The 72,089-nt window shown below is 39.6% G+C and overlaps 1 protein-coding gene across 1 annotated transcript; it reads right to left on the bottom strand.

Moving 5' to 3' along the window:
- Positions 1 to 26,676: 26,676 nt before the first annotated feature.
- On the bottom strand, positions 26,677 to 38,801 carry lhx2b (LIM homeobox 2b). Its single transcript, XM_038702592.1, has 5 exons — positions 37,768 to 38,801; positions 35,936 to 36,138; positions 34,905 to 35,275; positions 31,788 to 31,993; positions 26,677 to 27,780 (listed from the first exon to the last, which is right to left on the bottom strand). The coding sequence occupies exons 1-5, from the start codon at positions 37,948 to 37,950 to the stop codon at positions 27,490 to 27,492; spliced, it is 1,254 nt and encodes a 417-aa protein (XP_038558520.1). The 5' UTR covers positions 37,951 to 38,801; the 3' UTR covers positions 26,677 to 27,489.
- Positions 38,802 to 72,089: the final 33,288 nt, after the last annotated feature.

The following is a 72,089-nucleotide window of genomic DNA, read 5'->3' as shown; positions in this document are numbered from 1 at the left end:
AATAATCAAGGAATGGACACATTCGGACTTAACGAACACTTCAAAGGTAACAAGAGTTGGCACTTTTTTTCGCCACTTGTTCATGCAGCTTACGCCACTAAATCTATATGAATTAGACTTTGGGGCTTGTTGTTTTCGTTAAATGAACTGAACGATTGAATTGTGGAGAATCTATCCGATCTAACGATGTGTAGCATGTCCGTACTGACATATTGATCATACGTTTAAACTTTAATTTGTATTAATGCTTAGAAGCAGCTAAAGCAGGCAGACCGGCGGAGTTTAAGAGGTTTTATGCATCCAAAGAACTTACATAAAACCCAGACCAGGCGTTTAATCGAGACCTACGTTTATTTGTCAAAATGTGTTCCCACACCAGGCCAGTAAACGGGGTTTGCGGCTATTTGGGACCACGGTAATTGTTAGTTCAGTCTGATACTATCTAACTGTGGAATGTGATGCATTTCAACCTCTAGGGACCATAGCAGAGCTTGTAAACAGTTAGTCTAGTTTTAAAAAAGGAACCACTAAAACACAACAGCTAAGAGAACTGCAATTCCATCTTTGTATGGAACAACATTACAACAATATTATTAGATTAGAGATTGGTTGCTGACCAAAACACACATACAGTAGCTGATGAGTAAATTTGACAGCAGTGATGTTTTACAGTGTACAGACAAGTGCTGTTGTATGGAGGGCCAGGCCCAGCTGCATTGCTGGGAGGTCTGCCTATTGTCTGGGCCACATAAAGGCAGGACGAGCAGGGGACAAGGCTTTACAACTCAGCCCAACAAGCTGCTGCAGAGCACACACTCACTGAGCACGTCATTGATGCATCAAGAGACGTGGTGTGATTCTCTTCACATACATGAGAGAAAAAGACACACACAGTCTCCACATGTTTAATCAAACAAGCACAAATGTTAACACCGGACTTACTTTTTCTAACATATGTGTGCACAATATCCTTAATGCCGTGTATAACTTTCCTGATTAAAGATCTACAATACAAAGTTGTTTTTTTTCTCTTTCTGTCTCCCATCTTCAAGAACACTTTTACAATAGGTGTTTTGAAAACTCTGTATAGCTGTAGGCTCTGACACACAGGTTCTTGTTGTAATGACGCCTGTCCTAAACGAAAGGCCTAGTAAGCCTTGTCAGACCACAATGAATGAAATGAAACTTGTGATGTGGCTCTGCAATGCGCTGCCCTTCTAGGGGTTGAGAAATTGTGGCACACATTCTATTCAAAAGGGGTTGTCAAAAGACAAAAAAAGGATGTCAACAAACAAAAGGTGGAATGCTACAGAGACACAACAGGTGTTGAAAGTAAATGTTTATCTTTACTTGTGTAAACAATTCAGTGGAACTTTTGCCCTCAAATTACTCATATTACACAAAATGGTAAATCTGGCAATCCTCTTATATTTTTGTGTGTATTATTGTCAACAAATTCCATAACAAAATTAGCCTGGCATCACCAGATTAATTCTCCAATGCATATTGGTCTGTAACCTCTCAAAATGCCCCTGGACCCAAATGGATACACCTACAACCAATCACAGCAACGAAACATGAGAGGAGAATCAGCAATGCAGTAACAGAATCTTGATTCATAATTGATCTGCACTGTCTTGACAAAGTGATCTGATTTTCTTCAGCCTGCTGTGTTGCGCTAAATGGACCTGCAGACAGGACACCAGTCCAGAACTACCACCAATCAAAGCAGCGAAGCGTGACATGTAACTTTTCAAATCTGAACCGATGACACGCCTTTTACAGTCATTGTATCAAACCCTCCCAATATTAAATAAACAGTTGTGGTTGGCTTGACCAGATCCAGGACGTGTGGAAATCTGCATCCCTGGCCTTTTCCCTTGCAAATCAAGGGAAGGGGCCAGACATATCTGCCAGAGCAAGTGAAACATGAGCTTGACAGATTTGTCTCGTTCCCAGGCTATAAAAAGACAAAACCAACAGTGAATGTATCCTACTAACAAGTACTGTGTGTGTAAGCAAAGCCTGATATATCGTACACTTTATATTTAGTTCCTGTAGCCTTAATTATGGAAGTACAGTTGACTAACTCTTGAAACTGAAGATATTTGGCTTTTATTGTTTTTGAGGCCATTTTTGTGTGTTGTAATCCAACTTAAAGATATGTTACTGGCACAACAATATTTCATCAAAACAGTTACAGTATATATTGTCTGTTGTAAAGATTCCTGGTCTGAATTATTAACCCAGTCAAGCCCTGCCCACCAGTAGTGCTATGAAGCAATGTTTATAGGAGTGGTGACGGTTTTGTTTTACATGAGGACGCGCATGGGCAGCACGCATGCTATTCCACTATTGGACAGTAACTGGCGGTAGCGCACAAACAAAGGCAGAGCAGAAGAAGACTGCTAGCATGGCTATATACAAATGATTGTTTGAAATACATTTAAAAATAGGTTTTAAAAAGGTTTTCTTGCTAGAATTCAAGGACACACACAATGTGAGAGACACTGAAAGTAAACATAACTTTTTTTTGTTTCTAAAAAAAAATGTCAGAGTCGTCCTTTGAAGCTGGGGTAGGCACTTTATTTCAGAGCATTTTTTGTTATGTTTGTTGAATTGCTCTTTACATCCCGACATCAATCAATAAATCAAATTCTCTGACACAAAAATGAAACAAACATCTGGTATCTGTTGTGGTCGCAGGCCTGTAATAATCCAGTCCAAATGTTTTGGGGGAGTGGCTTTAAAGGGAGGCCAGGGTTTCCAGCTTCCAGGGTGGTAAGTGAGAGTTTAAACAGTGAAGCTGACTAAATCATGCATGGAGGGTACCGTGTAAGCCCAAAAATGAATTACCAACCTTGCAACATCGCGTTGTACATTGTTTAGATAAAAAGCTCTCGGGAATCTAAAAAAACCTATTCGGCCATCAGGGAAGCAATGTTGATTTTTGGCAAGTGAGCCTTGTGTGTGGGCTAATTAAAGAGGGTCACAATCCAAGTCAGACAAACACACTGAGACATGTCATTAAACTGTGTCTTATGCTGCTCAATCATGCGCAGTATACCCTGGTGCCAGTAGGAAGTAGCCGTGTAGTGGTACTACATTGAATCAAAATTGGCTTCACTGCTCTCTATTCAAACCTGCGGAATAGCTTCGTCCATGAATTGAATGAACTGTCTATGCTAGTTTCTCCAACATTAACGTAGATTTGTTATATTTTTTTGTAGAGCACAATACAACAAAGCAGAAACTTTCAATATTAAACATTTTAAATGCTTAATGGTGCAATATGACAACACAACACAGAGATTGTTACATTGCATTGTGCTAATACCTAATAAGTAATTTTTATTGTATTTGTTTCTTTACAATTTGCATTGGTTGTTTCATTCTAGTTACAAATAAAACACCTAAACCATAATATTTGGAAATAGATGACAAACTGTATATCCAACAACAGTTGCACATGATATACCTGTGTGTCCTTATTTTTACAACTTACTCCCAGTTTTCTCTCTTGTCATGTTATTGTTTCTGCACTCACAAAGCTCAGGCAATGCATGCAGTGTGTATCCTGTGCCCTGTTTTCTGACCTGAATGCACACACAATGGATCAGCCTGCTGTTAATAGCGTGAGCCTGCGCCTGTGGCCTTTACAGTGTGCACTGAATAAAGTTCAGATGTCAGTAGTTCAACTGATTTATAATGGTGAACAGGCTGTGATTAAGTGCTGATGTCACGGGATTCCTCACCACTCATTTGGGGAATCAAGTAGTTTGTTTCCAAACAAGACAAATGGGCCACTGGCTGGTTGTAACCTTTCTTACGTGCACGTTTCCTCCAATCATATGCCACTGCACCTTGGCTCTATGAGCTGACTTTATTTATAGCCATGTTGCTCCTGTGTGTGTATGTTTGTGCATTGTTTTGCTTGTTGCGTGTCTGTGTTATGTAGTGTGGAAACACAGTTGTTTGAACTTAATTTCCTTTTTTGCGTTCTCTCTGCAGAGCATATGCTCACCCTTATCTTCTTATCTGGTAGATTTTAATATAATCGCAGCAAAGAGTAAAATCCCAGATACATCAACTGAGATGCGGCACATTCCAGTGTTTGTGAGAATCTTCATTCAGGCAGCGACATATCAAAACTTCAGAGCAAGTGAAAATTGTCTGGGAGCACTCCATCTAGAAAGAGCTGGGCTCATCAACTTGGAATTTATTTCACAAAAACTCTTCCTTCAGCAGTACTTCCACAGTTTACAAATGTCACCTTGATTTGAAATGATTAATTATTATTGCATATGTGCATATGTGCATATATATTTTGCTCATGGATCGTGGTTACTAAATATGATGTCAGTACATTACTTTGTAGGTCAGCTGGTTAATTTGCCTAATCTTCACAGGTCTTTAGACCATAGTGGAAACACACACAACAATGGGCTGAAGGAACCTTTTAGTTCCTTGAAATGCAGATGCTGGGACTAAAGGTCCAGGTACTTTTGGTGGAAATGCAGCTAATGTGACTCTCAGATAGTATCTGGGTTTTTTTTCTCATAAATTCATGACTTTTGTCTCGGAAATTTTGCGGGGTTTCTCAGAATATTACCCCCCTCCCCATGTCATTTATTTATTTTTTTATTTACAATGGCACTAATACAGCGTCATAATAAAGTTTTAGTTTATATAGTTTAACAAGAAAAGTTTATTGCAAAATGAAATAATGTGGTATCTAGTAATTATCAAAAATGTGTCAAACAAACAAAAGATGTCATTATAATATGGATATATAGATATAGAATGGATCTTTAAATGTAAATGTTTAAATGTCTGAGATGATTCTCAGTCATCCAACTCATAGAAATCCAAGGAGGATTAAAATCAAGGGCAACTGGACTTGAAAAAACTGGAAGACATTTCACATCTCTCATCCAAGAGGCTTCTTCAGTTCTAACTGACTGGCAGGGAATCCTATCTATTAACCTCATTGGCATTGTCACACAAGGTCAAATGTGAGCGTTTGTTCAATCTCCTGGGAGGGGATGAAAGGACACCATTGTAGGTGGGGGATAAGTGGTGGCGGTTTCTGGAAATAATAGCACTTTTATCCAAGTATATACCTGAAATTGTGAAAATTGATTTGAAACAACATTTAGAAAATGTAGGTAGATGAAACTTTTCACAATTAAAAGAGACATTTCCACACATGACTTCAGTATGAGTTGAGTGGTTGAGTTTTGGGTTTTAGTTTTGTATTTCCTGTTTTATGTTGAAAGAGAGTCCTTCCTCATGTGTCTGTACCTTTGCATGTTTTCCCGCCTGTTTGATTGTCGGCACTGCGCTGATTAGTTTCACCTGTGTCAAGATATCCTCCATTCAGCAGCAAAACTACCATATATGCAAGGAATCCAGTTGCATAGTGGCCCGCTGTCGTTGCAGGGCCCGTAACTTACCTCTCATGTTAGTACAATTTTAATTTAAGTGAAGTGATCTGACCCCACCAGAGCACTGCGCTCCCAGAATGCAGGGTTACTTGTGGTTCCTAGAGTCTCCAAAAGTAGACTAGGAGCCAGAGCGTTCAGCTATCAAGCTCCTCTCCTGTGGAACCAGGTTCCAGTTTGGGTTCAGGAGGCAGACACCATCTCCACATTTAAGAGTAGGCTTAAGACTTTCCTCTTTGATAAAGCTTATAGTTAGGGCTGGCTCAGGTGACTCCTGAACCATCCCATGATGCACTGAGCTCCTCTCTCCTCTACTTTCTCTCCCTCTGTATGCAACCTCATCCCATTAATGCATGTTACTAACACAACTTCTCCCCTTTCCGGTAGTCTTGTGCTTTCTCGTCCCTCTCCTCTCTCCTCCTATCACTTCCTGCAGGTTTTCTGGCTCTGGAGCTGTGGAGTCTGGATCTGTGGCTGCGGGTCACCTGCTGCCCCCGTGTTCCTGCTCGACACCCTCTGCTCCAACTACTAGTCCTATTGTTATTATAATCATTAACATTACGATTATTATCATTAACACTACTATAAATATCTGTACCATTATTCATTTGGTCTATAGCAACATCACCTTTACTGTCTGTACCTCTGTATATTGTGTAGGCTGCCTCCCTCTCCTCTCTCTCTCTCTCTCTCTCTCCTTCAACCCCAACCGGTCGAGGCAGATGGCCGCCCACCCTGAGCCATGGTTCTGCTCGAGGTTTCTGCCTCTTAAAAGGAAGTTTTTCCTTGCCTCTGTTGCCTAGTGCTGCTCTTGGTGGGAATTGTTGGGCTTCTGTAAATAACATCACAGAGTACGGTCTAGACCTGCTCTTTTGTGATTTGGCTACTGTGCACTGCAACAGATGAGCTTTTTTGAGCAAGCAAGTTATGCCATATTTATAAAAATTACATAACCTCGACATTTCCCACACAACTACTGTCATTCCACGTTTTTTTTTAAAGACAGCATCTGTAAAGTGAAAACAGCAAAAGAATTAACAAAGATGTTGATTGACAACTGCATCACTGCAAGCTTTGGGGTACTCTGCACTGGTTTACTGCTTTTCTTAACAATCCCAGTGACTGTGGCCTGAAAAATCTTTTTCCAAATTCAAACTTATCAAATCTTACTTGAAGAGCTCATCTGGACAGACCAGCTAATCTGGACATGTCAATAGAGAATGCCCATGCCTGCCAACTGGATTTAAAGGGTTTAATAGATGACTTTACACAGCTATAATGTGAGTAAAACTTATTTATTATTTATTTGACCTGTAACCCACACACTTGTGTTTTATTAAAATACTATTTTCACATGTGTGAAGGTGCACTGTCACATGTTAGGTTTTGATTTAATCTCTTATGGTGCTCCAACACAAATTTGGTCAAGTAAGCTAGTCTATCACTGTTTTGCCTTACTATTATGACTCATGTTCTTTATAGAATGCTGTTTGGTTTCATTTAAGTTAGGTGCCAACTGTGCAGTGCATTTTGCTTCTTTAATTTGCTACTGACATCATGCTACTTTGATTGTGATGGGAGGGCCTGCTATGACCATCTTGCCGCTCCTGATGCCACTGCCTCACTGTGTTCCCTTGTTAGGGCAGCCCAACGCCATATCCATTATGGTGACATTGAGACCTCAGTGGCACAGTGGTAATTAGTACATTATAGTAGCATATATAAGCAGAATCTATCAAGCAGAATGCTGCCTGCTCTTCTGAATTGAAGTCTTTATTTCTGGTGTATGTAATGTAGCTGATGAAGTGATGTGATGACTTTTGTGGACTAGAGACTACCGTAATACAACTCCTGTGTTTCATCATGCAGCTTTCTTGGGCCTCTGCTGGTTTTTCACATAAGCTTTACCTGCAGGGATGTTTTAATAAATAGATGATATAGGTCACTGAACAGATGATGACAACAATGGCACAAGATGTGAAGTTAAGGAATAAGGGGTTAACAATGTGGGAACTTAGTTTACTGTTAGAAGTGAAGTGCTGAGTTTAAATATTTTATTGTGATATTGTACAATGGCGCTCAATAAAATTTTTCAATGACTGTAGTGTTTATATCCTTTGCTATTCATTACACTGTGACAGGACATAAAATGAATCTTTAACAGCCTTGGCAATTAGATGAAAATTTTTCACTTCAGCTGTATTTACTGTATGTATTACCTAACTTCACATTGCTTTCCTACATGTTCACATGGATAAAATATATGATGAAACGCAAAGGTGGTGCTGAAAAGTTTAGGGAGAAAAAAGTTGCTGGAGGCAGGTGCAGCAAAGTGCCTCAAAATTACAGACTTTTCTTTTTGGTGCTGCAGCTACTTCTACCGCCACCAGTGGACACAGGTGGCCGGTGGCAGGGGTGGGTTGGAACTCGTTGCAAGTAATGCAAACAAGTGAAGTATTTGTTTAAGGAACAGCAATTTTTCATGTTCCTTTTTTTGTACTTTAAGTCTTTTTCTCAAGTACTATATTTGCCAATTTATACCTTATTTAACTAGTCTGTTATTTACTGTGCATTTTGCTACATTAACTGTATGAGCTGTCATCCATGGTGTGCGTGCGGTTATGTAAAAGAGTTTTAACTGTGCCAGATATTAAAGTGGTCATATTATCATATTATGCTCATTTTCAGGTTCTTAATTTTATTTAGGGGTTGTAGCAGTAAAGGTTAATTTTCAATAAACATTATATTTTTGTAATGCTGCACATTGCTGCAACACTTCTTTTCACCCTGTGTGTTGAATGCTCTGTTTTAGCAACGGAGTGAGACATCTCACTTCAATAAGCATTAGAACGGGGTGGACTTTTTCACTTTGCAAACCTATTACATTCAATTCAATTCAATTCAATTTTATTTATATAGCGCCAAATCACAACAACAGTTATCTCACAGCGCTTTTCATAAAAGAGCAGGTCTAGACCGTACTCTACATGCACACAATAGATATATAACACAATAAAATAAAGGGAAAAAGCCAAAAAGCATAATATGACCTTTTTAATGAGCTGGAAAGATGCAAACATTTAGAAAATTAGGCAAATACCTTTTCAATTTAAGGTTTGGTTGTTCTACTAATGTAACTCACATCCAGTAACTGCACACCACCACTGGTGGCTCTGTTAGAAAGCAACCTGTATCACCCTTTCACGAGCTGGCAGAAATACCTACTTTCACTTTCCATTAACAGCATATTAAAATCATATTTTACAGAACAAATAAGGGCTACACACTGTATAAACTTCAATGTCAGATGATCACTAGATTGATTAGAATATACAGTATTAACAGAATCCCTTCATTGTGCAGAGCATGGCTTTCTTTTGATGGAAATTAGCCTGTTTATTTTCTCAAATTCACACTTGTTGCTGGTTGTTTAATAGTAATGACCCATGGTGAATTCATTAAACAGAAATTTGCTGGTGAAACTGATCTTGGCTTTAACTCAGGTGGGTAAAACTGTTCTTTTGGGCTTTACACGTGACTCACTGTAAGTAGGTTTACCCTACTTAATTTAACAGTGGGCTGCTTCTGTGTTATTGTCACAATCATTTTTTGCATTGTAAAGATTATGTTCATATACTTTAGGAATAATCAGATTGATCATGGGTGAATAATAGATAGCTGAGATGAGGGCAATAACAAAAATTCAAATTCTGAGTCAAAGTCAGCTCAGCCCAAAGCACCAGTGATATAGCAAGATTATTTATTTATTATGCTCAAGGGCTCAGCTGAGGTGAGTATTTTACTTGAAGACAGCTAGATGAGTTTTGATAGTTTTGAAAATTAACTCTAATGGCTCATGTCACGATGTACTGTACTTTTTAAATTCTCAAAAAAGCAGGATTGAAGGTCTCTGGAGTGGGCTGACCATGACAAATTCCTGGGCCATTTTTTTTACCCAGCCTGCTCCTGGTGTATACTGTCATTAAACCTATCATATTAAGACCAATGCAGGCACCTGGGAGTAAATTGGATCACCTGGCCCTCCGTGGTGTAGTAAAAAGTCATCCACACCCATTTGTGTGTTTGCGACCGTGTGTGCACCACATTAAATCACATTAGAAAATTTGACTTGGACATTGTAGTAGGCTGACAATATTTTGGTTTTCAAAAAGAGGACAATTGGGGCAGCAGGCAGATGGACACCCACAGTGGTGGAAGGTTGGGGCTTGGGGGATTCAAGTAATTGGTGGCACCGTGGAAATGTGTATGGACACACACTTAATATTACAACAGTATTTTTTTCAAAATCAGAACAATCGGAATGTGTTGCTCTGTCCTCTGCAGGGCAAAGTTATTATAGTTTTGGATAGTTTTTATTTTTATTTTGTTTTGACTTTTAGTTTTCAATTTAAGTTTAGTTTTAATTAGTTTTTAACGTGGGTTTGCTGGTTTAGTTTAGTTTTTATTAGTTTCAGTTTTTGTCTTTGTCACTGCACGGTGCAAAGCTCAGTTCCATTTAGTTCAGTCCAGGTTAGGTTTTTCACAAAACATTAAAATGCAAGTACAATCTTTAAAAATAATGCAGATTTGTGAAAAGGGACACCTTTTTTAAGCTATCTGAAGCTTGTACATAGGGGCCTAAACACTAATTAAATATTTGAAGTACTAACACATAAATACAAAACACAAAAATGAAGCACATGCAATCTACAGTATAATTACCGACCCACATACAGAAAACCCTGAGAGCTAAACTACCCTAATCCTACTACCCAGTCGTCCCAAGAAATTCATTACATCAGTCTCCAGCTCTATCATTCTTGGTTAAATAGGTGAAAGACAATAAATGGAGGTGAAATACAATTGATGGACAGCTGAGAAATTAGAAGATAGTGGAGGCCCCCCTTGGAGCCACAAACAACAGGTCCCTAGCACCTGAAGACAAGTATGACTGGAAAGCAGTTATATTAAAATCTAAACATTTAGCAATCAAAAAATAGATATTAAAACAATGTGAAGCACAAAGAAACAGGTTGGCTGAGATCAATGAGCCCTTAAAACACACTAGCTGACATGCAGTAAAGATAATGACCAGCAGACACGTTAACCCAGCGCAAGGGGAGCTCACAATCAATGGGCAAGCAGCAAGTTTATCCCACAGCAGGATGAGCACTAAGCCAGACCATCAGAACAGAACAAAACAAGGAAAAGAAATCCACCAGTGCAGTGACTCACTACCTGCAACCCGAACTAAACAAAACATAACTCTATACAGCTTTTGCATTCATATTATTTTGTAGGGGGGTCAGTGTGGACATTGTAGATGACTACAAATACCTGGGAGTATATATTGACAATAAACTGGACTGGGCCAAGAACACTCAAGCCCTCTACAAGAAGAGCCAGAGCAGCCTCTATTTTCTGAGGAGGCTGAGGTCCTTCAACATCTGCCGGACAATGCTGAGGATGTTTTATGAGTGTGGTGGCCAGTGCTGTCCTGTTTGCAGTTGCATGCTGGGGCAGCAGGCTGAGGGTAGCGGGTCCTAACAGACTCAACAAACTGATCAGCAAGGCCAGTGACGTTGTGGGAGAGGAGCTGGACTCTCTGTCGGTGGTCAGAGAGGAGGATGCTGTCCAAACTACATGTCATCTTGGACAATGTCTCCCACTCACTCCATGACGTGCTGCTCAAAAACAGGAGCACTTCAGTGCAAGACTCATCCCCCCAAAATGCACCACAGAGCGCCACAGGAAGTCATTCCTGCCTGTGGCCATCAAACTTTATAACTCCTCCCTCAAAGTGTCTGACACACAGACAATTTGAGAGATGTCTAGTTATTAAACTAGACATTGTAGTGCAATACTTCACATTCTGTGCAATTCTGCTTCTATTTACTCACTGTTCATCACAATTTTGTTAATAATGTAAATATTGTACATATCCAGAGTCCTTATATATATATTTAACAAATCCCCCTCTCACCCCTTGCGGGGTGGTATGTGTCATCCTCAAGCACGGGTCCATTAAGGACCTTGCCTCAGGGTCCACCTGGATACCCCCTTGACCGGGAATCAAACCCACAATCACCTGTACCAAAGTCGGTACCCCAAAGAATAAAATGTAGGCCTAAAAGTGCAAGTAGTGGTCAAAAACGCACACAATGAATACAGACTGTAGAAAGCAAATGCAAAATCCCGGACATTGTGCGCAATTTAGAAATCCCGGCTGGACCTATTTTTTAGGTCTCAAAAAGAGGACATGTCCGGGAAGGACGTATGGTCACCCTACCTTATAGCAGGTTTGGAGGATGACTCTGTTGATGTAAAAATAGTCTTTCTGCCATCACAAAGATAAACCTCTCATATTTCACTGGAGATAACTTGCATGCTTGTCAGATGATACAGACACTGCTTAGTTCTTTAAAATAACCCTTGACCTTTTCATCGTCTATGTGTTTATAAACTTAATCACATCTCTAATTGTGTCACATTCAGCATCTCTGATCAACCAATTGTCATTTTAGTACAAGAATGCATGTGCAATCACACACACACACACACAGTACAGTGGTAATTTAAAGGCTGGGGAACCTATGACCTCACCTCAGTGAGGAAGCAAACAACTTCAGAAAATGCTAATAATAATACAATAATAATTAGCCTTTTCTCACATAGGTTAGTTAAGAAGATAGATGCAATGTCTTCACTTATTTACTGGAAGACTGAAACTATGGACAGCACATGTACATGCAGCTGGTAGCTCCTTCAAACTTTGCTCCACTTTTGTTTTTCATCTCTCTTTCAAAAAGCAACTCTTTGTTGCTGAAACACGTGTTACCTATGACAGAAAGACAGTCATTGGAAAAGGAAGAAGGGTTTTGGATTAAAGAGCAGTGGACCTTCATCGATCTACCAGCCTGATTAGCTGGAGCAGACACCATGGCGGCTGTGTTGATCACTCAAAGGAGAGGAAAGAGAGCCGGTATAGTCAACCTTGTGTTGTATAATGATAAATAAACTACCTTGTACCTTGAAATCATTCTTCAGTATTGTAGCCATATACTAATAAAACAGATGACTGAAAGCTTAACTTTTTTTTTTCTTCCACTCAAATTCAGATATATTTGTGACCAAGCTCTTATATTTTTACAAAATTAAATTTTTACAAGTATGTAAAAAAAAATATTGTGTGTGTGTGTGTGTGTGTGTGTGTGTGTGTGTGTGTGCGCGTGTGTGTGTGTGTGTGTACAAAATACCTTCTGGAAGTGGAAATAAAACATAACCACTGTTTTAACAAATGGGTGGGTTTGAGGCTCTGATTGGGCTATTTTGTGTTGGTAATATCAGTGTCATTTTCATCATGTAGGTGAAAATGATTATCCAAACTGTCTGCTGTTAACTTTGACCTAGTGTTCTTCTAATTGCTGTGTGCACACACTGTTCCTGTGAAATGAAATAATAACACTTCAGGTGCACTTTTAATTTTATCTCCAAATTCAGTAGTTAAGATCATCTGAGTAACCTGTTTCTTTAAAACCTGTTTGACTACTCGCTATTTTTGCTCTGTTGGATTTTGTTATGGGCAACATTCAATTTGGTGAATACAATGCTATCATAATTAATAGAAATGATGGACAAACGGCACAAAAAATAGACCGAAGTTGTAACTCCTTTGAAGCCTACACTAATTTCATGAGGTAAAGGTGGATCAAGCTATAGGTTACTTAAGTGGTCAAATAAACTCAAGATGACATTAAAACTATATTCTGCACTTAAATAGGAAGGAAATATGCTTTTTACTCTGCACTTTATTTATCTGCCTAAACTTAAATCATGCATCATTATCATTGGCTGTCATGATAATTTTGTCTGCCACTGACAGGTGTTAGACAGGCCATATGAGTAGGTGGGTATTTTATTTCCAGGTTATGGTACATTCATAATATCTACAGCTTTTATAGAGAAAAGTTTGGTTTTGGGGGAGGGGGGCAGCAAATCTGGGACAGATTTTACACTGAATGTGTGGGTGGAACTATGAGAGAAAATGTGTTTTCTATCTCTCTGCTCTGCATGTGTGTTAGTTCCATGCTAGCTCTTTGCACAGCCGGGTAGCGGGAATGATGGGGCCCACACATGCTGGAACTCCTCAATTATTCTGGTTTTGTGTACTCTACAAAGACTTCATCACACAGTGTTTCAGGGAAGTTTTCACATTTCTAGGTGAATCAAAATGCCAGTGACACCCATCCCCGGCCCGGATGTCATCTGTGAATAAACAGGGTGTCAGTCTAGCTGTGCTCCTACTGCCTGCAGACAGTCTCTGTCAGCGTCAGACCAGGAAATGCCACCTCTCTGCTGACAGCTGCCTGTGCCGCACTCACACTGGCACCCGCAGGGAGAGCCCGGCAGCTCCCTACCCGGCTCTCTGCTCCCCCATGGTAAGTGCAGATCCCCAAACCTGCTGCGCATCACCCTGACAGCCCTTCATTGTATATCTAAATAGAGAAGGAGCCCGGCGTGTACCAGGGAAACTTTTACATTCTGCTCCATTCAAGGAGGATTTGTCACCTGGGAAGGAGGATAATGAAGCAGTCTTTCTTCTCTGGTCGTTCAAGGCAGTCCTTTCCCATAGACATGGTAATGGCTGGATTGGATTAAATGAGCTCTCCTCCTTGTCTGTCAAGGTGAGGATGGGTGAGATCTGTGAAACGTTTAGGTTTTCTTTTAAGCTGCCAGGCTATTAAATAAATATGATTAAGGCACAAAAAACATGAAACAAGTGTGTGTTTGACTGAAGACACCAGCTATGGATTTAGACATAGCCAACCCCACTGCCAAAGCAAATCTGAAAAGGACCACATAATCAGTCTGGTGGGCGGTCAACAGTAAAGTCTGCATTTGTTTCCCAACAGAAATGTGATAAACACATGCCTGCTTTACTATATATATATATATATATATATATATATACACATATAGTGTGTGTTAAGTTGTGACCCTGAAAACTGTTTTAAGAGACTATTTAGAAGTGACAGGTGTTAGCCTTGTAGTAATAACAACACGTGGAAAACAGTAGATCTTTATGAAAATGTAGGATAAAATTCTGATTTATTACAACCTGGGTCTTATTTTTTTAGTTTTGGCTATAGTTCCTATCTGTTTAATAAAACTGTTCTCGCCAAGTTAATTGCTGAAATCTGGGAACATGGTGACATTGCTGTTAAGAAGTCTAATGAGGCAGTCAGACAATCCAACAGGTTGAAAATAAATGCCCAGGTTAGACCAACTTTGTTGTAAGAGAGCCTGTACGTCCTTTTAGCCACACAAAATTACGACTCATGTTTATGCTTATTGTGCTATCGACCTCTAGTGTATTATATATATAGTATTATAAATACCAATAGCCATAAAGTTGTACTTCGGTGGTGGCGGAAGGATAGTAACTTAGCCACCTTTCACCTGATAGACCAGCATTCGGTTCCCGTGTAAAACAAGATTGATTTGTTTTTTTAAGACAGTTAAGTAGAGTTAGCTATGTTTGCTTTGTAGCATTAGTTAGCTAGCTAACTATTTTAGACTTAAAGGCGTTGACAGCCCTCTGACGCCCTAACCCTAAGCTTCACAGAGGTGTGTGCCTACACCGAAGTCAGTGATTGTATGTGTATTGACCTGTGCAGCTGTTGGGTTTATGTCCCTTGTGTCGCTGTGGTCTCCACGTTTTTATGCCATGTGAAGTAGGTCATGTGATCTGGGACCGGTCGAGAAACAGAGTTCAAAATTGTCGTTTTGGGAGGCATGGACAAACAACACTGGTAGGGGCGCCAAGAATACGCTTATATGAGTCGTATTTGGAGGTTAAAACGACCTATATTTGTTTAGATTGGAGTAGTGTAGTACTTGACACCGGTCTTGGTCTTGAGACTTTATTTCAAGACCAGTTAAGTCCATGACTTTGGGAATATCAATAAATTGCTTTTGCATTGTCTGATTTATTTGTTAATATCCCAAATTTGATTGGATTTAAAAATTATTCCTTCAAATGCAACCAATTAGCACTTCATTTTTCTATTAAGATGTTTATTTTGTTGAGGAAAAGGGACTGAAAAACACACAAATTAAATGCATTTTGTTGAAATGTTATCGTTTTGAATATCCTGCCTCAGATTTGTGATGTGATCCACTGTTTGGCATTAAGTGTTTGTTGCTCTCCATAAAGAAATGTTTAAAACCACAATTAACCATTTGTGTTAAAATTTGAAAGAAATAATGATTTGACATTTATCAGGTTAATTATCGATATCGAATGATATCACATTTTTTATTCTGATAACGTTTTGGGCCAGATCGCACAGCTCTAGTGTTAAGTGGATGGTAAACATGGAAAAGGAGTGTTGACTAAAGATGGTTAAGTTGATTTCAGCTCTTAGTGTTTGTATGTGGGTGATTTTAATGGGAATGAGGATCTTTCAGATCAATTTGAGAACTACCTATGATCTCGTTCCACATTTTATTGTGTGTCATGTAATGTGGGGAACTGGTCTCGTCCTCCCTCGGTCTTGGTCTCGACTCCTAAAAGTCTTGGTCTTTTCTCGGTCTCGATAAACTCTGGTCTTGGTCTTAATTTGGTCTCGGTTTGGGCGGTCTTGACTACAACACTAGGTTGGAGGACTTGTTGCAAGAACAGTAAAAGTGTTACCTACACTGTCTGTCGTAAAAATCCACCCAATCTGCAGACCCTGTGGGTCTGCATCCAGTCTGCAGACCCACTTCCTGCTTCAGCTTTGACCAATTACTTAGTGTAGTTGTGTGCACGCAATCTTGTGAGATATTATTACCAACATTTCAGGTTCACTTATTCTTAATTGCTGTCAATGTTAAAAGAAACCAAAGTTGACTGTTATAATGAGACAGGTCAGTGTGACCCCTGATCTCTGCTCTACACCTTCCCAGTCAACTTCACGTCCTCCCTAAGAGGTTTTGCAGCAATATAACAATGTCACACTACTTCCGTCTGAACATAAACTTATACCGTTACAACCAATGGTCATGTTATTTTTGTCCTGTTGTATCCATACAACCACAATTGTAGATTGCATGTCAGGAAAATTAGGTGGTTTCAGCTAATGATCATTACAGTTATGTTCAGTGGTGGAGAAAATTCTCAATTTTCCTACTTAAGTAAAAGTACAGATACCACACTAAAATGCTCTCAAGTTAAGGTAAAACGCATTCAGTAATATAATACAAGGTAAGGTAAAGAAGTACCTTGGTTCAAAAGTACTATATTTCCTATACTGTGCGGGGGATTGGCCTGCGTCATGGCTCTGCTGATGTGGTAGTATCCCTGTTTGGGACTTTATGTTAGGATGAGACAGGGAGGTGGAAACTGACACTATCTGAAAACACTTGTAATCAAGCAAAAATCTCACCACAAATCCATGTTAACTTCAGCACTTCTGATGAAGTGCAGCACAGTCCCCCATGAATTGGACAGACTCCTTCTTTGTGTTACTATGTTCATCTCTCTCTGATTATTAGCACTGACATAGCTATGTTAGCTTTAAGCTTTAAGCTTCCTCATACCTAAACAACAAAATAGGTAAATCTTCTGTGACTCCCAAAATGACACTTATAGCCATCCCCCTGGGATGAGACCGTGTTGGTGCAGTGGATATCGGTTGTGAAGTCAGTAGGCAACACCGTGCTGACACTGAGCTGACAGAGAGCAGTGTCTGTTGAGTTAATACTAATATGTTTAATAATAAATAGCTACACACAGTAGCGCATGCTTAAAAACTCCTCCTGCTTTCTGCCTTAAATAGAGACCAAATTATGCACATGCACAAAAGACAAACTTCTCTTATTACTGATATAATGTTTCAACTACAGATGATCTTCCACCTGTATTTAATAGGCAATAAATTACAAAACATCACAGAATTATGTCCTAATTTGATTTGTTAGCTAAATCATAATTTAATATGTGGGACAACAAGAAAATAATAAGAAACCAGAAAATAACAAAATAACGGTCACAATTTGGTCAGGTTTAGGCGACAGCTACTTGCTTAGGTTTAGGAATGATCGTGATTTGGGTTAAAATAAGTTTACATTATGTGTCACATAATGTGAGTCACATTACTTATATGATGTAAGTCACTTATGTAATATTATTAATAATATTAAGTCTGCAAAATATTCTAACATATTCCTGTCAATCAGTACAGCTATGTTACACTTGTTAAAGCAACATTATTTAGTAACAGCTTCAAAATCATTTTGATGGTACACTGACTTGTAAAAGAAATAATAGCATCTCTGACATTGCCACTCAGGGCCTGGAGCACCTGGTATTGCTCTGTGTGGCCTATTGCAACAAACAAACAAACACCAACAAGACTCTTTAGGAAGCTAGCTATAAGAAGATTCTAGCTCTGCATTCTCAGTATGGATATCATGGCTGGAGCTGCAAAGACATCGAGCAAGAGACCAGACAAGAAATATCGGACTGGCTTTTACTCGTTGGCATCAGCTAACAGAGCTATCAGGATGCAAGACAGATGCAGAGCTGGACTTCTTGCTGTAATTGCACTTGCTTGATGTTTGGCTGTGCTAGCAAAGTTGTCGGCTCACTAGTTGATCATAAGTAATGTAATTATAACAAATACAGATGTACAGCTGTTATCTACGGCAGCAGTCTATAAGTGAATTACACTCTGAAACTGGGGGTGCCAAATCACAAATAATACAAAATCTTGCATAATGTTGCTTTAAATCTGTCCTATTCCATTGCTCACACAATGTAATAATGGTTTATCAAAGTTCACTAAAGTAGCTATCAGCCTATAGATAAGTAATAACAGTGCAACATCTACATTATAACCAACCAAACATGAAAAACACATTAAAGCTTAGATAACACATTATAACATTATATACATTATAATCTCAAATAAATACAATTACAACAGAAAGATATTCTTTAGTTCAAGTGTAAAGTAGAGAGATGTGGTGGCTTTAATAGGCTACTTTGGCATAACTTTGTAAGTGCTCTGTCATGTGTTTATGTATGTCTTCCTATTGGATGGTTGCTCCGACTAATTGGTCTTAATTGTTGGTAATACCCCCACGTCGTTTTCCTTTAGGTCGCCTCGGCGTGCGGCTGAGGAGATGCCTTTTTTATTGATGTGACAGCGCTAAATTGAGAACCTTTGGCGGAGTGTCAAAGCCTAATTAATCACTCTAATTTCATCTCTCCATGCATCCTCAGCCATTGAGTGAATGTGATCAGAGGGAGAGCTGTCTCTGCGTTAGCTGAGCCTCCTCATGCTAATTAGCTGCTAACCCTGAGATGGAGAGGCCCTCAGGGTGAGAGGCAAGGGGCTAAAGCTGGCCTAAATGACCACATAATGACCAATGGAACGGCAATCGGAACCCAGCTCATTTTCATTATATATTACATTCAAGTTCTCCAACCCCCAACCCCCCCACCCCCCAACCCCTCCCCTTCCACCCAACTGAATCTGGTTCTTCTGATGAATCAGGGTTAAAGCTGTAGTCTTCTCCACCTTTCATTAGATACCATCCAGGGAAGAACGCATAACTTCACCAAAAAAAGATGAAACTGGAACTGTGGCTCATCCAGCACCCTCAGCTGGTCTGAAAAATAAGCCAGAAAATGCAGGAATGGTTTCATTATGCCTTTTGTATGAACATACAACAATTGTTGGGTTTCTGTTAATAACATCACAGAGTATGGTCTAGACCTGCTCTTTTATGAGAAGTGCTCTGAGATAACTGTTGTTGTGATTTGGCGCTATATAAATAAAACTGAATTGAATTGAACACAGAGGAAATGGAGCTGACCAGGGAGACAGGGTGTTTACATACTGTAAAGTAAGCAAGACAATTTCAACTAATTTCATTTTATAAAAAAAAAAAATAGAACCCTCTCTACTCTAACAAAAATGGTGAATATTTCAGCTGCTAACGTCTTTGTGGTTTGAGCATGTGATTTTAATGAACTGAACATCAGGTTACATTTCACATTAGTAATTAGTTGAACGAGTTGGCAACATGTAATGCTGAACTTGAATTATTTTTATAGGTCAGTTTTATATAACACAGTGACGCGCTGTAGTTCTGCTTTCTTTGATGATAAAGGGAAGGCAGCTGTTGGTAGTGAAAAAATTACATGACATCTTTTTAGTGACTGCAGTCACTTTAAATATCTCATGTTTTTGTGTTTCTTAAAATGTATAGTTCTGTTAGCTACTAGTTGATTATGATTGTCATCTGCATGGCAAATGGCACCCGTATCAACTACAGTGCAAAGGAGAGCTGTGACTTAATTTAATATGCTTGCTCTATGCAATTATTAATTACAATGCAAGAAAGAGCTAAAAGAAAATGCCCTTTCTGATCCCCCACGCCTTCCTCATAATTGTGTACAGTCCCTAACTGAGCTAAAATAGGTGTAGTAGCATTTTTCTGGCAATTATATGAAATTACAATGCTTAGCAAGTTGCAAAAAAGTGGGCCATATCTAATCAGTCTGTGATATAAAAAATGTAAATTTGTATTCACTACAGACCAATAGAATATGTTGGCCCAAGATAAATTTAGATTTTCCGAAGCAATCCCAATGTTCAATAGTGATGAGATTTCGTATGCTAATTTTGAGCATTTTAATACCAAACATATTCCATACAGTGTTCTGCCAGGATTTTGATCTGATCATAACCGTCTCAACCCCATTTTCAAAGAGTGAAAGCACAAACCAGCACAAACTCATGCTCTTATTTTTGAAACTCAAACAACATAGCTAACTCACTAACCAGTCAACCACTTGAACTGTATGTCATATCAATGGATGACATCTTAATTGGATGGCTGGTTGTGACTGATAACATGTTTCAGGCATGTCTGCAGATTCACCCCCACCCCGGTTCAAAGAAGAAAATTCTGAGTATTTAGTGGGCTTCTCTTATGCTGAAATTTGGCACCATTCCTGCATATTAAACTTTACAGGGCCCAGTGTTTCTACAGTATATTGCCTGTCATGTGTTGTTAAGACTGGCCTCTCTCTATTAAAACCTTCATCACACCACTTTATACGAGTGTGTGGGTACATCTGGCTAACGTATTTGCCGTCCTTTGTAGATTCTGGCTCAGACACCCAACATGAGACCTAAAAGCCCTCGGCACCAAGCCTGCCTGGCACCGGCTCCTCTGGGAAAGCTGGGCTGGGAGAACAGGCCGTGAATCAGGACAGGCTGGAGCGCTGTATGTGTGTGAGAGACGTTGACCCTTGCTCTACTTACTGTTGGTGGCTTGTAATGTTGGTGATCCAGGAATTTAATCCGCTGTAAGTGGTTGTGCGTCATTCTGCAGAAGTGTGCCAGCTAAAAGCCTAAAATGCAAATGTGAATGTGGCTCCTTTTCCACAGTGAATAAATCAGATCATACAGAGAAGATTTTTAGCAAAAAAAACAGGTAGCTAAGAGGGTCAATTTATGCAATCCTAAAACATAGTTAAGACATAATGTAGTAATGACTAATAATGACAAGAGTTATTATTTGATTAATAATGATTAGCTCATTAGTTCAAAACACTTCAGGTGGGGTTTTTTGTTTTATTTTAACAATGCAGGTTCAAAACTCCACATGAGTGTTTTTTCATAAATTACTTGTATTTTACATGACCGCAGATCATTTTCAAATTCATAATTTATTAGATTTTTGAATGTTTTCCCCAGTTTTATGAGAAGCCAGACTTTTCCAAAATAATGAAAATCAGTTTGAGACTTGCATCATTTGCCTAATGTAAAAAATGATCCATCATGTAGCTTTTTTGAATGCATTTTAATGCTTTTGAATTGAAAAGCAAAATGATGGGGCATGTTTTTTGTAATAATGTAACTTTAAGGAAAATAAGTCACTTACTCAATCAACTGACAGGCTTTAATTGTCATCAAATCCCATGAAAAGACCAATAACAACAATGTGTAAGTCCACCCACTGTTACCCAGTGAAGATGTATTACCTTTAAAATCATTACAAATACTGTACGTAGTGTATTTTAAAGGCTCAGTAATTTCCTAAAACAGCTTGTCAATAGTTTTTAGCAAGCGCTCTTCAAACTGGAGGACACAGTGCATTTGAAGGGGACTATATTCAATGTTCAAGGTACATTTATTTGTCATTCTTCAAGAAAAGGCAGCAAGATGAAATTAAAGTTGTAGCCCCCTTCATGCTACATGCACAGAACATACATAAAATTAGAATAGAATAAAAATAATATACAGTTACTTATGTAAATATATTATACAATGTAGTGGTATGGTAATGTGCAAAACCAGCACAATAGAAAGTTTCATGTCATTTTATTTAAGGTGGAGTCGAGGAGTCTGCTCTGTAGTCTGGTGGTACGACAGCAGATACTAAAACTATAACAATAAATAGTAGATATTTTTAACAATAAACAAAGGAAATGATCAAATCCTCTCTTTTAATAAGAATTGGAAAGAGAGAATGCTTTTTTGTTTGAAAAATGACTTCATGTATTAATCAACTTGATTGTTGAAAATCAAATCAATCAATTTAAAATTAATTATTTGACTAATCATTCTTAGAGCTAGATCAATTTATTGTTAGCTTCCAGTTTTCATGGGATTTAATGACACTGAAAAAATATAGTATTGCCAGCCTTATTCTTTATGAAACTTGTATAAATTGATCAATTGCATTTATGTATACCAATATCACAAATCACAATTTGTCTCAAGGGGCTTTCCAGTCTCTGCAGAACACCCTCTGTCCTTAGACCCTGGATTTGAATGAGGACAAACTCAAAAAAAAAAAAAGACACTTTTAACCCTTTTGAAAAAAGAGCAACAGAGGATGCAAATGTCTCCGAAGACGGACAGACATTTTGAAACAAATAAGTAAAGAGGATTAATCCAGGAGGACAATTGAGCAAAATAGCTTCAGGTGTTACCCACTAAGTTGGATCTGAGCCACACCACCTCCTCTCCACCATAGAGACCTGGAAAGAGGACAGAACATAAGTCTTGTCATGTTGATTTGCATGATGTAGAGAAATTAATGTGAACCAATGGCTTTCTTGAAGGTAGATAAAGACCCACTAAAAAATCTAGAACACTTTAAAACATTCATCGGTAATGGATTAAATAAAATATGCAAGAACTCTGGTATGACCCTTTAAAAGTAATATTTTCTGCTTTATCTTTTTTCTCCATTTTAATAATAAAAAGTGAAAGGTCAAACCTAGAAATAGAAGAGTGCACTCAGTACAGCATAGCGCAAGTATACAACATTTAATAAAGTGTTTTTGTATAGTGTAGTCTCCTTGTAATGATATTGTAACCGAGCGTCCTTGTAGCTGTATAAACTTAATAAAGAAAAAATAAACAGGATGATAAATTCATGCTTCTGAATTTAAACATTGTTATTTATTCAGAAGATTCTGTTATTTAGTCAGAAGATTCTGTTATTTATTCAGAAGATTTTGTTGTAACACACCACACAAAATCAAACCCCTCCCTACTTTCCTCTCCCCTCCCAAATAAAGAAGAGTAGAATCTCTCTTAATTGTCCCTCCTGGCTGCCTTACAGTCAAGATGGCAGTGAAGAAAACAGAAACGGGCATTTATTGATATCGTATTGCGCCTAACTTTAGTGGATCCTAACATATCGAGTGCGGAATTCATCTTCAGATGCTCCGGATCAAGATGAGACCAAACTCTTCTATGGATGGTCAGTTTTTTAGCCTCGACACACAAACAGAGTAGGTAAGCCTTGTTTTTAGCCGCCAAATGCTGGAAATGCCTTTTGCTATGTCGGAATGCATATCGTAAAATGGCCAATACTGCTAAAAAGACAAAAGTCAATAGAAGTACTTTACAATAGGCTCAGTTAATAAAATAGGTTTTTCAAAAATCACAGCAACTACTAGAGTGATGCTGAGACTAAATTAGATAAATCTGGTTTTAAAACCAGCTTTTGTAAAATCGTTGAGCCCCCCCACCCCCTACTCCCTCCCCATCTTCTCTCAAAAATCCTTAATACACAGTTTATTGTCCTTAGAATAACAATTTCTGGGAAAATAAAAACACAGGCATCCATTAACACACAGTAAATTTTCAGTTATGAGCCTGTTGTGTTATTTCTCTGAGATGATTGCCAAGTCTCTTCCTTTCCCTGTAATTACTGGATCAAATTCACATCACACGTTAACATGAAGCAGTCAGCCAAATATGTTCTTTCCAACACTTTATAGCATGTACTATTTTTTGTACTTATATCGCACTGAGATGCAGTTTCAGCCAGGCTTGGCCAAGACATCCATATGTTTGTTTGACCTGACTGATTTCCTGGAGTGAGGACTCCAAACACACCCAACCGCACACACACTCATATTCATATTCCTGTTAACTGAACATGCAGCTGGACCTGAAGAGATGCGGTCAATGACCTGGACAAAAGATGAGCACATTTGTCGCTTGCAGTGTGCTTTGTCAGTGGTCACACCACTGCGGAGATAATTACCAAATGTGTATGCTGCGAGGGGCTCCTCTCTTTTTATGTACAACCATTTCAAATTATGCACTGCAGGGGAAGTTAAGGTCTGTTTTTCATAATTCATGTTTTGCTTACAAAGTGTAAAGTCTGCTATTCTCCAGACCTCTCCTTCCACCACCCCCTCACCCCCTCCTTTTTAAACTTCCTTGTTGGAACGGAGTGTAAAGTGAATTTTTTAAGTGGAAAATCTTCCTACCTTTATGATCAGCCCAAGTCCCCGCTGCTGGAGCCATGAGAAAAATGAGCACTTTTTGCTCCAGCAGAGTGAGGAAAAGCTGCTCATGAGAACAGATTTTTTTATGATTACACTTTCGGAAAGGCTGTCAGCTACTATCGCTCTCAGCTTTGGCACAGATGCTTATTTTAACTGATTGGGGGAGTGAAGTTTATTTTTTTTTTATTTTAGTGCCACATTTGCTGGGAGCGGTTGAATATAACGGCCCTCATGAAATCAGATAATCAAACTTAATATGCGCAGACAGCAGGTCGCAGCCCACACACACACACGCACACACACACACACACACACACACACAAACACACTTCCTGCTGTGATGCATGAGTTTTTCACTGTATGGAATGAGCATGATAATGAGTCAGTGTCATGTTTTTTAAGTTTTAAAACGAGGCTTGCCTGCAGAGGTATTAACATGGTGAAAGCCTGGTTGCGTATGTGCACTTATCCTCTTACATTGTTCAAATACATCAACATATCCCCTTACACTAACAGATCTATCATCTATATCATGAGAATTTTGTGTACCCACTTTCCTAAGCCTGCTTTGTCTACTTTTATGTGTGATTTCCTACATTTCCCAGATTACCTTTCACTGATACTCAGAGCATGGGGGATTATGAGACAATGGACCCCTTGGCACGGATACATAAAACCCAAGACACAAAAAGGGATATATGATATATGATAGATATCATGCCCCACTTGAGAATCAGTTAGCCTGAACTGTAAAGTGATCATCAGTATTTTGTTATTCAGTATTCTGTTTTGAATTTTGTTCAGTATTATACTGAGATGAAGAGAAGTTGGCTAACTAATGTTCCTGCATCTTGCATTGTGATAAATGCAGCTCTTCATTGTCTAAGAATGTTGTGATTATTATTTATTGTGTAATGTTATGTCTGACTATATATTGTGCCTTATTATTGGGACACTGTGTTGTGAGCGTTTTTTCCCGTGCTGCACTGAAAACCGCTTTGGTAGCATGGCCATTAAAGGGATGCGAATTTAAGTGAAACATTCTGCTATAACCTCACTGACACTCCTCTCCACAAATACAAAAATACTATAGGGTGCCTTACTAAATAACATAGGTATCCATTATAGGAAACATGTGAATTAGGTTATGGTTCCTTGTAGCAGATCTACTTGACTTTCAACACATTTTAATTGCTTGACCACTTTTAATATAGCCTTACTGTAGCTGAATCTTAAGTCTGCAATGTGCAGTAATAAATGTGATCAAACTAAATATTGCATTAAACCTGGCGTCGGCAGAGATCATGGTTTTGATTCTAGCGAAGGACCTTTGCTGTGTGTTGTAGTCCCTTGTTTCGTGTCTCTACACTGAAGAAAGTGCCAGAAGAGAAAATCTTAAAAAGAAATTGTGACAGGACACAATGATAAGGCTCCCCTCGACTTGTGCACAGTAGGCCTGTAGTGCATCCATTTCCCAGATAACATGCTTGAACAATAAGCAAATGAAAACATATCTAACTAACAAACATGTTTACGTTAGAGTGGGTATATTTCTTTTCCAAATTACATAATTTCACGGGATGGGTGGCAAAATTAAACTTACACATTACGCTGTGCTACATTGCCAGGAGTAAAAGAAGAAGAAGGATTGGAAGGAGATCTTATCATTTTAAGTTACAAAGATCTGTTTCTCTCAGCCTTAGTCGGACCTTTTCTGTATTGACACACAAACGTTTTCACCTCACCCAAGTGTGAAAAAGCATTTCCATCCCAATACAAAAAACTAAACTAAACTAAAAGTGCATTTAGCAGACAGGAAGCAGAAATGCATGAAAATCAGGGTGGAATGTGGATTTTACTTTAAATATGTTGCCATTGTCTCTGATGGATTTATCAATGTGCCCTCCAGCTCCTCTGAACTTAACTGCCATTCCACTCATAGTTCTCGTGTAGAGGCATTGCTGTACAATAAATTCCTTTGAACAATCAGAGCAATGCACCACTGTGTGTATACATTACTGTGCGCATCACCAAGAACACTTGCACTTGGAGGCACAAATTATCTTGAAAAGAAAAGTGTTGTAATTGTTAGTGTTTATATTTCTTACACAACTGAGGACAAATGGGATGTGTACAAGGATGTGCAGAAGCAGCAGAGCAAGATGAGCTCAGTCAGGATCATTACAGCAGTCTGGGACTGATCAGTGTGTCTCACCAGCAGCTCTCCTCCCATTCACAACATTTGTTTTCTGTCGTCCACAAAAATATGCACCATGACAACATTCCTTGAAAAAGATTAAGAAAATCTGCCAATAATATGAGATATTTTCACTTATTTATATAATGGTGAGATTTCTTTGATTTCTGACCTGTGTACGACAAACAGTGCATTAAACTAAGAGAATAACTGCTGTTTAAACATTGTGTTCTCATATACCACCGGTTTCTCAGTTCAAATCCTGTTCTTGACAAAGTGAGAAGGATTGACTTTTATACCTACGTATAAAAGTCAAGATCAAGAATGTGACTTCGAGAATAATTACTTTGCCATAACGGTCATCTGGCCTAATCGCTGGAATATGTCTATCACTGTACATACAGTACACATGTGCGGACACACAAACACAAGGAGGAAATACACAAAAACACACACACATACACATACACACAAGCAATAGGCGACATAACCCCTATGCTCTCTTCTGAGTCAAAGCATTTGTGTCTGATCGTTGTCAACCTCTGAGAACAGCAGTACAGATAAAATGGACTGTAAGGCACATGGTAGTCGTAGGATATTGTAACCTGTGTTTAATCTCAGATTTTCAAAAAAGATCTTTTTACAATCCTTCTAACAGTGACTCTTGTACAACAACATAAATACTGTGCTGGAAAAAATTAATTTCCAAAAATTAAGCAGTTTTTCCCCCGCGGTCTCTTCCTGTAAACATTGAAAAATGCAAATCAAGTCTCCTCAGTTCTCGACAAGACAACAACATCAAAATAACAACAACTGTTCCATCTGTAAGGTTTGGCCGCCTCACTATGCAAATAGTCTCTAATGGGCTCAGAGAAATTAAATCTTTTTTTTAATGTTTCCATTACCTTCTCTTTTCTAATCCGTTTAATGTTTGAAGGAGTCAACTGTGCTCAGTTTTAGATCCAGGAGGTTGGAGCAGGTGAGGGGTGGGGGGGTGGGAGAGGTGTGGCTGTGGCGAAAGGCTCCGTCCATCAGAAGAGGCTGGTCAGCGTGGTCTGTGACGGGCTCCGGCACTCATGGACGTCCATGCCGCCCGGCACCGAGGTGAGAACCGAGGTGACGGTGGGCATGGTGGGATTGGTCAAGTCTGTCAAGGTGGTGGGGGTGCTGGAGGGGCTCATGGAAGCATTGGAGATCTCCGAGGCTGGGCCCGACGGCGTCCCACCCTGCAGCGTGGAGCCGTCGGACGCCTTGTCCACCCCGGTGCTCTCCTGCCGCAGCAGGTTCCTCCTGAACTTGGCCCGAGCGTTTTGGAACCAGACCTGCGGAAATACAAAATCAAAATAAATCCTGTTACTACAGGGGAACTGGTCCACTGAAACATCTGGATATAATTTTTGATACTGTGTTAAATTTAGTGGTATCTGGCCATGCAGACAGTTTTTGTTTTATTTGTCCAGGTTTTGAGATATGTGTACACAGCAATGAAAAATCATTTCTTTCTAAAAACAGTGTCCCTGTTGCAAAGATATTTCTTTGATTAAAAGTATTTCCAGTCATAACTGTCCACTGCAAGATCTGTGGATTATCAAGAGTAACCAGGACTCATTTCTCCAAAGCTAAGTTGAAGTTGAATTACTGTATATACATGTAATTTTCAGTGCTGTGAGGACCACAAACAAAATTCCACACACCTCCATTATATTGGGGTGGAAGCAGCAGCAGGCCGGGTTCTACGAGGGTGCAAAAGCATGCCTTGCATCCTCAGTTTAATATTTTACACCCTCAGTTGAAATTTGAATTATATAAAAAAATCTTAACAGTGTAGTAAAAAACAATTGTAATGAAACTTAGGCTATTCTCCAAACAGTAATTAAAAAACACATGTGCATTAGTCGTACGCACATCATAAGGGGGCTGTTTCCGTTGTATGTACCCTAAGGTGCTATATATGTGCTGGGTTTCTCCTTAGCAGTGGTTAGTTCGCAAATAAGCTTACTGACAGCAACATTATTGTACATATTTTGGCACAATGTTTAGTAGATGTGAACTGACGTAGTCATATTTCCCTTGTAAATACAGAGTGATACAGTCCACTTTGCTTCAGTTTAGGCGTGTGACGCTAAGGTGTTGATGTTATCCTGGCCTTACTTTGGCCAAGAAAAAGCAACATCTGAGGTCTTAGTTAACTTGATATAAATAGCTTGTTGAGTTGACTTGAAGGCTAAGTTTCATTCTGTGAATGTTTTTAGAATATGGACTCATCTGCTCATATCTTGTCAAGTATTACCCTGGTGGGTGCTTATGCATATTCATATGTACAGTATGCTAAAAATGGCAGGACATATGGCAACAATAGCACACTAGTTTAAGTATACAAGCCAGAAGGAATGCTTGTATAATGTGTTGTAATGACAAAGTAGTGATCATAGTGAGTGAAACTGTGATCTGAGGTGGACATAGCAAAATGTGTTATGTATCTGGAATTGATCATCAGCTATGTTTTAAATCTGTCAAGCTGAATGGACTGATACTGACTGACTGAATCAGAACTCTTTCTGGGAGTGAAACCACTGCAAAGACAGCAAGCTGTTGCTGAAAAGTAATGACACACTCTATTCACTTACTACTGTTTACAACTTTTCAAGTCTGTGTTTCAGCATAATCTGTTTATAGGGGAATACACTCAGGACCTGTGACACCCACTGCGACTAGTGCACTAGCGCAGAATTTCAGATGCATCCTTAGTCATTTTGTCCTGGAACTGGGACTGGGTAGCAGATATCTCACAAATACCAATGTTCAATTTCTTTTTGGTTAACTTACTACACCAACTGCATCTCCAAACAATAATAAAAATGATACTAATAAAAGCAGACGTGTTGCTCATTCTGATGGATTGCCTACTGAACAAGCATGTTTTAAGTCTCAACGTCAGTGATTTGTTCAGTTGCTTATATAGGACGTATCGTTATGTTTTTCTGACCTTTAGCAGCTATGCGTTAAGGAGGAGGCCAGGGTGGATGGATAGATCCAACTTGACACAGATCACTGTTTGTTTTCCCTTTCCTACCTACAGTAAAGCCAACATAGAATCTTTTAACCATGATCAGGGTCCATCTTTAACCCCAAAGCTGCACTATTCTATATGTTTATGAAAAATGCCTTAAATGTGTTTTGTGAAAGGAGTCAACAGGGAATTATCAGCCCAGGGAATTATCAGCCAGATCTACAGTTCCCCTCAGCTCTACGCAGCATTTTACTGTCTTTTAACTCATTGTTTGGTTTGTACTCACTCCTCTCATATGGGTTATTTTCAGCAAAAAAGCTTTGATGCACACTGTACACTCCCTGCTCAGCACCAAACAGCAGACAGACAAAGTTAGTGACTGTCTGGTGAACATAGTGTAGCATTTAGCAGCTAAAGAGACAGATATTTTCTTTTGGGTTGCAGTTGGTGAAGACATTCACAAAGGCACCAGAGACATGCTTTCAAATGAATGCTAATGTTGCTGTGTGTATGCCGGATGTGTAAATAAATAACTATTTGCTAATGCATTAGCCAAATCAACTTTATATGGTCATGCTACGTCAAATGTATTTTAACCCAAACCAAGATGTTTCTGTGCCTAAACCTAAACTTAACCTTAACATAAGCTATAACAGATGAGGCAACAGTCTATGAATAATCTGTAACAGTGTTAGAAAGCACAGACAAATGGCATTGTCCTGCTGATAGGGACATCAGATCAGAAAACATGAGATGTTTTTTAAAGGTAATGTTGTGCTACGTATTTTTGCATCTACCTTAGAGAACTTGAGTTTCCAACAAAATATGTAAAATAAATAAATAAATCAATGAAAATACTGATATGGTCCTTGAAACATTTTGATGTCATAGAACCTAAAGCAGACCCACATTATCTCCACTGCCACCACACCACACTCCCTCCATTTGCTATTAGTTAAGAGCACACGCCAGTGAGTATCTCCTCATGTCTACTTACAGTCTATTTGCAGATGCTCAGAGTGGAGACAAGGATAAAAGAACACTTAAAAGCACAAAGCCAGGACCCTACTCTAATGTGTACAAAAGTTACAAAAGCCTTTACTTTTTATGGCTGGTCAGAGGAAACGGTGGTGACCACAGAAATATTTCTTCTTTCTTTTATACATGCGTATGACAACAAAGAGCTTTGGATTCCTATTTTTGTTGATTGTATGAAAAGATTTGTAGTTTGTATGAGGAAAAGAAGGTATGATTTCAGTCCTTATTCTTATATTTGCAATGGCAATGAAATGAGTGGTTTCTTCCTCATTTTGCTGATAGTGGAGAACCCCATTCTCATAGGCCCTGCACCCCAATTTTGGAATAAGCATCATGTTCCTGATGTTAATGTTCATTTTCCATTTTAATTCTTTAGTCCTAATATTGGCTCTTGTTTTCAATAATAAAAAGTAGTATCTGAGAGTGAGTGTAGCAGCGGTCTGTGCTGAGCCAAGTGTTGGAGCGTGTTAGCGCTGGAATCATGACGGAGCCATGGGAAACAGGCGGAGGGAGAAGCACTTCAACTGGAATAACCGGCATGAAAACTCGAACGCATCAAAGCAAAATGACTGCTTTGTTTTCTGCTAGCGTTAATTAAAGCAGCGGGATGATTTTTTCTTTCCTTCTCAGAAAAATTTTGATTCAGAAACCTTTTTGTCTCATTTTTCTTCTCAGTCCCCAAGATAATTTGCTGTCATCTTTTGTGGAAATCAAATGCTCTGCTGTGCTTTCTCTTTCTTCGCATGTACTACAGAGCATTTTGTTTTTCATCCCTCAGTCCTCACCATAACATCACATCTTCTACTGAAATAGACTACATTTAGCTTTTTATGACTTTCGTTCCTTTTTGTGCATTCTAATATAAACACATGTTGACTTTTTTAGACAAAATGACAAAATCGATTTATTTTCAATGCTGCTTTTTAAATTAATTTCTTAATTACTTAAATTTTTAATAATTAATTATTGCTTTGATTGTGTTTCTATTTAAATGGGAATAAATAAAAGAAAACAAAAGAAAGCAAGAAAATTGTTAATTGTTTGCAGTTTGCTGAAAGTCTTCCAGGATTTCACTGGAACCAAAAACAGTACTATCTTAAAATAAAGCAGCTGATTTGGCTTCTTTCAGGAAAACCTCACTTCATATATTTTACACTTGGAAGCAGGCTGATTTGCATTGGAAACAAGTGAAATTCCTTCACCCCAGCTGGCATTTGTCTCCTTCTCCCCTGAGTAAAGGAAACTGTAGTCTCCTCTGAAGTGAAAGGCTGCTGTGGTTACCTGTAAGACCCGCTTGGTGAGGCCAGTCTTCTGGGCGAGCTGCTTGAGGTCCTTGGCGTCTGGGTTGTGGTTGATGGCGAAGTAGGACTTCATGGTCCTCAGTTGGTGGTGCTTGAAGGACGTCCGCATGCGCTTGGTCTTCTGACTGGAGCTGTACTGAGAGTCCCGGTCCATGGGCTCGCCATCGTTCTCGTTACAGCTCAGCGCTGCAGGCCAACAGGGAACAGGAGAGAAGGGCTGGTTAGACAGAGGGAACTCAAATCATTTTGATTTGTTTTGTCTTTACTCATGATTGTGCAACTTTTTCTGACCCCCTTTTTCAGGCCCCAGAATTCTCAAGGACCCCAGTAATCCAAGAGTATTGAATTTAAGCTTAGAAAGAGCATAGAATACGCTACAAATGCATGTACTATATTGTACTCTAATATAACATAGCAAGAAAAATCATTTTATCTCTCAAAAGAAATCAAGAAATCTCAAAAAACTCTTCATACATGAGGCCCAGACAAGACTGTGCATGAGCAAGGAAGTAGACAATGCGAAATTTAGATGCGAAATTTAGAATGTGGAGCAAGAAAGAAAGAAAGGTTTTAAGGTGATTGCTGAAATGTTGTTGTTAAAAGCTGTTTCTTTTAACATTGTTTGGGATTTCTTTTGGTATTGTTCGTTTTGCTTTTTGTTAGAAAATGTTACTTCAATCTAGATTCTGTTTCTTCATTTTAAATCCATAAAATCAAACAGATCCAAGGCGACCCTGTGACCTGACAGCTGTTTCTTCCAGCTGCAGATCATCTTCCTCTCTGCACCTCATCTGTCTGTTTGTTCCTGTCTACATGTCTTTCTTTCCTTGGAGGAGGTGCTAGCCTGGCTTCAGCGAACACACACACACACACACACACACACACACACACACACACACACACAACAACACACATGTATTTGTCCCAGCCTGAAAATTTCTTGGCAACATTCAAAGTGTTGCTACATGCATAACAGTTCGTGTTCAATATCAGAACGCTGCAAATGATGAATTTGAAGTGAGTGAAAACCATCAGAATAACACTTCACTTAATTAGCCCATACACACCAGGCAGAACAAATGCTGCTTTCTGGCCAAAGCATATGCTGCAGCATTTTAACAAAATCAGCCTGTTTCCTGCTTGTCTCCTCGTCCTCATGCAGAACATCTTTTTCACAGCATTGATAGAAGCTCAGGGCTGCAGGCTGCTCCAGGCCGCCACATGTTCTCATTTGATTGTTCAGGTGAGACTTTGATGTTGTTTCTGGCTGGAAACAGAAGAGGGCGCACTGCCTCTTCACTCTTGTCCTAATCTGCTTCAAACTAATTTTCAGATCTTTAGTTTCTATACCCACAATACAAAAAAGCTGGGATATTTCTCTTCACAGGATGAATTGCTTACTGTGAAATTAGGTTTCCTTTCTTTCTTTTATCTTCATGATAAAATATTGTGTTCTTAAAATTTCAGAAAGACAGTATTTTCTTAGTCCATCAGTAATAGGTGAAATAATTTGACTTGTTTTAGAGCAGTACATTTGTTTTATGAATTACACCTTTTTTTTTAAAGTGGCAGTGTCTTGAAATAAGGAATGTGATGCTTTTTCTTTCAAAGAAGAATCACTTGATCCAGAAAGGAAACAAAAGAAAGGAAGCTCATTTGTATTTTGAAACCAGTGGAAGCAAAATTATTTCACTTGTTGCCACTTTTTAAAACTTAACTGACTGTACTGTTACAAGGTTTGGAGAAAACTGACAGATATAAAATCCCAACAGAAAAACGTGTTTTGTTAGTGATTCTTCAAGATTATGACATAATGTTTAGTTTATGTTTTTGTTTAGTTTTTCTGTAATTTGAAGGTTAACTAAAGTTAGAGCTTCATTCATGTATTCCTTGCCCTGTCTTCCAGTGAATAACTCATCAAATCACATTGATCTCTCTGGTACACACCCAGTTTGGCCCCATCCCAATGCAAAAAGGCTGTGTGTGTGCATGATTGGGGAGGTGGGGGGTGGGGTGGAGTGTTAGGGTCTGTAGATGTCTCTGGAGCCTGACAAGTGGAAAAGGGCAAACCAAAAGCGGAACATCAAAAAACTTTCTTTTTATTCCCCCAAAGAGGACATGGGAGGAAAAAAAAAAATCTATTTTAAGAGCAGATTTACTAAACTGAAACATGATTAAAAAACACCAACTATTAAAACTGATTATTTTTAAACATTATTATTTAGAAAAAGAATTCAAGTTTTTGTTAAGAATTGTTAGACTGCCACCTCATTTACCTAATAAATCTATATGAAACTGTATGAAAAGTTAAAGCCACACGTAAACTTACAACAATTAGGAATAAATTAAAGTATGACCTATTCACTTTACAAAATGATGTTAGAGGCCTGACAAACCTCCCACTGTAGTTCGTTTGTTTGATGGTATTCCGGCTTATTCCTGCACAGTGTTTGGCCTCAACATAAATTGCACAAAGTGCACAAACTCATGACAAAATCACAACTAACTTGTAACGGGACGATTATACCAACGTGAGAGAAAAAATAAAGCAATGCAATAAGGTCGCTATTAACTCATGATTTAGCACATAAAGTCTCTTTGGGGATGTTAAACATATGTTATAGTGACACAGTGTTTAAAACTGAGTCTGCCGTTATGCAGTTGTGGTGAAGTTATGATAAACCCATTATAAACTCCATGTTGAAATATTATACGAATATTAAACGGCAAGGGATAAAAGAAATATTTTCAAGTTTTCTATGATAATGTCCTTATAACCCCCGATAGCACGGAACACAATATAAGCCCCTACAGGAATTTCAAAAAGATGTTTCATTGATGAAGCCTGTCGGTCTCAATCAGCTCGTATCCACGCTGTGGCTCTGAGTGGAACTGTAGAAGGATTTAGTTTACAAGAGGCAGCGCATTTGTTTTCGGGTTGTTTTTCCTTTTTGACATTTTGTTTTTCTACGTTTCAGATGTTTAGGTAAAATCAGCATCAGCACGAAATACCCATTATATGAGTGTTATAAAAGCACTAAAGCACAACATCCTCGTCAGCAGGGAACATCCTTGTTTTTACAAATGGCCTTCTTACCTGCGTTATAAGCAGCCAGCTCGGCCCCCGGCCCGGGACTTTTCCTCTTCCTGGGCCGGCCTTTCTGCACTGTCCCCACGCCGTTGAAGTAGGATAGTCCGAGCGTGTTGGCCGGGCCCAGGCCTTTGTGCGGCACAACGTCTGCGTGGTTAAAATGTGTCTGATATTCTCCCTGGATGAGAGTCTCAAAGTGCAGCCGACAGTACACCAGACTGTCCTTCATGCCAAAGTGGTCCCCGGTGGTGAGCATCTTGCTGCAGGTGGTGCAGGTGAAGCAGTTGAGGTGGTAGACCAGGTCCCGGGCCCGCATCACCATCTCCGAAGCTGAGATTCCCAGGTGGCACCGAGCGCATCTCTGCACCGAAAATCTTCTGCGGACAACACAGAAACCTCATCAGCGGCTGGACACGGAGCCTGGCAGGCCTGGTGCTGTGTTAGTGTGGGGCTGGCTGGATACACTGCCATGCGTCTGTCATGCGGTCTACGCAAGTACCCAAACTTTTAAGCACTTACAAACTCTGCATTAACTTTCCCTGTGCACTAATGAGGTGAATGCACATGGAACCTTAAAGTTAGACAGATAGGCTGCATCAATTCGCCGATTTTGGAATTTAATGAAAAATGTGTGTGTGTGTGTGGGAGGGGGGGGGGGGGGGGGGGGGGGGGATTGTCTATTTCAGATACATCCTGATCTTGGTTTCAATTTAGTTACAGACAGAAACACGTGGAACTAAAATTCTGGCACAAGATATGTGTAATCAGGGCCAAAATCTCAGTATAAAAATAAAACTGAATTTTTAGAACCAAAACTAACTGATTATATTTACGCTTTGTATATTAAAAAATAAATCACCCCTGGGCGTGTGTGGTGTGACTTTAACTCTTAAGAGTACACAGCTACACCAATGACACTTAACATAATTGGGAATACATATTTAGCTCTATGAACCCTACAAACTGTTTTAAAAATCGTTTTATTCCGGACACATATGGGTGGACTGAGGAGCTCCGGGCCCTGTGCGCCCTCCTACCTGTAGTAGTCCTCTTTGCAGTAGATGCTGCCGTCCTTGCTGAAGCAGGTGAGCTCTGACTCCAGGTTTAGTTTGCATTCGCAGCACTTGAGGCAGCGCATGTGCCACTGTTTGTCCACGGCCAGCAGGTAGTAGCGGTCCGCGATCTTCCTGCCGCAGCCCGCGCACAGAGCCACGCGCTCGCTGTTCATACACGGCATGGACTGCAAGTTAGCACGGAGAGAGGGACGAGGACAGAGCGTCAGGACATGATGTTGTCAGAAATACAAGCGAAACCATCTGCATAGCCACATTAAGTCACCTTAACATGGGAGAGTAAATAAAAGTATAAAAGCCTAGAAACTAGTCTATTCGATATATCTGGAATATTACAAGAATATGTTCGGTTACATCCTCATTGAGGGCCACAGCCAGTCACAAATCAGGGGATTATAGAAAAATTCTGAAGATATATATTGCAGGAGCTTAAATATGTATTTTTATCTCAACGACCTAAATAATATTACACATGAATATTAGAATGATATTAAAATACAACTGTGGGTTGAAAAAATGCAAGTAATGCAGTAAGAAAAGGACAATGCACACCCTTCTACGAACACAATGTAAGAAATTAAAAACATTATAGGAATATTTTTGTTACATTAAAGGGAATCGAGGCTAAAATACTCTGCTATGTATATAATGAATTACACTGCTACCGACTACAAGGAACGATAAGGCCATTACTGTAATATTCATGATGGTGCCAGCCCACAGCAGCAGATTGCAAGAAAAAACGCAGCTAAAGTAATTTTACATAAAGTTACTGTTAAGAACTATTAACACGCTGTTTATGGGCTTGTGCAAATATTATTATTAAGTTTTTTTTAGTGGAGGACGGTGATACCTATGCTTTTACTTTCTAACAATAATAATAATAATTACTATTATTGTTATTATTATTGTTATTACTTTTATTATTAGAAGAAGGAGGAGGAAAAGAAAAGCATGATGTTAATTAACTGTATGACAACAAACAAAGGTTTATGCCAGGACTGTCATTAAATGTTATCTTAGAGACGCCAAATAGACACACACACATGCACGTATACTATCCACAAATAATTTGCAAATGAAGTTGAATTAAAATAATTATTTTCTCTATCGCATCATCTCTTGTTTTATTTTTATTGCAACGCATTGAAGAATTACTACTGAACTCTCTATGTGCTATATTTCTGCATTTTTATTGAATTGTAATATCTGTTTACAAAACAGAAAGCAAACTAAAGCTACATGTCATTTTTTCAAATTACAATAAAACCTTTGACTTTGGTTATGCCGTTCATGTTTGAGCTAATTTGCCTGTGAAAAAAAAATGGTTATTTTTGTTTGTGAACCATTTGAAATCTGTTTGAATACGCACTGTGTTGTCCATGTTTAACGTGTGTTTTGAACGCACCATAAAAGGCACATTTAAAGAAAGAAGTTGCTAAATTTTAAGAAACAAATGTAATGTTTTTGTTTCTTGAATAATTGTGTAGCTTGTTCAGCTCTGGGCCCATTTAGCTGAAGCTTTACTGGCACTCTAAGAAGTTTTAGATTAAACAGTGCCTGAAGAAATCCTAATGTTTAGGCCTTTTGGAGAACGTTTGCCGGCCTGAGAGGCGTTTAAAAAGTAAAAAGCTGGGACTTTGTTTGGATAGTTTTCTGTGTGAACTGAAAGTAAAACGCGTTAAGAGCTGAATCAAAGTGCTTGGAGCTGAAAGAGTGCAGCCACTGTCACATGTTTCCAGGCTGCCATGCTGCCTGCGCTAACAAGCCGAGAGGGCCAAATGAATCTCTCCTACCGTCTCTGATTCCCCCATATCGATGGCTGAGCTGATGGCTGCTGACTCGCTCTTTCCTCTCCGGTCCATTTCTTCGACCACACCGTGCACGTCGCCTCCAGGGAGGCCATGGAAAAGCATCGTTGCCGCAGAAGGGAGGATATTATAACTGTTCTCTTCGGATCTGCAAGCCAAGATGTCCATCAGAAGCAAAACCCTGCGCAATAATGCCACTCAAAATTCTCGTTTTTTAAGGGTTTCCTTTCTTGCCGTGACAAGTGAGAAATCCAGAGCAGGGAGGAAAAAATATGAGGGAAAAATTGGACACGTGTTCTCCACACTACGTCTCATCTGCCAATGGAAACCGTCATCCGAATCTCTGCAGCTCTCATTATTAATAAAAAATGATTAATTCATAAATAACCGCACGGATTCCGGTTCTCTTACTGGAAATTATTTACTCTCAAGTATGATATTATTTGTTATTACCAATTGCTCTTTTTATATTTTCTTTTCCATTTACGGTGAATAAACATACCAACTATGGAAGCCCCAGCTGCATGGGTCTCAGCACCGATGCCTCCTCCTCGTCGGGAGTAATATTTCAGGATATCGACAATCTGCAAGGCACTGGCAAATTTCTCCCCCTTTTCTGCAGAACAATAAGTAACTCTGCCAAATCTGGGCAGCAGCCTTCTATTGCATCACACAGTCAGAAATAATACAAAAAGATATGTCCAAAAAAGCTGACAAGGAGCCTGTAAGAAAGACTTCCTCCCTTCCTCTAGGTTCAGCAGTCCAAGTTGATGTTTACAGCAGCTGATTTATGTCGTTCAAACTACTGTTGCTTTGCAGAGAAAAATAAAAACACACAGCCTTTGCTTTATAAAATCCCGCCGGCCGGCTTGGAGAAGCAGTTTTCCTTTACAGTGGTCTGTTTAGTTAATGTTTTGTCTTTTGCCAAGGAGGCTGCATACATGTGCGTAACAGCAGAAGAGGAGGAGTTGGCTTTACGTTGAATGATGATAGGCGACTGTTTGCTGGCCCCCCAAAACCGCCGGTCCTCCTTCTCAGGTCCCAGTTGGACTCTCCGCTCCTTATCAACGGGGCCCTGTTGCGTCACGACGCACCATTTATGTTCATTGGCTGTTCCGCCGTCACCAAACTGTTATACTTTATACTACCGACCGTTCTGAAAAGCAGCAGCCTCGCTGCCTCTGTTACGCACGGACCACCAGCCACCGTTTTCCTCTTGCGTCTGACCGAAGCAGCAGATTGAAAGGTCCGTTTGAAAGAAAGAGACGAAGACTCAGAGCAGGAGCGTTTCAGTCTTCTGAGGTGTTGGAGTTGTCTCTGAGCGCACTGAGGAGCTCTGCTGGGACCCGTACTAGTGACGCACAGAGAGGGTTCCACACTGTTGCTGCTCACAGCCTCTCCAAGGCACCAAAAGGCTCTGCACAGAACCTCTAAGCCATATAACCAAAACTACATGAAGTCTCCCAAATAAGCCACACAATAAGAAAAAACAAACAACTTTATTATTTTTTTTTGTTTTTTTTCTTTTCTTTTCTTTGATCAAAAAAGTTTGAAAAATGAAACAAAAAACAAACAAACAAACAAAAATAACCCACGCATACTGTCTCCACGACTATGACTTATTCATGTCATTTCACATTTGGTCTATTTTGTGTGTGGAAGGTGGAAATCAGGGCTTATTTCAACTCGGAGCTCACATACTGTAAAAAAGCATTATTTTGCTGAAGAAAATATTTATGGCAAGATCGAAAAGCCAAACCCTTAAATTGTCGTTACTAAGACATATAAAAACCAAATCAAAGATTACAACGCCAGAATATCAAGCTCCAAAAATATATAAAGGCTAGAGAGAACTTTATTGATGAGGGCAATTGATGAACTTCCTGTACGGTTAATCTCCACTTTTAGCATCCTTGGTCCTGTTTATGTATTTATTTCCTAGAAAGAGCTTCATCCCCTGAACTCCACTCTGTCATTAGATATCATCTGTAACTCTTGTATTTTACTCCAACTAATGTATTTCCACCAAAGACAGAACGAGCATTTCGGTTCAGCAGCGGGAGCTGCAGCGTGAGGCTGAATTGATCCCGGATTCATTCTAATTAGCTCTCTGCTCTTAATTGGGAGGGGAAAGTGGACTTCGTCATCAGAGGATGTGTTTGAGGACTGGAGGAGAGGTTTGATCTTGCACAAAAGACGGTAGTTACAGCGGTGTGGGAGAAAATTACACGTTATCACATCACTGCTCTGGCTTTTGTTGCTTGAAAATGAAGTCAATTCAAGCAGTTAGTAAAATCATTTAAAACGAAATCCACCCAGCAAGTCAACCTCCTGGCTTATTATATACAAGAACAATATTTTAGCTGTGGATTTATGTGCTAAAACAATATCAGAATTTAAAAAATGCAGTTTCCTTGATATTTCTAATTCCTTTTTTCCCATCGCTTCTTTCAAAAATACCTGTCTTGCCCCCTCCCACGCATAACAGCCCGCGTTTAGGCTATTGTGAAGTTTTATAGCACAAATATGATGTTAAGCTCCTAAATCCTTATGCAAATCAGCTCCTCTGTAATACCCTTAATTGAATACATGCATATTTATCATCTGCGTTTTCTATCTGCTATAAGGCTGGGTTTATACATTAAACATAGCGGCAGCGGGCATGTCTGCGGGCGTGTATGAAATATGATATTAGGTGGTAGTGTAAGATTAAGGGGAAAATATCAGTTTTGTATGTATTTGTATCAGAAGACCAAGACTGGCTTGTTTCTCTGATTTGATTTCAGCCACTGCTCAGTATGAAGAAGAACACGTTTACACAGAATTTAGAGATGATTTATGCAAATGTAGGCCGAGGTCTGGGCTATATGTTGAATATTCTCAGTAATGTGTGTTCACAATATTCACGGCAGAGGACGAGAAAACTCACAATATGATAATTAACAACAGTATCAAGCGTCGTAAGGCAGAGCAGCGCTGGTTAAAATAGTCCAATATTTAATTCATCTATGGTACATTTATTTAAAAAGGTAAAACTGAATTAATTTCACTTCACCCAGCACATCATGCTGGTCTCTCTCTCTCTCTCTCTCTCTCTCTCTCTCTCTCACACACACACACACACACACACACACACACACACACACACACACACACACTTTCTTTTTAACATGGGGGCAGTAGACTCACATCTTCAATGCTGGGAGATAAAAAGATGCAAGAAAGAGAATCAAAAGGCAAACCATCACCAACACCTGTCACCAGTCTATTGTCAGGGAAGCATTATTTATGCTTAATACATGCAACTTCCATCAGTTTTTTCCCACTCATACAATATATCACAAAGAGGCAACCTCATTGAGAGTAACTAATAAAAAGGTTACATGCTCTGTGCTGAACAGATTTCAGATTGATAGAGTTATTCAGAGTAACTCATAGAGTTGTTTCAGAGTATTTCACTAAAGAGTACCAAGATAATTTTTAAGCAAATGCTAACGATGGAATTGGGAGAAAGGATTACTGTTTGAGTTTATTCTTAAGGAAATGATTCTGAATATGATGTAAAATTGTAGGTTGCGTCTATTAGGTTTAGTTAAAACTATTGAAGAGAACTATGCTTTTGGTATTTATTTGATATCAGTATTTTATTTTGTATTTTGGTTGCAGAAGGGTCCGTATTAGGTTTGAACAATATTGTAAAATGATATAAATTACCACTGATTTTGTCATACTGTTTGGATAATGGTAACTATCACTTCATTATCTCTGGTTGTATAAGCCATTGTGTACAATGTGTCAAATCAAAGAGCAGGGATGCTTCATAGAAATACTGACTTTTTCATATGTCTTTTGCATAAATATGAATTTATCTTTATTTAATTATTATTATTTAAAAATGGCTGTACACACAATAGAGTATAAGCTACTGATATTACCATCAGGGCCATAACCAGGACTTGAGAAGTACCCAGGTCATAAATCTTATGAAGTCACCCTGACACCCTCCAAGACAAGTTTGACCACCAGCAGAAACCAACAATAAAATTATTTGTATTTTATTTAACTGCACACTCAGTTGAATTTCCCGAAATCACTGTCTTTATGATGTTTCATGGCATAAAAAAGTCTACCCATTTCAATGCCAAAAATATCAAAAACACTGAAACCAAAACGTTCCTCGTAACAAGGTGAAAAAACAGTTTCAGGATACTGACACTGAGACTAATGCGACTGTTGAGATTCTGCTCTGTACAAAGGAAATACACTATTATGTCAGCTTTTACTGACAAACATGGTATTCTAATAGACCTGATTTCAGGCTTATGTTGTTGTAAATCTGTTGTTTAATTGGGTAAATGCAACAACAACAAGTTTAGAGTGCACTAATCCTAATAACCACTATAAAAGTAATAAACTAACAGTGTGAGTGGCTAACTTAAATATTTTGTTGAAGGCATATGCGTGTGTGTCTGTTCGTGTGTGAGTGTGTGTTAGGGGGTGGTGTTGCTGCTTGTCGACGACTAAAATGCTGATGCAGCTCCACTGATTACTCCTTGTCCCGTAATATTTCCGAAACAGGGCAGCCATCAATAACACAAATCTGCATTTCTTAGAAAAACATCACCCTCGTCAGGCTGCTGGCATCTTTTTGATCTCTCTCCGTTTTTTAATTGTATTCTGCATAAAGGTAGAGAGGAGGCATTGGGTGCATGGCTTTAATGGGATGCTGCTGTGGAAGTGGGGAGTGGGTTACACGCTCTCTAAGGAGAGCTCGGCTGTAATTAAGAAAGGGAACAAAGCAGAGGAGGCTAAAAACACATGAAAGGGAGGAAGTGGATCGCCTAATCACTGTACGTGCACCATCCATGCCATCGCCCGCATGTAAACACACACTTTTAATTCAAGAAAGAAGCACACATGAGCGTAAACAAAGAGTGGTTCAGACAGAAACACCTGAGCCTCTCAGATGTCAGTCTCATCCATGTAAAGCATGTGAGGAGGGCTGTTTGTCTGCCGTGTGTGCACATCAAATATGATGGAACTGTCAGATTCATTCTCAAAGGTATATTCAAAGTTATGACTGGAAAAAAAGTGGAACTTCACTCTTGGCCTTGTGTGCCAACAAAAAAATCTCAAATGAACTCAAGGTGCATGTAAGTTTTTCAGAGCTTTCAATCACATCTCACAGTCTTCCTCAGTTAGTAAGTGGGCCGTGAGTTAAGATTTTTATTTTGGTCAAATGATTCTATACAAAGAATGCATATTTTTGAGGAGTTTTTATCTAATCCTTTGTCACAATCCTGTAAAAACCTTGTATCTCTGCAAAGCCCTTTGGTCTAGCGGTTAAAGCCTTGTCTATGAACTGCAATGTCCCAGGTTCATGTCTGACCAAGGACCTTTGCTGCATGTCATTTCCCATCTGTCAATATCTGGCAGAGCTATCCAATAACAGCATGAAATGCCAGCTAATCCATTGGTTTTATAGTTGGGTTATCTAAGAAGTGGTAATTTTCTCAACCTATGAAGGAATGAAAATCCTTCAGTTAAACTGAAAAAAATCAACATCATAGAACGCTTTGCATTTTTCTTGTTATATACTGGGTAATTTCACCTCTTAGGGCATCTAGCATTATTGAGAAGAGTCACTCTTCCATTCATAGACATACAGCATCAAACCAGTGACAAAGGATTGCAAGTACATGTATCTTTTTAGTAGGGGCCACAGACCACAAGACTGGAAAACACAGCTCTATACAATAATGACTCAGCCTGGTTTCATTGCTCATTTCCTGTCCACCGTTTCTATCTCCTGTCTCAGTAGAAAGTAACTTGGAGGAAATGAGAAATTTGACTCTTTTCTTGATTTTTACCTTAATTCAAAAGCGCAGAAAAAAAGAAAAATAAACTGTGTGTTTGATGTAAAATTCCCAACCCATATTACATACATATTCAATTTTGTCTTTATTTCTATTTGACCAAGGTTGTACAAAGTTCTTCAGTTTGAATAAATGCAGACAGTGTTGTGATTGGTCAGGTCACAAAACATGACATTGACAAGTGGGTCAACTTTATGAAAAGTTGAACATGTTTCAATAAAAGGCACCCAATAGGGACCTTAGTTCCTTTTATTTCCTGTGAAATCTGCGGATACTTTCCTTCTCTCTACTTTTAGTGTGTCTAACAAACAATCAGCTCCTGGTTGGGTAGGATTTTACTTTCAAAGCACTGTTGTGTCATCATCTGACTCATCTGACTCTGTTTGTGTTCTCTTTGTGCCCTTTTGGAGCCAGGTTTTGTAAGGTTAATGTTACTTAGACTAGCCGCTGACAGAGAAAAACAGGGAGGTGAGAGCGGGAACAGGTGAGCTTAAAGTGCCCCCTGGGTAATGCAGTTTATTTAGGGCCATATATTCACAGTTTATTTATGCCATCCCCTGATATGGAGAGGTCAGAAAAAAGTACCAGCAGCTTGTGAGAAGTGCTTGTGCGCAAGAAAAAGTCACGGTAAGCCAAAGAGTAAAATATAGAAGTGCCCGTGTCGTGCCAAAAAGGGATCGTCTGCTGAAAACTGATTGCTGCACGTAAAGCATGCAGCATTTTAAAGCTGTATCGCTGAGTTTATGTCTACAGCTGCTTTTATCTGGATCAAATTGGTCATAATGTGCAAATACACATAACTATATCTCCATGGTAATAGTAGAGGTATGTATTTGTGAAACGTTAATGTTTCTTGTAACGAGTAATCACAAAAAGTGATTGCAGCTCTTACCTTATTACTGAAAGGATCTGAAATGACTTGATTTCATTCATAAAGGTTATATTTGACAGGTCATAGCCCACCCAGTCCCTTTTACCTGTAGAAATATTTTTAAAGGGCCAATACAACCCATAAAATGCCTGTTTAATGAATGAAATCAAGTCATTTGGGGGCAGAAAGGACCTTTCATTCAACAAGGTAGAGGCCACAATCACTTTTTGGCCAGTGGAAATTGCCAAAAAGTGATTACTTTACTGGTTGTCGTTACTGCTTATTTTGCCCTTTAAATGTATTTCAGCTGGTAAAAAGGACTGGATTGATTGGCACAGAGCAGGAAAAATAATGAAGAGTCACAATTATAATAGTAAAAGAGATACTTTCTTTATTTTATACATAACCCGGCTGTAAATCATGTTTATTATAGGTTCCAGTCTATTTTCCAAATATAAACATGAATATTAGACATAGGCCTACCAAACACATATTTCATCTGCAACAACAGGCAACTATTATTGCCTATAATTACGTAAATGTCATATCTGGTTACGCTTCACACTTCTTTGGCCACAATTGTGATTATTCCTTTACAATGAATGTTAAAGTTTCACAAAGACGTACCTTTGCTATTACCATAGACATGAAGTTATAAGTATTTGCACGTTATGACTGATCCAGATTAAAGAAGCTGTGGACGTATATAAACTGTGTGATACAGCTTAACATGCTGTGAACGCTCCAGCAGACAGCAATCAGTTTTTTGCAGACGATTATTTTTTGGTACAACAACTGTCCTGCATACTGGTGAGTACCGGCCAACTTAAGAGCAGTTTGGGTTTGATGTGTTTAGGACATGCTTGTGTTTCATCTGACAAACCTTCCTAGAAGGAGATTTCCAAGTTAGTTTGTTTATTTCCAGTTTTCCGGTTTCTGCTTGTTTGTACGGCTGGGAAGATGGCAGCTCTGAATCAGTTTTCTGTTTACAAAGGAAAGAAGGAGGTTAGAGAAGGAAATGAGGAAAGGGGAAATCATGTAACTGAACAAATGTAGTTAGCTCGAACCTCAAACTCCACTAAGTGAAGGGAAAATCTGTCATAGTATCATGGTGTTCGATTGACAGGTGATCTCCAGGAAATGCAGTGGAAAAACACCAATAACTGAAGAGTGAATGAGATCCAAAAATACACCGGCAGCAGTCATGTGCAGGAATGACCCAACAGGAATACTGCTGTAATGACCCGTCCAAAATTACAGGTAGTCACAGTAATGGCAGGATGAAAGAGTAGTGAATGTAGGAGAGCAGCAGTGAAGAACACAGCCGTTAAAATGATGCTTCTTTATTCTCCACTTTTCAGCACAACATATTCCAGGAATCACTCTATACACTGAGGCAGCACATGCTCATTCTGACAGAAAAGGCGTTGGTGTTCCAACATTGCCACATTGACTGAGCTGGAAATGATGCTATATGGATGTACACGAGATGTATGCAAAGGACACAATGTATACATGGCTGAAAAGAGTATGAAATGTGATGTACATAATGAAAAAAGTTGAAAGTCTGTGAAATGTAACAGTATATGACTTTACAGTGTGCTTAGGTGTAAAACCGATTATCTATTCTAATAATAAGTGTCAGCCCCACATGGAAAAAGATCGGTCTGAGATGGATAGACAATAGTCAGGAAATCTTAATTCAGAAATTTGAGATCTTTGTTTAATTAGGGCTGAGACTATATGGTTTAAAGGTCACTACATCACCTAATGAAAGTGGAAGGCAATGAATGGGTGTGATTATTAACCAGGTAAATTATACAACCCAGCTGACCATGAGCGCAATATTGCATAAAGTGGCAGAAGCATTGAGTTATTTTAATCAAAAGTAGCAATTTCACAATATAAAAATAAAACACACATCCTTCCAAATGTGTTATCTATATTATCTATCTTATATTATTGTATTGTTACTACTGATGTATTAGCATGTTTGCATCATTTAATGTTAAAATTTTTGCTACTTTTAATACAGTTTGGTGATTAGATATTGCAAGTATACAAGTATAAGGTAAATTCAAATGAAAATAATCAAGTGAAGGTACTTTAGAATTGTTTTATGTGTAATATTTGCAGTTACTTTATACGACTGATTGTAGAAATAGAATTTTATCAACAAATGGAGAAGTGGTATGTTGAAATGAAGAACAGAGAGTGGGGGAAATGATTGATGAATTTCCAATCATGTTCACCTTCATTAAGCACTCTGGGAGATCATCAGCCAATAGGTGTATGTCCTCATCTATTCAACACATGTAGTGCCAAAAAATAGCTGGTCAGCATCCAAATTACTGAGATTAGTGGAAATAAACATAATTGTCCTGTAGTTTAAATATGGTCTACTCTTTTTATCTAATTAATTTTATGTGACATATTCTATTTATCTTTTTCACCATTTTACCAACCTCTCATACATTCTATTCTATAAAACAAGTAAAATCACATTCTATCGTACCTGACATAATTAACAACTAACTAACAAATTGAGTGTATTAATCAGCAAATTTGGAAAATAATATTTATAACAACGATTTTAAATTTGAAGAATTACTTCATACATAAATTGGAATGATGTCTTTTTAAGTACAGAAAAAATGCCTTCAAAGACAACAGAGGTTGGAGTTTAAATCATCTCTCTGTGGGGGGAGCTTCAGCTGACTCTGACCCACCTCAGATAAACTCTGTACATCAGATCAGCATTGTGCTTTGTGGCTTTTAATGTTTTTTTTTTATGGTAGTAAAAATAGGGAGGCAGCACAAGGTGCTGGAATATAGGGTGACTGAAGTAAAAGAAAAACATATTTTTGCATTAAATTAGTGTAGTTTTAATACATTCTGTGAAAGTCTTTAATTCTCATAAAAACATTTCTTTAAATTATTAAAATTGACACCATTACAAGGTTTTCCCCTGACAACAGCTGTATCCTGGATGGAGATAATCAATGACTAACATTGTCTGTTTGTCGTCTTTCTCATGGCAGAGTTGCGGTACCGCTTTTCTCCTGGTTTTGTGAGCGCCATGCTCCCACCCCAGCCCCTGTCAATCAGCCCCAGACTGCAAGGATTACAAAAGAAGCTCATTCTGCCACAGGAGCCCCTCTTTGGAGAGCAATTCTAAAACTTACATGCCTCTTATTTGTTGGGTCAAAGGTTAAATTGCTGACCCTCCCCTCCATTCCTCTCCTCACTCTCCCCACCGTGGCCAAGCTGTACTCGGAGTCTTATATTTACATGGATTAGAGTCCTTTCACGCTGAAGAAAAGAGCTGGTTCACAGTCAAAGCCCGAGGAGCAGTCCATGCTGCCCGAGTGGCCACATTATTCACTGGCAGACAATGACCATATTGTAGTTATGTGAAAAAGGAGGGGGCAGGAGGAAAGAGAAATCCCCCCTTTGCCATGGCAAAGTCCTACACTTGTGCCATGGAGAGGGGAGGGCCGAGCCCCATCCGCTTTTTCAAGCAGAGCAAACAAAGCCTGCCCACTGTGAACAAGATGAAGATGTCAAAAGCTTTTAGGCAGGGGGGTGAGATGGGGTTTAGGGGATAAACCAACAAAACAAATGAAAAGGTCTTTTCTCAAATGGATAAATCCTACTAAGTCTACATTTCCACATCAGATTTACTCTCTCCTTTAACATCCTCTCTCCTCCCCCTCTCAATAACCTTTCCAAATCAAACCATATAAAAAGAAGAAGGAAGGAAGTTTTGCTTTAAGGAAGGAAAGGAGGAACATTGCTTGTTAACACGGCTCCTCCTAGATGTTGTATCATATCTGATGAAGAAATTCATGAGATAATTGAAAAATGTTAATGTTTTTACGTGAGTTCCAACCCACTTGCTATAATATTTTACAGCAAGCATCTGACAAACAGCAGCTATAAAAAGGGTCCAAGCTGGAAAAAAGAGCAAAACAGTTTTACATGAAAATTCATGTTAAAGGAGATTTTGAAACCTTCTTAAACTGATATCAGAGTCACATGCTCCTGACTGCATAAAATACACTTTTGAAAGCTTTGAAAACTTTTGTTGGCGCAGACTGGAGATTAAAATCACTTTTCTGGGTTGATTCTGGTTATATTACTTGCAGATTTCCTCACAGTACATAAGGACGTACAGATATTTCTCCCGAAAATGCACCTATGGTAGTGTGATGTCTCAGTGGACAGAAGCCTGAGGCACTGTGGAGTGAATGACATAAAGAGGCCTGGTATACAGCCAGAGCCAATTCACATGCAAATAGCCAGCCTTGCACTGACTCTGATTAACTCCCTGTGAGTTCATAGTTTCCCTGTTAACAAAGATTTAGCCGCTTTTGAGTGAAGCGGTACATTAAGTAGGCAGAGACTGAGGGAGAGAGAGCTGGTGGCGAACCTTACAGTAAAGCCCCCTCAGGACATAATGCAACCTCCGTCTCGTCGGCCTAATCCTCCTCGCAGATGCAGGACAGAACCGGGGCTGGTACAAGGAATGAGAAAAAGGAGACAAAAGAAAGCAGCCTCTTGTTTCTCATTCCATCTCAGCAGCAAAAGTCCTCCAAAGCCCCATGACTGAACTGAGTGAATGACTTGAGATTGAGCCAGTCAAGAGCTGTGTGCCTAGTGGACCCTATGAATGAGAATGGGTCATGCTGCTCTATAGCACTGCCTGTATTTGCTTTTCAACAATGTCTATACATTGCAGACTCACTGATTGCAAAAAAGCAGCCTCATCAAAAGGAAGTTTGTGAAACAAACACAACATCTTAAAATTAAAATGAAGTATTTACAAAAAGTCAGCACCAAATGAGATTCACCTAGAAACTGAATCATATCTCATTTAAAAAGGGCAGAAGCCAGTTTGGCAGTAACGTAGTTCCACTGTTGACCACTATATGGTAGCTTCAAGAACTTCTTTCTGTGCAAATTTTATTTATTGTATGGGTTTCAATAAATATTTTCACTTCTTTTACTGTATGTCATTTAATTGATATTAAGAGTAATTGCTCCATTATTGAGATAATAATGCTTAGAGTATTCTTCACAACTATGCATTTGTTCCCTGTGTATCCTGCAGTCCTTCAGTGTGAAGGTTATAGGCGAGGGTACCAAAAGATGCACAAGCCTGTGAAGAGTGGGGATGTAAATGAAGGGCCAAATATACTGCAAAACAAACACTGAGGGACAGTTGATGTGCGATTCTTCTACATATAATATACGTCATTTGATGACTCCACATCCACTCCGGCACAAATGGTCTGCATGGACATAAATTTTAGAAAGCATGTAGATGTCCATAAGAACATTTACAGCCGTTGAAATATATTTGGCATTGTTTACATCCATGTCCTGCCTTTTACATCCATTTCCTGCCTTTGTGGGCACATTGCTATGCTTCTTCCCATGTTACTGCCACCAACTGTGTGATCAGTGGATTACCATGGGTGTGTATCATGTCAAATGTGTGCATGCGCCAAACAAAACAGGGACCCACTTGTAAAGATGTTACTCCATAGCGCTACAAGTGGTAAAAACTTCACATGGTAAGATCAGCAGCAGAAACGACAACAATAATGTACACTTCTGAAATTAAAACAGCTTGATACTGTCATGTTCTAAATATAGAGACCTCCTGGAGTGTCGCTATGCATCATTACATTTTTAGTTCTCAAGAAAAATACTGACTCTGCCCTCAACTTCCCTTGAGTGGATATACTTTTAATCCTGTGGGTACACACAAAGTACACAAGAAAGTATGTTAATAGTGTTGTATGTGTTGTCAAAATTGTGTTAGTAAAAGTTCCCCGGCAGCGTTTTACCTACCCAACCATTAGCAAACTTTTTATACACAAACATGTTATGTGTCCGATTGTAGGTCCGGTCACAAAGTCCAACTCATGGTCAAATAACACAATTTTCCCAAGGCTATGTTCACTTTGTAAAAGTTTGTGATACCATTTTAAAAACATACCATACTAGTGATGTGTGTTGCACATCAGCAGGGAGCATGCTTTGCAATGTTAAGGATTAGCGTAAAATGTGTATAAATTGAGTGACTTTGCATGAATGTGACTTTTGTGCAGCTTTGATTCATATAGGCTGGTTGCTGTGCCACCCCTAGCCTCAGCAGCAGCACCCTGCATGGTACTGCTCTGCTGGTGTGAAACCAAGAGAATAGCCTTTGTCAAGGTGTACTCGCTTCAATTCTCACTCATCTCCCCTGGCATAGGGGTGTTAAATTATATGCTCCAGAGGACTCCACATTCATATTTTTACAAGACCCAGGTTATTAGGCAAACAGGCTCTGCACATGTCCCCCGCTATGACAGTTTTCACAGTCAAGGATTTCGACCTTTATTTCCATCCAAGTACCGCCTGCACTCCCCTTCGCACCCCCGTGACACACACACACGCACACACACCCACATGTACAACCCCCTCACCAATTCCTGCTCCCTCTCCCTCTAACTAGGCGAGAGCCTCTAAGTCTGTAGAGGGTGTGATCACAGTATAGTTGCTCTGGGTGTAAGACTCCAAGCAGAATGGCTGTGGATCCGAACCTCCCAATCTACTGCATGGATTGACAGCACAGCCCTCAGCCCCCTCACCTCTCATTTTGCAGCTTTATTTATAGTTCCCCTCTGCGTAGTTCATATGAAAAAAACCTGTGTTTCTGATGACCATTTGTTCCTGAAGAGGAGACAAATTACAAATGTGAGCTTCGCCTTTGTACTTTGAAAATGCCTTTTTCATAACCAAAAACGGGCCTGATGAAAAGACCAAGGAACATCAAAGTGGTTCGCCCTCCGACAGAAAGGTTAAAAGTTGAGCTTGAACACTGATTCCCTCGCATTCTTCCTAGCTCGATTCTCATTAGCCACTCATTTTAATCAGATGCACCATCAATTAGTATGACTTTTCAGTGCGTTTGATGCTTAAAAGTTGGATCTCAAGGACGCAGAACTTTTAGCATACTCAGATGGGAGGCAGGGTTAGTGAAGCATCCAGTGCTTTCTGCACTCATGGCTGTGTTTTTTTTATTGCCACCACAGAGGAAGTAGTTAATTCTGAGACAGCCAGGGTTCAAGGCTGCATGTTTAAGTGCGTACAGTGTTTTTTTGTTTTTTTTTTGGGGGGGGGGTCCTCTGCCAACATCTAAAGCAAAGGAAATAGGACTAGTAGTGGTTAGGGATTGACCATTCTTTTGAATATGGGCCACTCTTTCTCTTTTATCAGATATTGCCCAATTGGTGAATATGTACTGGTTAATAAACTGTTCTTCACAAACTTACAAGAATAGAATTTTAGGGTAATAGCTGCCACTCCTGAGGGATTTCTTTGATTCCCTGTCATACAAACAATCAGAAGTGTAGATACTGGCAATGAGCTAAAAATATGAACTATCATCAGCTCTAATTCAAATCATATCAGCATCCATCTTGGCCTTCAAACAAGCTCAGCCCTGTATGGGTTAACAATGTAAAGTAGGTATTGTCTGTTTTGGGACATGCAGCAGGCTACATGTTGCCAGTGCGCCAACAGCTGAGGCATCCATGCAAGCCAAAAAAAATTTTTTTAGTAACAACATGTAATTTTGAGTTCAGCTTTTCACTTATCTGCAAATTTTTTACTTTATTGCTGTTTGTGAGATTTTAAGCTCATTGAAATCTTCCTGTAATACAATAAATTTGGTTTTTTTTTATGGAAATTTCCCACTTTCAAAATTAAAAGATGTTGAGTTTACAGTGCTAAAAACAATGCTTTTCTCTCGCAAAAGTTGAAACATTCAAGTATAAAAATAAGACTAATTTTATCAGTAGTTCATAAAACAGAATCCAGGCTTGATTAGCAGAATAAATGGCATAGAAATAGAGATTAATAGATTAATGACACCTAGTCTATCTCTGTCTGTGTGATTATAAAGTATAACATATGATTGAGAGGACAAAGAACTAAGCCAACATCAAAGTTGATAGAATGCTTACACATATGGGGTCAGACACAGGAATGCATTTGCTATGTAGAATTTGCTAGGCTTTAAGTAAATGACTGCATTAGGTGAAATACATTATAAAATAAACTATAAAACGTATTAATCTAAAAAAAAATGGAGGAGAATTCTAATGAAAATGACTTTCTGGAGAAGAATTAACTTTTAATATTTAAGCAACTAATTACAGTGCAGCCCAGCAAATGCTCTTTTAGTGATTTCCAGGTGAGCATAGGTTAAAATTGGTATTGATTTCATAGAAACTTGTTTTGTTTTTTCTAAATGTCTAGATTGTATGCAGTGTTTCTACATTAGCTAATCTGACAGGATTGGGTAGGCCTATTTCTTAGCAAAATAGGTTTAAATGGTGTAAATAGTATTTAAATGGTTAAACAGTCAATATGTCTGAGATGCTACAGCAGTAGCAGCAGCTTGTTTACACCCACCTACAATCCAAATTAGTCTATAACATTATACAATATCTGACATATCTGACAAAGCTGACATAAGTGTCAAGAATGTCATCCTCTTGGGAGCATGAATGTACTTGATGTTCTGTGTTAAAATTAAATTTTCTTTCGCTACAGGAAAGGTTATGGGTTCCCCCAGAGGTTTCACTCTGTGGAAACCATGATATACACAGCAAATTCCATGGAATCTCATGTTGTTGTGTAAAAATGCCCAGAATATCCTTGCAATTATCATTAATGTCCGCAAGACATAGTAATGTATTTCCAATGTTTCGACCCAAGGTATGGTACTTTCAAACTTGCTATAGTGTAGTTTAGTTGGGGATTGTGCAGTCACAGAGTGGTAGGGATGGAACATTTCAATTTGATGGTGATGGAGGCAGGGGGAGACTTGAAAGAGGTGTTGGAACACAGGTCTGCTGGTGAAAGGCAGGTAGCTGAACAGAGTTGAAGGAGTTAACACTCAGCTGTGGTTAATCTCCTCAGGGGGACTTTGGGGCAATATCCAGTTAGACTGGAATGCGAATGTGTGTGATTCTGTCCAGGGGCTGGCACAACTGTCTCTCACTCCTCCTGCATAGAGCCTATGGTCGCTCCTCTCAGCAGTGTTATTTCTCCCCAGCACCCTATTAAAACTGCTCTCAACACATGGAACTGGCTTTGACCATGGTAGACAAGCAACTCCCTAGAGTCTAACCACTGACGCTTGAATCCAAACCACATAAGACCTCAGAGTACACAAGCGTTATACTCGAGAATTAACTCTGCTCTCTACAGATGTTGAAAAGTAAGAGATTCAAACTTTGTAAGATGAAAAATCTAATGAGTCAGAATTCCAAGAAAAAACAAGATGTGTAAATCCAAAGATTTCTGATTCCTTAACATGGTTATATGTACTGTAAATACCATATCATTATATTTCTAATACATTAACTTTGACATTTTTGTAGTATTGAATTTTATGTAAACACATGCCAAAACATGTCCTTGTAATACATAAATGTCTATATATACATTTGAAATATAAAGTTGCACTTAAAGTGGCTAAGATGCTATGCTAACTGTTAGCTAAAACTGGCAAATGTTACTGAGAAAACGTGAGTTACGGTATAGTTTCTTTGGTTATTTCTTTTCAGTGACATATTTCAACTACCACTAAGCTGCAGTTTCTCTAATGGTCAGTGGATTCATTGGACTCTTGGCTAATTTAACTGTCTAAAATAAATGTTGGAGGTGATTTATTATTATTACTTTAAATGCTTTGTCTGATTAAGGGGATAAGGCTCATAAACTCATATGGGGTATCCTGCTTGCTCGTCCCATTTAAACACCACACTTTGCCCAAGACGGTGGTGAGTGCTAAACCCAAATCAAGGTTTACTTTAGGAATGATGTCAGCTGGTGTTTATCAGTAATATCACCATTTTTCTACAGTCAGGGAAGTCCAAAAATATACTTTTCAAAAAAGCACTTCTGCTAGCTGTTGCAAAAATGTCTAGTTGGATTCTGTTTGTCAACTTTTCAAAAAAGCTGAAACATTTCACTTAAAAAACAACCATTTATTGAGAAGTTAAATCCACTGCTTTGTTTTCAAAATGTTAGCACCATAGAATTTGTTTCCATAGCACATCACTTGTTCAGCTAAGTACCCAGTTTTCCTTTTATAATTATAACAAATAAACTGTAAAAGTAAACCAAAAAGTACCTATAACTGTGTGTTACAATTATATAAAGGGATTGTTCAGCCAACTTCAACATGTCCAGCTTTTAAGATCAATCTTCACAACAACATGATGAGCAGAAATTAAGTGCAGGGGTAGTATATTAAAATTGTTCTGAAGAAAATTTGGAAACTTAAAAATGGCTTCTAAAATGCAATATATATATCTATTAATTCATTACTTGAAACCATGCATGAAACCCACATTAGGCTTAAATTTCAAACTACTAAGTCTTATTTTTAAGTCTTCTACTCTACAAGGCCATGAATCCCCAGGGTTTGAACAAGCATGTGGAGTGTTATGTAGAGCGATGTGTAGCACAGAACGCATTCCCCTGCAGTTTACTGTGGGCTTGGCTGGGTATGGCAGATGTCTGCAACACTGCTCTGCTCCGAGTTGAGGGCTCCATTTCAAAGGCCTGTTTACTGGCAAGCCTTAATAGGAAGTGATCTTAAAGTGTTCCTTTAAACATGTCGGAGGCTAATGGTTTAATTTGCTCTGGGTATTGCTCTGTCTAATGAGATTTAGCATGCACTCCCAACTGCACCACTCAAACACTCATCTTTTGGACTGCGAGACATAATTTTCTCTGTTCCTTTATAACTCTGCACATCTTTTAATTGGTCACATCATGGATTTTTTTCCCTCGTTGCTGCACTTTATTTGCTGGTTTTCTGATGAAGCATGTGTCTGTGCAGCATACGTGCTGGTGTAATGTGTGTTTATGACAATGTGGTGTGTGTGTGCAATATGTATGTGTTTGACCTGCTCTTTAGTGTATGTGTTTATTATATTAAATATTTGCAACATACACAATGTGTACATCAGGTAGTGATTTGCTAGGCCTGCAAATTGTGCCATTAATTTGTGTGTGCGTGTGTGTGTGTGTGTGTGTGTGTGTGTGTGTGTGTGTGTGTGCGTGTGCTGGTGCTGGTGCATGCACACATTGCAGCAGAGCTAGGTGTAGGACTGAACAGTGATGGATTGGGTCCCACAGGCCTCTGCTGTGTTCATTTCCACAGTCCAGCTTGTGGCTCAGGTCATCCTAGGGATCAAAGGCTACAACTGGATCACAGCAGCATCCCTCCCTCTGGTCCAGGGACTTACACCCCGCCTCTCTGGATGAAGACAGATTGGAAGTTATGTCAACCTGCTTGACAGCCTCTTCATTTACCCTTCTCTCATAGACGATGTACTCCTATACTCTTTGACAGAAGCAAGATGTCATCTTAAGTAGGATTTGTTGCTCATGTTATCATGATGATTTCACATTAAATTCTCCTTAGAGACATTAGCTGGTTACTGTAAATCTGGACCCTGTCATGATTTTCCCTTTATTTGACTCCTTACCTTCAACTTCACCTTAATGGGAATAAGGTGAAGGTTACAGGACTGGCACATTTTCAGAGAGGCTGCCACCCTGGAGAACCACATCAGTCCTGAGGAATATACATCATCAGTGACATCATATATCAGTAAATGTGTTGATGATGTGGTGATCACTATAAGACAATAACATCATTTCCCAATCAGAAGCCAAAAAAGCTGCTTCTTCGGTCAAGTAACAATAACAAACAACACCAAAAAAGCAGGCGATCAGAAACCATACCTGTCAACCCTCCCTTTTTCCCAGGATTCTCCCATATTTCACCGTTCTATTCCACTGTTATCCTGTTTAAATATTTTCCTGTAAATATCCCATATTTTAACCTTTCTAAAAAAAAAAAATGCTGTGTATGTTTGAAATTTGTTACATTCCCCTCCGGTAACGCAGGTGGCAGTACGTAGAACATTAGCAACGGTGATGGGAAGTTAATGGCACCCGCCAATAAAACAAGAAGAAGAACACCAGCAGTGCAAGTGGTCCGGGATTCACAATGCATTGCTGTACAAAGTATATCGCTTTTTCCCCTAAAAATAGATGGCTTATGTGCGCAAGATGATTGACGTGTGTGAGTAAAGACTGCAACTTATGGTAAGCCTTCTTCAATAATGGTTATGATTATTGATTAAGTTAGTACTTAGCATTAATAAATTAGAGACCAAGACTGTGTTTCTTGCACAAGGATTTAATGAATTAAAACAACTCAGGAAAATGGAAGGGTTGTAACAGGAATAAAAATTATTTCTAGATAATTGAAATGATATTATATGTATTATAATAATAATTATAATGAATATAGTAGCTATAAGTAATATATTAACATTGTACTATATGACCTATAGGGGCCCACCTCCAGAGGACTGGCCACTGTTAGTATCCACAGCAGATGTGAGAAGAGTCCTGCTGAGAATGATTATGAGTAAAGCTGCTGGACCTGATAGCATCCCTGGCTGTGTACTAAAAACCTGTGCCAATAAGCTAGTTGAATTTATTTTTTAACATTTCACTGTCTCAGCAGTGTTCCCACCTGCTTCAAGACATCCACCATCGTCCCTATACCTAAAAAGTATGCAGTGTCCAGTCGGAACGACTACCGCCCCATTCTGATGAAGGGCTTTGACATCAACTCACCAGTTTGATCCAAAGAGGATGCCATCTCCACAAAGTGAAAAGAGATGAGTAGAGGAAGTATAAAGGTACTTAAGGGGATAAGATTGTGTTTCGAAACTATGTTAAATACGTACAAGAAGAAAGAAAAGAAGAGAAATTCGGACAAATGGAGAATTTCGCGTGTCGGCCACTGTAGCTTCTCCTGCGCGCTTGCAAAGGGAGCGGTGAGCGGTGACTGATGGTGCATGTGGGAGTAATCTAAATCTTTTTTCACACTTAAATCTTTATTGCAAAATGAGAAATAATAAATGAGAAAAATTGTACAAGGGATATAAAGAAGTATACAGAACTTTGATCAAATCCCGTATTGTATATACATATTTTGCAGTTTGTGTCACATATAATGCCATGCTAATGTTATCTAACTTGACTCAACTGAAGCATAAAATAACAGTATATTCCACATGCTTTGCGAAATTGTTAGTTTATCTGGCCAGTTGGATGAAAGCCAACTCTCTCAGGTTTTTTAAATGCAAAAAAGAGCGGCAGTCACTCCGTGACTCAAGACTTTCTGATGTTGACTGTGTTTTAACCTGAAGTTGATCTTTTTTCTTGCTTGGCTTGACGGGCTCCAGCACATAAAATATTTTTGTTGTTTTTATCCTTGCATGGAGTTTGTGTTGGAGTCTGTGTTGTGCTAGGTGCTAGTCTGTCTATTTTTTTGTGTTAGTGGACTTGTTAGCTGCGGTGTTGTTGCTTTATGTAGCGTTCAGATTCAGTAGACAAGAGGCTATTGTCTTTAACAATATGTTCAGTGTGTCTCTCTTTCAGGTTTCTTTTTGTTCTCCCAACATAGAAATAACCACATGGGCATTGTAGGTGAATCCTTTTATAGTATAGGTTTTATTTGAGTGCACATCCTTGAAGTGTTTAGTCTGTTGCCTTTCCTTACAGTGGTTAACCACACTTGAAAGTATTATTTTTGAATAATATTATCTACTGAAGATAATACATAAATTAGGGTTAACTTATAGCCCACCACTAACAAATGTAAAAGTATATAGTTAGCATATCTGATTTGGTATTTTCACTTGTACATTTAATTAGAGAACTGCATGGGATCCAACAGTCCTCCTCAGGAACCCTCCCATCAGTCCCTTGCATTTTCTCAGTCTGGTTCCCATCTTACGGAGTATGTGAGTGGTTAGATGCTGGGGATAAGCTCTACTGGGTAAAACTCCGTGAAATGGAACAATGGGATTACAGGGTCTGTGCACAAAATATCCTCTAGGAAACGGATTGCCCTTATTCACGTCTGCTTTTCATCTCTTTGTGTTTTATTATCTTATTTTTTTCCTGAATCCATTGGTTGAGATTATTTCTTGTAACTCTGATTAAACAGTCTATTGGCAGAATGTCTCACCTGTACAGAGATGGCAGATCGCAACAGATCATGTTGTGTTGTGATTTTAAGTTTTCACAACCAGTGCTTGAAGTGGAAAACAATTGCCAGTACTACCCTTATTCACATATTGGTGTGTATAGATGGGCAAATCATTAACAATAACATTTTGAGTTTCTACAGTGAATAAAACATATTTGGAGATATTGCTGATGTTCACAACATAAATATATGTAACCAAGGGAACAATCATTTAATTTTTAGACAAAGAATATTAAAATTATTAATTGTTTTAAATGATTGTAAGGTTAAAGGGGCTATATGTAGTTTTCAGCAGCCACTAGTGGTGTAGGTTTTTGATTTCAACCTGGTGCATGCTCAAACTCTTAAGTGAGCAAAATCTGACACACCGACAGACAGCATACTGGAAATTCCGGTAAACTCTCTGCAATGAACAGTAATATTTTTTATCAGCTTGCTGGTTGTATGATAACGTTACACTGACTGCATTTAGCCGACATGATAAATCGGCATTAGCTCATCTTAAGCTTTATGTATCTTTCACCAGAGAGGCTAAACAGCTAAATGTATTGGATGATCATAGTTAGTGAGATAGACTGAATATTATAAATGAGATTGTTGCCACACGTTATAACAGTTTGACCTCAATAAGTAACGTTACTGTATTGAATGGGTCTTCCACTGTGGTGTTGTCCTGCACTTCACTGTAGGCTAGTAAAAACAAATCGATCCACATTTGCTTTGTACCGTTACATCCTTTTTTGCAGGCTAAAATCAATACTTTGACATAATACCAGTGGTACACATGATAGTAATATGGGTCGCGTTAGCTGGTGAAGTAATGTGGAAAGTCATAAAACTGTAGTATTTTGCACCGTTAAAAACTTGTCGACGTTAGCTGGCAAGCTAACTTTATCTAACTTGAGTCAACTAAAACACAAAATCACAATATATTTCACATGCTTTGCAGTAATGTTAGTTTAACTGTCCAATAGGATAAAAGCCAACTCGTTGTGTCGGTTTTGTTTGTTCCAAAACAAAGCCGAGGTCTCTACATGACTCAAGTCTTTCTGATGTTGACTGGTGTTTTCACCCAAAGTTGATCTGATTCTCATTTGGCATGAAAGCACATAAAACTTTGTTGTTGGTTTTTATCCTTCCACGGAGTTTGTGTTGGAGTCTGTGTTGTGCTGGGAGCCAGTAATTTTTTGATTTTAGCAGACTAAATCTCGTTAGCTGTGGTGTCGTTGCTGTGTTACTTACTAGATACCAGAGCCAGTCTATTTTGAACAGTATTCTCAGTGAATAAACATTTAAAATTTAATTTAATCAATAGTCAGTCCATTGTTTTCCATCTTTCATTAGTCCATAGTTGTAACTAAACCTTGAGTGAGAGTCAAATAATCATTGCCTTGTTTTAAAATAACTAGTGCAGTGCCTGTTAACAGGGGCCGACCAGACGCCTCCCTGTGCTTTTTTTTTTTGCAGTGCAGTGCCTGTTCAAAAGGTGCGTCTCATGGTGGTTTCACCTACAGCATTAATAACACTGAAACAGCATGACAATGGCAGAGATCCTGCTAGATATTTAGCACTTCCTTAGAACTTTATAAAACTCTTACAACTCTGTTTCAACACATTGATTTCTAACTTATAAAGTCTATTGTACATATATCAGACCGGCGTGATGACGATAACTCCATTTCAACAGTTCATTTAAGGCCATAATGAATCATCCAGAGAACCTGATATGGGGAGGGCAGAAGTGCCGGTGTGCAGGAAGAAGTCATGGTACACCAAAGAGTGAAATGTAGAAGTGCTGGCACCGGCCCACTTTGAGCACTGTGCTCAACAACCCAATGCAAATATTTTTGCCTTGCTCTGAGTCAAAACCTCATATCCATCTCATGAAAATAATCGTATAGATAGTCGTATAGATAAAGATCACACACAGATTTGGTGAACATTATTATTAAATGCCTTGCAGTGTGTGTCGTTTTATACAGCAAAAAGAAATACTAAAAGACAAAAGTTTCCAGGGTTAGGGCTAGTGGTATTCATGATATGCTGGAGCAGTAAAGTGATTAGATTCAAGAGGGATTAAGTTGTAACATTGACACCATGTTTCAACTATTAGTGATGCAATAATAAAACACAAATTTAAGAACATAGCTCTGAAAAATACAGTCTTTTTATATGCATTGCAAGTTGTCCCCAATCCATTCCAGTTAGGTTAAATTTGACCATTACAAGTCATGTGTTTTTGTTGACTTTTTAAGAGAAGGGACAGAATAAAACTCAATTTTCTGGTAGATTACATGTAGTTTATGGCAGTTTCACAGCCCCTTTCATTATTCTTGATCCACATAAGGCTGCTTCCAAAAGGGGATAGGAATCCTCTCCAGAACTGCTGAAGCCCAGGTGTGTGGTTTTTTGTATTTTTTTCCCCGATTCATCTGATCAGACAACTAATGCACATTGCAGCTGCAGATTTTAAAATTAGTATAATGGATGTAGCAAGGTAACTGGATGTTGTTTTCCAAGATGGAACCCCATTCATTCCGATCATAGCTGCTCAAAGGTTGTCAGGCTTTGCCTGTTTTTGCCAGTAGAGTCAACACTCTCCTTACTCTGGATAAGTGAGCTGGCTCCCTGCACACATGAATGACACAAAATTTATTTACTAATAATAACTAAATTATCACTGGACTAAATTGACCTCACATGTATCTGGTGTTTGTGAGGCTTAGACATTTTTTTCAATTTGTGTTTGGGAAAATGGTTTGGTCAAGGTGTGTCACCTGACTTACAATTCCAAACTATGTAGACTAATATGCCTCACAGCCCAGCTCTGAGGTTATGAGGTTTGATCTAAATAAAAACACAAACACAAAAGCACAGGATTTGGCCAAATATTATGAGATTGAATTATCTTGCAGCTGATGACACAATATCCAAAGGATAATACTGATGATGATGATGATGATGATGATGATGATGATGATGAGACAGATCATAGGCAACATTGGTCAAAAGGAAAGTGTTGAAATTCCCAGGTTTGTAAGATTTAAAATTGTATTGATGTATGATGTAAAATTTTATTTTTAAAAATGATTGCCTGTGAAAATAAAATAAAGTTTAATTGTAGATTAGTTTTATTTTCCTGTGTGTCTTTTCTCTCTTTCTCATCAAGAAACCTGTCCCACAGGCAGGCAAATCAGCCCACTTTGAGTATGTACAGTGACAGGCACTGAAGTTTTGACCACTGCTAATGTGTCAGTGGTGTCAGGAGATGATCTATAACTCATCCTGCCGTTACCCTCTTCACAGCATGGTGTAGAAACAATCTCCAAGCCAAACTAGCCCGTCTTTCTCTCCCCTGCTATCTTTATATTGAAATATTGTGATTATTCCCCTGGTTCAGTGGAGGCTAGCTGTAATCGCCAGACAAATGATGTGGAAAAGCAATAAAAAGCTGCTCCCGGGGGACTCTTCTAGCTGGCCGAGTGACACGGCCATGAGGGATATGAGCTGCCGATATGTCTATGGAGAATGATCCAAGTTGTAGCAAAGCACTGCCTCAGAGCCATATCTGCACTGCTTAAAGAAGATTTGACTAAACAAATGGCAGCATATGGTAGATGAGAGAGAGAGGCAAGTGGAGAAAGGGAGAGGTGGCATTGTTTTCAGAGAGAAAGGAAGGGGGTGCAGTTAGGGGGGGTCCCGTGTCTCTCCTCCCCTCTTCAATCTTTCATTATGTTGTCACACTCTAGCTGCGTGCTTCCAGTAACACTTTAATTAGCCTCCATGAGTTTAATTGTGCGTGTATGTCTGCCAGCTTGTTTAGCTGCGTAAATCTCTTGTTTGTTTTTTTCCCACATTGAGTATCACTGCTGCTGCCTCTGCTGCTACTGCAGGAAACACTGTGCACCTTAAAGTTTACTCCTCATTTTTTATTTTTTATTTTTTAATCAAACAAGGTGTGGTTCTGCACATCATGCTGTGAACTGAGTTGTCTCATAGCTTCAGGGTACCATGTTGTCTCCCATATAGGCTTTAGTGAAATTTCAAGAAAGCATGATTTTTTTTGATGTGAAATTTCCTTTCCAGACTGAAAGTCATTTTGATAAAAATTTTGACAATTGACAGATACATGTGAAAGAGGGTCAAATCAGGCATTCTTTATATAATTTTGGTTCCCAAATCCTCATGTTAGTGTTTAATAACTTGACTTGATTTATGAGCAAATTACACAATATAATAAATAGACAAAGCATCCCGATAAATTAAAAATATTCTCACAAATAGTATGTACTGCAGGTAAACCACTATTATACTCTTAGCTGACTACCAGACCACACTGACACATCCTCATAAAAAAAAAGCAATCAAAGCAGCTCCGGAAGTCCTCCTCTGTTTTTTTCCTTCCATATTCTTTGTGGCGAAACAAGGAGCAGGCAGTTTGCTGGCAGTAGGAGATTTAGCAGCCTGGAGCTAACAGGAGCATCAAACCACAGTTGTGTGTTTCCATCTGTGCGTGTGTGTGTGTGTGTGTCTGGAGCTGCTGTTGTTGCTGTTGCTCTTGCTGCTGCTGCTGCTGCTGCTGCTGCTGCTGCTACCTCTTGCCTCTGTCTCCTCCCGTCTCTGGCCTAATCAACAAAACAGCCTCAGCTGCCCCTTCGGATCCCCTGCCAGGGTCCCTATCATCCTCTGATCAAATATTAATGTGTGATACTGAGCTTGCTCACTAATCCAAAGCCAATTAATATTATCTGTCAATTATTTACAGATCCTGAGGTGCGGAGGCACATCCCTGAGGACTACATTGGCCAGGTTCAGAATACGAAATTGACTTCCTCTTGTGTCCTCCCCCCTGCCCACCCTGCCTCCCTTCATTTCTTTCTTTCCCTCTCTTGCGTTTTCTTTCTTTTTTCCCCCTCTCTTTTCATCTCCTCTTTTCTTTATTGTTTATGTGTGTCTTTTAAAGCCTAAATGGTTGTCTTTTCAGTGGTTAAGGGCGAGCGGCGCAGGATGCTGCCTGGGCATTAGCATTGCTGATGTATCTGACATTGCGGGATGGGGGGCGCCGCTGGGAAGGGGGGGGGGCTGCGCTCTGCTAGGGCTTTGTGTCTGACTCCCTCACTCATACAGTGTAGTCAGGGAATACTGTTATTAGTTTTTATCACTGATGCGCAACAACATGACATATGTTTCAAATCCCTGTGCCTAGTGATTCGGATTGTTAGCTCCAATCACTTCCATTGTTATTCCAATAGACGCTGAATTTGCTTTTGCCACACATTTTTCCTTTTGGAGGCGGACTTGCAACTGTTAGCTTGGTTAACTAATACACACACACGTGCGCGCACGCACACATATACACACACACACACAAACTCCAGTAATCAGTCATTGCTGTTTGTCACTAGCGTTTTTGTCCTTTACTTTCTTTCTCACTCACTGGATGGCAGAAAGAAGCTGTGGCTCTGTGTTAAAGGAGTTTTCACCCTCAGAAGTCTTTATTCTACACAGTAAAGAGACTATGCTGCAGCCTCTGCCTCTTGTAGCTTATGTAGCTGTCTGTGCAGGGGGTGGTGGGTAGGTGGGGGTCAGGGAGGCTTGGTGGTGGTAGTGGTGTTTGGGGCGGGGGAAGAGGAGAGACTGGCATCTGAGAGGGAATAATGATGGCCGGTTTGGATCCCCTCTACAGAAGGGTAGAATAAAGGCCGCAGAAGAAAGGCAGGATGAAAGAAGGGGGAGTCGTTTCTGACAGTGTATTTGTGCTGCAACTAAACTCCTACCACCTCCCATAATGCACTTTGACCTGCCAGGACCTCTAATTGGCTGGCTCGGTGAGGAGTCACAAAATGTGGAGGTTTCAGTCCACTCATCTGTCTTCCAATTTTCTGAAATTGTGATGTGTGCTTGGTGTTTGTTGGCTCACTTGTACGGTATATGTTGCACTAACTAGCTCTTCTGCTACGAGTTCTGCCTTCAACGGGTCTTTGTACGCTGCTCTTCCTAATAAGTATAGATGAGTTGTTTTGCCAGTGTTATTCACCTCGCCAAATGTGAGCAGGAAGATGGCTTCCTCTCGTTAGCCGTGCCTTCACAGCTCAGATCTCACCGTTTGCGGGAGCAGTTTAATCCGATATGTAAATAAAGCGTTTGATCCAAAGCGATAGTCTAACGAGCAAAAATCTCTACTTTTCCCCGCCTTTCCCTGCGCCAGTAATTGGGCTTTTCTCTTCCGTATTCTGTCTTTTCTGTGTGTTTCGTCCTTATCTTTCTGCCTTCCTTTCCTGTTCTCTCACTCTCTTGTTCTCTGCCTCTCTGTGTCTCCTCTTTGACACAAGCGCAGAGCAGTCTTGATTTTTACACGTTTCATCCTTTACGTTAGGCAGCTGCTGCATATTTTGTCAGAGCTGTTGCTGTGAAGTACGTTTGTCATATTGGAAACGCAATGTTTGAAGCCGGGCTCTTTTGAAGTGGCTGATGTGGGGCTGTTTTAACTGGAAGGCAAAGGGACGGCGGTAGCCCGTAATGGGGGAGTATTCAAATGACTGACCTCTAGATGACAGACCCAACCAACTGTGCTATGAATAAACAGCAGCTTGATGTGGTGCTTTACGCTGCGCTTTGTTCAGGTGTTGATATCATGTTCCTATCATACTGCCTGCTAAATGACTGAAGGTCACTGGTGTCTGTGGAATGGCGCTGAGATCCATTTAGCTAAGAGCTGAACAGTGCATAGAGCCAGTCCTCCTGAGGTGTGTGTGTGTGTGTGTTTGTGTGTGTCAATGGTGACGAGCAGATTGCCAATGACTCCTCAAATCCATATGATGATTTATTTGCCTTGCAAAACATAAATGGGAAATAAATCAACGAATGCTTGCACTGCTGTGTCTGACCATTTACATGTGAGAAGATGCTAGACGATATGAAGCTGAGTGGCACTTTAATTACTTATCAGTTTCAGTCTGACATTGCAGTGTTTTTTGGCCAATTTCAAGTTTATTGGACAGTTCATGGTATAGAAACTTGTAGAGAACTATAGGGGATAGAGGGGTATGACGTGCTTGTTGATATGAATATTCTGAACAAAGCATGTGCGCATGAATATGCTCTAATATCTGTAGTGTTTTCTATTAGGAGTAGGCATTTCACTAAAGATTTGTAGTGAAAGCTCAGCACAGAATGTAAGCTAGTGTTTATTAGCCTGTGTCTGTCCAATACTACATGATAAACATGTTTGAACATGTACAATTTGTAGGAAAAAATGCAGTGTTTCTGGTGTCTTCTATAACCACTGGTACCTTTGGAGGAGGAACAAGTTATTTCAAACAGGAAAACATGTGCCTTCATTCATAGATAGGATGTGGCATAAACAATCCAATTCCAAGTGGACGGTCAAGAGCAAAAAGCCTTCAATAAGTATGGGCTGTTACATAAAAACAACACATATTGGTGCACTTACCTTCCTTGACACACAATGAACCCTAACTAATAAGTAATCTAGCTCCACACACCAGTGTTAAGGTGAACCCAGAACATTGACATATTTGACCTCTAAGGAAACCACTAGTAAACATATGGAGCACATGGAGAGGTACAGTATACATAATCTGAGTTAACAACTAAGAACTTTAAGATCATTCAACATTAAAGCTGCAATAATCTATATTTTTATATTAACAAAGGTTCAAATGACTGTTTAATATGACAGGCCACAGGGGTGACATGTTGTAACCAGCTCTCCAGTTCCTCTCAGATCTCTAGTGTTTAAGGGTCTTTCAACTCATTATTTTTGTTTTACAGCTGACAACTTTGCTGTTTTGATTCACAATCACTGATCTCATCAAACTTGTTTCCAACTGCAGGCAGCTCTTTGTGACTTTTAAAGTACACCATGGTCATACTCAGACAGAGACTGACATGTTAAATTGGCATCAATTTTAATCAGGTGCAGGGAACATATACAATAAATACAGTACATATTATATCAAATTGTTGGTAAACTCTTTAAAATCATGTATCTTATTTCAAATTAAACAGTTCTGCCTTGACTTGACTGATTTAGTGTGATTGTATTTCAAGCAGTGAAGCAAATAGACCAATTTTATTTGCTATATTCCAAGTCATAAACCAATTTTTGGTGTCACTGCATTCTTACTGTGTAGGTACTGTTGACAGATACAATACTTTGACATGAAGAAAGTAGATAGGTTTCCACTGTTTTTAACATTACAGGTTCATAAAATCTTCTGCCCAGGGCTTTGGGGGAGGGAGGGGAAAAGAGATTTCATAGGGAGACCAGTAAAGAAAGGGACAGAAGCCAGGAAATATGGCTTTTCGCTTTGATATGCCACCTTCAACTTCTGGGCCTGGCTCTGTTGACTTGATATTCTCCTAATTAATTTGTCTGCAGTTGGGTTACCTTGATGAAAGATTGCATTTGGAGGGAGAGAACACCTGGTAGCATATGCTGCAGGGACTGATAGCAAGGCAACAGTGCCAGCTGCAGATAACAGACAGGACGATTCAGCAGATTGTGTATGTTTGGGAGCATGGGGACACACACACTCACTCACACACACACACACACATCTGAATTACTCCATTTGGAGACCATTACAACCCTGTCTTCTCAAAATGATGTGAGTTTACAAAATATTTAAAATAGCAAATATGTTGTAGAGGAAAAAATGCTTTTTAAAAATGTATGTAATGAAGTAACATTTTTATTGAACATGTCCGCCAGGTCTCAACACAGTCAGTGGATTATGTTGGACTTTAATGCAGACCAGAGTTCACGTCCCATCCCAGACCTGCAGTTAACACCTTTAAATGCTGTGAACAGGATCATTCACTAACCTTAACTAAGTGTTCCTGCTGCCGAACCAGCTAGTCTACAGTGTGCATTATGTATATATATATATATTAATTGGACGTGTCACCATGTCCAATTAATTGGCGACGCAATCTGACGATTTCAGAAATTATAGTTTGCTGTTATGCTGTTTGTGTAGTTCCACAATCCAATTTCCACATGGCTACTGTCATAATATTTGTCATAAACTGTTGTGAGCTTGTTTTAATATTACTGGAGCATTATTTTACATGTTGTGTGTTGTGGCTAAAACTGTAGTCTTGAGAGTGCTGGGAAATAAAACTGAACTGCGCTGCAGAGCAGGGAGACCATTGTCTACATCTTCCAGTAGTGTCATTTAATGAACAAGAGTATGAATTTAAGACTTTTGTTCTTGAAAACAATAAAGTGCAAACTCTCCTCCCACCATACTCCCTTCAATAATATCAACAGCAGTGTCAGCCTGTAATAACCCTTCATCCGTCAGACCTTGTTGCTCAACAGTCAGGATCAGGTTTCTGTCGGGGCAGCACGGAGCGAGGAGATGGACTTCGGCTGGGGTTTGAAGATCAGCAGGTCTGCCGCTGAATACCTTGTGTTTTGGGTCCTGAGAGGAGTGCCCCAGCAGCTGCCCTCCTTCACGCCTGTTTGTCAGGAGCTGTCGATAAGTCCCGCACTCGCTCTGCTTTAAAGGGGAGGGGAAGAAAAGGCTGAAATAGGATGCTTCCTGCCCTTTAACATGCCAGAGGCTTCGTTAAAGGAACCTGTGAAATCAGTTTAATAGGCTGACATCACCCCTGGGCCTCCGTGACCCGGCCCTCCTGAGACCCTCCTCTCCTCTCCTTTTTTTCTCTCACTTTCTTCTTCCTCTTTCCTCTCCTCCATCACCTCATCTTTTCTCTGCTCTTCTCTTTTTTTCTCATCGATTGTCCCGTCTTCATTCTTCCTCTCCTAACATCTCTTGTGTTTTGTCTCTTCCTTTTTCTTCTTCCACTTTTTTCATTTCTGAAAAATCATCATCTTTTTTCCCCACTCCAATTCAGCTCAAATTTGCCCTTAACTTCTATTTCCTTGCTTGCTATTCCTGATTTCTTCTTTCACCGTAATATGTTCATTCCTGTCCCTTACATTTATGCCATCCCTTCTTTTCCTCTCCTTTTAAAACTGGTTGTCTCCTTTTGTCCTTCACTTTCCTCTCCTTTCCCTTCCTTTTCTTCATTGACCTTACTTTTCCCTTATTTCACTGTCCTCTCCGTTTCTCTCCTTCTCATTCCCTTTCTTTCCCTTCCTTTCTTCTACTCTCCTCCTCTTAAATCTTCCTCTCTGTGCATTTTGCCTCAGCAGCAGTGTTTTGCAGTCGATCTAACAGGGGGATAGCTCTATTTTTCATCTAGCTGACCTTGATGAAAACAGTGGAGCAGGCCAGTCTGAGCATGACCCTGAGTGTGCCTGAACCCACCTGACATTAGTGAATAAAATATAGTGTGGGCCTCCTGTTGGGGACGGCTGCTGAAAGGGAGATCACTCCACCTCCTTTTATTTATTCTCTTTTCCTCCTTCTTCAGACGCTAACGCTGGGAATGTGACGTTAATGTGCATACCGGCTGTTTGAACCGCCGACCACAGGTCAGCCACTTTAATAGAGAGGTTCAAGCCTCTCTCAAAGGGATAGGAGCCCGACGCCTCCATTAATGTAGAGCAGGAATGTAGCCGTAAAACAGCACTTCCTCATGTAAGGTTTCCCTGGGAAGCACCGGGACCCTGGTGTTTTATCCTCTATCCTGCCAGGAATACTGCAACCAGAATGATAGAATCAAACAATCACTATAATGCTTTAGCTATTTTTATTGTTTGTCAAACGGTTTGTTATGGATTTTTAGGTTTCTGACTTGGAACATGGTACAACTCTTGCTGTATCTCCAGGTTGCACTGCAGGAGGCTTATGATGGTTGTGGGTTGCATCTGCCTTCTTTTCTCAGGTTTTTGCATGACTATTTATGTACTGTGAATACTTTGTCTTCTGGATATGGTATGAGCAGTGTGTGTGCGTGTGTGTGTGTGTGTGTGTGTGTGTGTGTGTGTGTGTGAGTGTGCAGTATGGGTCCTGACACTGCCTGGATGGTTATGGCTGCCCATGGCTGTAGGCAGGCCTTGGGGGGTGCAGGCCCTCTCCTGGTGGGGATAAAAGCAGGAGGCATCTGGCTCCAGCGGAGCTCCAAAAACTCAAAGTAGCCTAAGATCCCCCTCTCCTAGTTTAGCCAAACAAGCTGGACTAATCCCAACTATCAGGGGATGCTCTGTCAAAACAAGCAGCAGGGCCCTAAGGCAAGCCGATCCACTGAGCAGTGAAGGGCCGCGGAGAGAGGGAGAGAGGGAGAGAGGGAAGGAGGCCCCTCCATTAGCATAATGCCTCTCGGTAGCGAGCTGGTGTGCTGGCCTGACAGCCTGAGCACAGGGGCACAGCATCTCACAGGGGGTTTGGGCTCAGAGATGGGGCAGCAGGGGCAGAGGGGGCCACAGTCGAGATGTGGGAGCTTTCTGGCTTAAATCAGCGAGGGGCAAACCCAGCCCAGCCTGCTGATGGCAGCTCCTCCTCTTTCTCTTTCTCTTTCTCTCTCTCAGTCTGTGATTTCAGCTTTTCTGGCTTATTTTTAGCAGCCTTCATCCTCCAAAAGCAGGTTGAGCCCTCTTCTCTCTGAATATGTAGGCCTATGCCCTGGGCTCGCCGTCGTTCACCCAATTCACCAGCTACATCACTACCTCACAAAGCTATTCTAGTGCTGCTGAACCTGTGTTGTGGCTACCTGCTGGAAAGCAGCTAAGAATTTGTGTCAGGAGAAAAAAGAACTGCTTGACACACAATACACTATAAATCTCGCATATGAAATATTGATTTAGTACTCTCATTATCCTCCATAGATCTCTTTTGATATTCAGATGACTCTTCTTTCTCTTAAAACCTTTGAAACGGTGTCACGTGTTGAAAATGTGCACAAATCAAGTGAAACCACTCTGTCTCCTTTTGTCACCATCCAGTGTCATTTAATTTTGTATATGCAGAATGGCTAAATGAAACAAATGAGCTAGCTGTATATGTTATTAACCCTAATGGGAACATAATGGGGTTAGCGTAGGCCATGTAATAATGAATATCAATATCAGCAGCCTGGCCTTTTATTAAAGCCTTACATCATCTCTCAGACACTCAATTTAAGAGGGGACCAAGTGTCCAGGGGGAGGATATTTTTGGTATCTGGTTATTGTAGCACTTCTCCCCTTCAGTAAGTATTACATCAATGCCTTGGTTCTCAGAGAAATTATTAAGTTGTTATTTATAGTCACAGATTGATTGGAATTTATCATAAAACTCCCATTTTTGATTGTGGTCCTTCCACATAGTGTCAGACGGTGTGTTATATCAATAGCCATACATACAGTATTTATGATGCCTGAATGGCTGTTGGAGGCTACAGCTTAAAAGATCGGAAAAATAGTAAACCCTGCTGTCTACCTTGAGTCCAGCCAGTCCTACTGGAATTGTACTTGGACTGGGTCCAGTTGATTATCATTTCTGCCCACTGTCACTCATAAGGAGGCAGGTTCCTGGGCCCAATTATCTTTGAAAACCCAACCATGGAGGCTGGATGTGATCAATGAGGCCGATGCCAGCGTCGATGTGCTCCGAGTCAAGTCTATTGATCACCAGACGTGTATGGACAGACGTTGTGAGCTGTATAATGTCAGCAAGGCTGTCGGGTGCAAGGCTGGAGAGGAGGTGAGGGGGAGGGTGTAGTGTAGGTGGGGGGTGGGGGGTGCATGGCAGCAGCGCCGGGAGCCTCAGGTGTGCAGCGTCAGGAGGAAGAGGTGACAGTTTGCTGGGCCCCAGGGCCCCGGGGAGGGGATCAGGACCTGCCCTGACTCCCAGCCTCCCAGCTCGCAGCAGCAGGATGACGAGCCACCCCAGCAGCCCCTCCCACTGCCACTACCGCAATTAAAAGTCTGGCTCAGATGCAGACGGGAGCGTAATAAAACACAGAGCACAACAACCCTCTCACCTTACACTCAGGGACTGTGACACACACACATGCATACACACAAATGCTGGGACACACTCGCTCCATTCTCACAAACACAAAACCTTAAGGTTAGGGGAAGATCATGATTTTGGCAAATAAAATATGGCTAAGGTATTGTTAAGGAGCTAAAAAACTAGTCCAACAGTAAAAAAAAAAATCAACCAGCACCTCTACAAATCTCATGTTATATTGCAATTGTTCAATTTGTACAAAACCAAGGTGAAAAAAAAAATCTGTAAAAAGAACATTTTATTTATTCTGTTGACGTCTGTTTGATTAAATATTTAAATTGTTTGTGTAAAAGTAGTTACATTTTAAAACATTTTTAGACTGGAATCAGCCTATAAAATATAGAATTTTAGAACATAAACTCCCCCCAGGTTGCTAGAAACAACTGCAGTGGCAGCTATGGCCCTGGCTGAATGTTAAAACAGAGATAGACAGTTGTTTCAGATGAATGACAAAAGCATCAGACCTACTTTGT

Source organism: Micropterus salmoides, unplaced genomic scaffold (genome assembly GCF_014851395.1).
Source record: "Micropterus salmoides isolate LMB-PRFRI ecotype aquatic unplaced genomic scaffold, ASM1485139v1 Ms_hic_scaffold_7, whole genome shotgun sequence".
Lineage (NCBI taxonomy): Eukaryota > Metazoa > Chordata > Actinopteri > Centrarchiformes > Centrarchidae > Micropterus > Micropterus salmoides.
This window is presented reverse-complemented; position numbering and strand designations above follow the sequence as displayed.

What these genes read in the sequence shown, in the direction of transcription:
- lhx2b (XM_038702592.1), bottom strand. Translation starts at nt 37,950, where the DNA reads ATGGACATCTTGGCTTGCAGATCCGAAGAGAACAGTTATAATATCCTC. An exon ending in TGCAAAGAGGACTACTACAG is followed by an intron (nt 35,276 to 35,935) that starts GTAGGAGGGCGC and finishes TGTTGTCCGCAG; the next exon opens with AAGATTTTCGGTGCAGAGAT. An exon ending in TCACCAAGCGGGTCTTACAG is followed by an intron (nt 27,781 to 31,787) that starts GTAACCACAGCA and finishes GTATTTCCGCAG; the next exon opens with GTCTGGTTCCAAAACGCTCG.